Genomic DNA, 72089 nt, shown 5'->3' with positions numbered 1-72089 from the left:
GTCACCAAACTATGTGTGAAATTACCAAAATGCCCTTTCAGGGTATAGTTTGGTTTTAAACTATAAACCACACATATTTTCGACACCCTACTGATATAACATCATAAATAAAGTATTTTTACAAAAACATAATGACCATGACATCAGTTTATCCACTAGCTCTCTTTATGCATCGTAAAATGACCAAATTGCCCTTTTGGGGCTTAATTCGGTTTTAAAACTATAACTAGCATACATGTTGATATCTTACTGATATCTTAACATATTTTAAAACATATTGGCATATGAAACTTGTGTATAACTCATCCGGTTACCCGGCTTCGCTTATAAGCATACGGTTAAGCCTACGAGGCTAGTTTTCATAAAATAACCGAAACGGGTTTAACCTTATAATTTTATTTCAAAATCCAGAATGTATTTAGGTTACCCATTTTATACAAGTCTTCAAACTGGTCGGGTCTAAATCACATTCTACCCGGTCTTCGCTTAATCGTGCGTTTGAACCGTAGCGTCCTTTAAAGTTAACCGGTCTAAGCTTAGGCTTAATTAAAGACCCGTTAGGAATCTAATAGGTTATTAAAAACCTTTGTTCCAGAATAAGAAGAACCAGTAAAAGCTATCTGTACTTGCTTGGTGGTATACGGCTGAGATTGAATTTATATTTAGCTCAGGTAAATACTTTTAACTTATTTTCCCTATACGGGCTTGGGTTACGGTATATAGAATACCGCTTGATCGAGCATCAAATCTTACATCCTTGGGTGGTTAATTGAATAATTTGATCGGCTCGTTTAAACAGTCTTGTTTACTTTAAGCCTTTGGGGGATTAATGACCATGTCCCGGATATCCTTGGCATCATCTTACGAGATGGCCACGACCAGAGCACGAGGTGTAGGCGTACACCTATCAGTGTATAACTCATTATTGTGGTGTGTCTATTGATCTTTAACCCGGACAAGATCCGGGCTACTGAACGCACAAGTAACATGTAATTCGTTCACAAGATTATAATAAATAATTATCCCAAGTTATAAAATGTTTTTGTGCCGCGTGCGTTCAAACCAATTTTCAACCCTTTGCAAAATGAGTCAGTTAAATTGTATTTACCAGTGTAAACTGACGTATTTTCCAAAAGGTTAAGTGCAGGTACTACACGTAATAGGCTGGCTGTCTTCTAGCGTCCACAATAAGTCTCGCAAGCTTGGATGCCTTAAAGTCTGTAGAACAAATGTTTCATTTTTGATCCGCCTGTGGATCCTTTACATTCCGTTTGTAATACTTGATATTTCTTTATATCGGGTTGTAATATATTTATCTTTTCATTCCGTTGTGCATTTAAATATTGTGTTGTTTGACTATGATGATGTCAACTATGTCACGGTACTCCCCACCGGGCCCACCGGAGACACGTGGAAAGTCGGGGTATGACAATACATGCGATCACAGATTTGTGAGATGCTTAGGAGATTGTTTTCAAGCTCGACGGTGTAATTCACTCTTTCAAACGTGACAATCCCATTAGATAGAGTTCCCTCACCAATTATTCGACCTCCTTGATTTCCTGCAAAACCCACGTAACCTCCATTAAACCCTCTAACATTATACAATAGGGCTTTCTCTCCTGTCATGTGCCGAGAAGCTCCACTATCCATAATCCAACGTGAAACGGATCTTGGAAGCCCCTGCACATATCAAAAACACATAGTTAGATTTTGATGCCACCCAAGCCTCTTTTGACTCGGGTAACTTGACATTGATGTGAGTTGTTGCAGTATATAATGGTGGAAAATTTTTGTCATTTATCTTCAAGCTCTCTTCAAACCCAATCCCAACCTCTTTGTATAAAGAGAAATCCTTTTTCGGAGGTTGACCAGATGATTGGTCTTTCTTTACCACATACTTCTTTTCAGAAATCGATTTTTGTTTCTCAAGTTTCTCATATAAATCCAAAGGTACATACATCTTCTTGGTTGAAGATGATGATTTTTCAGTCTCAGACACTTTGGTTTTGGAGAACTTGCTTTCTTTTCAACGCATTTTGGCTTCCATGTTTGTTGAGATGAGGCAACTCATTTATAAAATTTATCATTTTTAGTTACCACATTTTTTACGGGTCCAGTTTTGATTTTGATGTTTTCATTTTTCAAAACTTTCTTCTCAACAATCATTTGAGCTTTTCCTTTTGTATCGACTTTCCTTTTCTGACTTTCAACAACTTCAGACTTAGGCTTTAAGTTGGTGCACTTTCGTGCAATGTGTCCAACTTTGTTGCACTTGAAGCATGTACGGGTATCAACCACCCCACTTGTGCCTTCGGTCTGAGGTTGTGAAGACTTCTTCTCAAAGAATTCTGTGTTTGATTTTGAAAAAATTTCAGATTCCTCCTCGGAAAGTGAGATTGAACTTGAACTTTTCACAAACACCTTTTTCTCAACAAACTTCTTGTTTTGAACATTCTTTCTTTGATAATTCTTACCACCCTGATAACCACCTGACCATTTGTTTTGATTGTTGTTATGAAAACGCGGAGGTACAACAGGTTTCTTATAGTAAGATTTATCTTTTTCAAAGTTCAATTGTCTTTTAGCATTTTTCAACCCATCAATTTCAGACACATCGATTTCAATCAACTTGAACACATTTCTTAGTTTGCCAACATTCACATTTTCTATTGGAAAATCACGATCCGAATACAACTTATCAGATCCAACCATCTTGTACATCACAAGATTAGGTTCTTCACTTAAGTTGTTTTTGGATTTAGATTTTGGAATGTATTTGTCCAAGAAACATTCATCTTCCTCAGAAGTGTCACTTTTAGACTTTAAAACATTTTCAACCACACTTTTCACAACTTCAGATTGGACACTATCTTCATCGAAAGATGAAGTGAATGTGATATCAATTGTGTCCGGAAGTTTCATTTCATTTACTTCTTCATCATTAACCAACCCTGATTTTTTCTTTGAAAAATTGTTTAAGACTGGTGGTGGAACTTGATGATATCCCACCCCGGTTCCATCAGAGTATACATCTTCGCCTGTTTTGTTCTTCCCAATTGGTTTAGGAACGATGTGTTGGAGAACAAAACTTGCGGAGTTGTAACTATTCAGTTTCAACTGGATGCGTTCATTTTCAATTTTAGCTTCTTGAAACTGAAGCTTCAATTTAGCAATTTCATCCAGTTATTGGTTGATTAACTCTTCTTTCACCCTAAGGACTCCTGACAGTTGAAGATTTTCTTTGGTTGTCTTACCATTTCTTTCATCAGAATCTTTAACCGTTCGTTTTAGCTTCTCAAAATTTTATGAAAGGTGACGATTTTCATGAATTAGTTTTTCATTTTCTTTCCTAATTCTTTCTATGTCACTTTTATCACTTTCAATTTTCTCAGTTAACTCTTTTGATCGTTCTTTTGAAGCTTTTAACATTTTGTCACGGTTTAAGATCTGATCTTCAACATCTCTGACTCTTTTTGTCAGATCTTCAATCTTTTTGTTGTTAAGGTATGCAATAGTACTACAATCCTTGCAATTTTTCATGCAATTTTTGCAGTCACTTTCAGTTTTCACTTTCTTACCTGACTCTTTGTTTGTATCAATCTGACTGACCTGGCTTTTTAACTCAGTTCCAGAACCAGAAACTACCTCTAGCTCTTTTGCAGCAAGAACTTTGTCAGCCATCTTCTTCAAGTTTTCAGCAGTAAACTCTTGTGATGTATCAAGAATCCCATCATCAATTTTCTTTGACTGCGGCTTCTTCTCTGCTTCTTTTTCTTTTTCTTCTTTCTCTTCTCCATTTCCCCACCATTCTCTCTGTCTGGCTTCTTTTATTCAGCAAATTGTTGGATGAGAGCATCAACACTAATGGAATCTGGATCAACTGCAGTGTTTCCTTATGGATCAAGGTAACATTCTCTGTCGGCATCCCATCTCTTTGCCCTTTTAGCTTCTTTGTATGTGTTATAGATTCTGCTCATCCTGGTTTGGGCTTTCATCCTTCTGTTGACAAATTTTTCTTCTTCTGTTCTGTTGTCCTTAAAAGGAACAATCTTTGCCACAAACGCATATCCCACTACATCCTCTTCTGGTAGCAGTTCGCTCCAGTCAAAACCTTCGTCATCATGAATCACAGCAAGAGCTCTTGATTTTTCTTTGGGGGTATCTTCAAGCTGCTTTATTCTGGGCGATTCTGATTTATTCTGATGATAGATTGCTCTTTTGTAGTAATCTTCACGAAATGGATTTGCAGTATCATCAGCTGGTGCATTACGACATTCTCGTTTGAAATGACCTTTTTGTTTACACCTGAAACACGTGACATTTGATTTGTCAAAGCCAAGTTTTGTGGACGGTCCTCCGATAGAATGCCTGCCAGTAATCTCCATGAACCGTTGTGCTCGTCGGACTGCACTAGCCATACACCACCTGATGTCGATTAACTCCATCTCTTCCGGATCGATCTGATCGTAGTCCTCCTTGGTGAGGTTAGTGTTTCCAATCTTGCCTGCCACAAGGCTCTCATATGACTCTAGCACAGAAGCTAAGAAAACCATTTGTTGCTTTGCGGATTCTTCACTGAAATTTTGACCATTCTTTAAATCCACAGCAATGTTGCATTGAAATAGATTCTTTGGAACTGATTGCTGTTGACTTGAAGTATTAGAAGATGATCCTTGACTTGGAGCATTGGATGATAATCCTCCATGAAAACCACTGTTTGAGCTTTCTTGATTTGTCGGGTTAGAACTTTCTGCTGAAAAGGCTGTCTTAGGGGACACGGTCTTCGGAATCATACTTCCCCTATAGTACAGCTCCACATTCTGCTGGTATGAGGAATGATTGACTTTGCTTGATTTCTTGATCTCCAGCTCATGACTCTCTAGTCTTTCAATTAACAGATCAACCGTTAGCTCTTCCGACTTTATCGTGTTCTTTAACATCAAAGCAAAGTATTGCCAGTCTTTATCATCCGACAGTGAGTCAAACAGCTTGTCAACTAATTCTTCTCAAGTATATATCACTCCGTGTCTTGCCAGCTCCAACTTCAAATGCCCGAATCTTTCAATCATCTTAGATACAGATTCATTTTTTAAACATCCAAACAAATCAAACTCCTTTTTTAACAACTTCTTTTTGTTTTTGACTATCTCAGCACTACTTACACATTTCACTCTCAATTTTTCCCATAGATCTTTTGCATTTGTGTATTCAATCAACGATATTATGTCATCTCTCACAGACTGATGAAGCAATGCAATGCACTTTTGTTCAGCAATAAAATTTTCTATATCTTCAGTTTCTGTCAAATTTTCACAATCTAGTCTTCCATTATTGAAACCATTCTTTAAACTCTTCCAGCTTGGATACGCAAACGCTTTTAGCCACTCATCAAACCTTTTAGCCCACCTATTATATTCTTCAATCGCCATCAACTTTGGAGGTTTGTTATATGTACCATATGCACTCTCCACACTTAAAGCATCGGACAGAGTTTTCTTCGCACTCGGAGTATTTTCATTTGTGTGGTTTGAAGTATCATCTCTGGTGTTTCCCGCGAAAGCAAACATGTCACTGAAAGGATTCATGAATTCATCCATCTTTAAGTACCTGAAACAGTTATCAAACACTTAGACAAATTTTTGTGATTTTCAAAAGTTTCACACAAGTGCACTTGGATCGAATGACTGTTCGATCGAATGGTACACAACTGATCACTTAATCGGATAGCTGTTCGATCGACCGGCTGTTCGATCGGTTAGCTGTCCGATTAGATGACAATCAGATGAATATAAAAGCAATCAATTACCTTCCGATCGGTCGTCTGTCCGATCGGCTAGCAATATGACGTAAGCAAATGATATCAACTAACAACAATGCTGTCCGATCGGTCAATTGTCCGATCGGCTAACACTGATGATGTCAGCAACACTATCTGTGAACAAACTAATTCAAGTCATCCGTACAGTCGTTCGAACGAATTGATGATGTCAGCAAGTCTAAGAATCAGCTAAGTCGTCCGAACGGCTGACATCAGCAAACATGAACAGTTTTTCATAGTTTTTGATGATTTTGAACAAGTTTTTGGGCGAATTTTGTTATGAAAACTTGAAGGATTATACTTTTAATGATTGCGAATCGATCTATAACAGATTTATCAAATTTTAACCGTAAAATCGCTTCCAATTTTAAGTTTTTCCGATTTTTTGGTGACACACTGAAAAACAATGCTAGAAATGAGTAGAAAGTAGAAGAATATGTCAAATTTCCATTGAAATTTGACTCGGATCTGTAAGAAAAGCAAATTTCCGATGAAATTTGGCTCTTGATCGGCAAAAGAAGCTCGAATTCCGGTGAATTTGTTGTCGTAGATCTCGATTCAGCTCCCTGAATGCTCTGATACCACTTGTTGGTCCCTTGGATAGGATCTGTTTGTCGGAAACTTAGATGAATCGGCTTTGACTAATGTGCGGAATCCATTTTATCAAACCACAGATATACGACAAGGTATTCAACTCTGAAATGCTGTCAGATCTTTCAATTCAACGTATATGAAAGTACAAAAGTGCCTCTGAAAGTCAGACTGACATGAGTTCTCCAGAGAGTCAAAGTTGCAAAAGTTACAAATGACCTGATCGGACAGGTATTTATAGGCAGAGTCAGGATAGAAGAACTGTTGTCCGATTGGCTAGCATATGATGCTGTCCGATTGGCTGGCATTGCTGACCGATCGGACGCCTGTCCGATCGGCTGGGCTGACCGATCGAACGGCTGTCCGATCGGCTGACATAACCAACAAAAGTCAGCACTTTTACAATAACGTGCCATATCCTGATCTGCTAATCTAACATACATACAAACATAAACTATTCACAAACATACAAAATATGACTACATGCTGACGGAAGCTACAGACGTTTACACTAACATTACTCACAATTTTAGTGGTTAAAGTATGAAGTAACTTGGTAAACTAAAGAATCTCAAGAAACATAAAGATGAACAGTAACATAAAGATCTAAAACATGAAGATCAAGTGGTTCTAGTGTATGTATTGAACTTGTTTGTTGATTTCTTGTGTTCATGGTGTAGATCACCATATGAAGCTTGCTAGGTGATGATTAAACACATGATCTAGCAAGTGTAAGGATAGATATTGAGAAGTTTATAATGATCATCTTTTATGTAAATCATGAAATTGAAAAATAAACTTGCTTTAGTGCATAATGATTATTTCTACAAGTAATAAGTCTTGAAAATAAAAGATTTCAAGAATAATGTATTCAAGAAGCTAAAGTTTATTACAAGATCTAACATGATCATGACGTTTAAAGGAAATAAACATGTTTTAAGTGTTAAATAAAAGCTAGAAACATATTGTTAACAATAAAAATACAAGAAGAAATATTTTTAGAAAATCTTCATACAAGTTGTGAAGATCTAAATTCTTCAAGAATGATATTTTTAAATAAATAACCACACTTTTAAGGGTAACTAAGCTTACCTAACCACATGCTAAGTTACTACAAATTTTTACCAAGTTTCAAGTTCATGACGTAGGGTAAATTTCATATTTTTGGCACTTGGTAAGTGTTATTTGATTTGTTGATGATTGATGATGATTTTACAAAAGAAAATGATATGCTTGAAAGCATGGAAACCTCCATTTTTAGGGGAAACTATGCCAAAATTTTCTAAAAATACCAACACTTAGAAAATATTTTCTAAACAAGTGTTTACAAGTGTATTTTTAACTATAATTTTCCATATGAACCTTGCCATAGATTTTTGTAACAAAAATACAAGCATTGGAGGTTGGTTTTTACAAATAAAAATGGGTAAATATGTATTTAGAATATATATTTACATTAAAGACATTGTGTGTGATTATGTGAAATAGTTATATTATTTTAGGAAAAATAATGTAACTTACAAATACCAAGAACTTACAAATCCAAAATAATACCAAAAATCACAAGGAATAAAGTATATAAGTTACACGCTTAAATATTGACAACCGAACAAGAACGTAACTTATAAAATATTCCGGACAAATACCATTACAAATATATTTTTGGTAAATATTATTTTGGAAACGAAAGAGGTGAAAATATGATTTTCGTTATTATTACAAAGTATATCATATTTTCGACAAAGAGGAAATATATTACTTTGGAAGTAAAAATATATTTTCTGAGAATATTTAGAAGATATATGATTTTTGAAGAAAAATATATATTTTCTTGACGATACATTATTTTTGGACAAAACAAGTCTATGTATATTTTCTAAGTGAAAATATATTATTTTGGAAACTACAAATACAAGAATACGAGAATACATGTATGAAATACTCCCATCCTTGGGAAAGAAACGCGAAAGCAAATACTTGAAAAGTATTATAACTCTGGATGATGTAAAGACATAAAGAAAACGTAACTCAAAACATGAATACTAAGACAAGGCACGACCCGCTCGTCTAATAGACCCTAGCACATTGTAGGTAGTCGTATTTGCTGACGAGATTTGAGTTACGAGTACTGAAGACGCAAAACAGTGAGTTCATGCTCCCCCTTTTCTTTAACTGTTTTTGGTTTTATAACTCTCGGGGGTGAAATACATGTTACAAATACTTAAACGGTATGAAATGCCTATGAAATACTAGATCATGTGAGCATAGACTTAATACTAAAAATGCCATAAACTCTTGGTGAAGACTAGTACCAAGCAGTGCTAAAAATGCCATAAAGTCTTGGTGAAAACTAGTACCAAGCCATTAAAAACATTCATTAATTAGGGACAAGGGTTAGATCTAACGGGTACGGCCGAACCCCACTCATGGTCACAACTAGTACCTAGTAGTGCTTCGGAGTCCCAGTCGAGGTTAATCGACACAATCGAGGGTAATCGACACAGTCGAGGGAAATCGACACAGTCGAGGGTAATCGACACAGTCAAGGAGTCATAACAAGTACTCCTCATGCCCTCAAGGAGTCATAACAAGTACTCCCCATGTCCTCAAGGAGTCATAACAAGTACTCCTCATGTCCTCAAGGAGCCATTACGAGTGCTCCCTGTGCCTTAAAATCCTTGTGAAACATTCATGTTCATACACACTTTTCATACCTGTTTACAAAGGAGTCTCTCAAAGATTTACAAGAATTACATTACACAAACAAGACGCATGAACTCGCTCAACTTTTTGTTGATGTTTTCCAAAATTACATGTATTTCAGGTAACAGGATGGATCTTGGACGCAGGTGTCGTAACTAGAAGTTTAGATGTCATCCACTTTTGTTGGTTTGTAACGTAGCCGAAGGTTGTGTTTTAAAAACTTGAATAAACAATGTTTGTAATACATAAATTTTATGAATGGATTGAATGCAATGATATTAAACCAGTCACACATCATACGCTTCCGCAAAAGACAGGGTGTGACAGAACAAACACCATCTTGTACCTGAACAAACACATGCGAAATACACATTGAAACATGCGAAATAGACAGATATCACATGCGAAAATATACAGTATAACATGCGATATATTCAACACCAACTCTTCAATGTCTACATATGCAATATTGCAAGTTTAGGAAATCATATAACATGCGAAAATAAATAAAAAACATATTTGTCTTGAAACACTTACCTGTTTGTCTTGAAAGTTGCATCGAACGATATCACATCCCCAAACTCCATAAAGTTCAGCTTGCATAACCCATCAGCCCAGAACAAACCAGTTAACCATTTGTCATCATCAACAGAATATTCAAACGAATAATTAGCCAAATACTGTTTTTTGTCGGTCATCCTATTAATCAATATGTCAGCGTCATATTCTCCTACATAGCTGTTAATTCGATTCCTAAATTTTTTGCAATCATCAACCGTGGCACCAACGTTCTCGAAACCACCATAATGTTTCCTCATTATATGGAAATATTTGACAGGAGCAAGGTTTAAAGTGCCTAGTTCCCATACCATCTCCTCCTGGACATCTGACAATTATCTGTAAGCTGGCAACATATGAATATCATGTGGACATACAAACTTATGATTATGGCCATCAACAAATCTCTTTACTGTATATAATCTACCATCCGCCGTGCAAATCATAAGATGAGCTTTGCATCCAGTTCTAATGGTCCCCCTGTTCCTTGATTTGGATGGCTTTTTTGACTTCGAATAACGATCTTCAATACACACTGCCTTATGTATCTCTTTAGAACAAACAAAATACTTAGTTTTGGTTATACCACCACTGTGTACTTCACCACCCTTCCGAGTAGAAAAACCACCTAACTTAGCATATGATTTGTAAAACGCATATGCTTGTTCAATAGAGGTAAATTGCATTCCAACCACAGGTGTAGCTGATGCTTCAACCTCCGGAGTGTAAATCGTTTCATCTACATAAATGAAATAAAAAAACACATGTGAATTATCATACTCCTTACATGCGATATATTAATAAATGCATAATTTCATCCTACGACAACAACACGTGCGAATTGTATGAGTCATAACATGCGAAATGATGATTCTGATGAATATGTTTTACACATGCGATTTATTATATCAAAACATGCGAAAATCCGTAGCAGAATAAACATCACATGCGAATTGAAAAACTCATAATATGCGAACTTATACATGTTGCTTTCAAATCAAAATATACTCAACAATCAAACTTCAAAAACAGCTACAACAATGCAAAATCATTGCTACAATTAAACAAAAACAAGTATACGAACAATTTAAAGATCAGCATTAACATAATTACCATTCGTCTCTTCGTTTACAGCAATTTTACTTGCATTTGGATTTGGATTTGGATTTGGATTTGCATGTTGCGGATTTAAAACATCCTCAATCGAAACTCTCTGATATTAGGGGTGCAAACGAGCCGAGCGGCTAGCGAGCTACTCGAGATCGGCTCGAGAAAAAGCTCGAAACGAGCCGAGCCTTATCGAGCCCGAGCCGAGCTTGAGCCTCAAAACAAAGCTCGTTGTTTATCGAGCCCGAGCTCGAGCCTTGCATGTGAAGCTCGTTAGGCTCGTCGAGCCTTATCGAGCCTTAGTGTAAACGAGCCGAGTCGAGCCGAGCTTATTTAAACTTGTTTACAAGCCGACCTCGAACCTAAAAATAAGCTTATTTAGTAAACGAGCCCGAGCCCGAGCTTCACTTATCGAGCTCGCGAGCCTAAAAAGTCTATTATTTATATTATTTTTATTTAATATGCTAATTAATGGATGATAAACGAGCCGAGCCTGAGCCGAGCTCGAGCTTGAGAAAATACAAACGAGCTGAGCTCAAGCTTTGAAAACAAAGCTCGAATCGAGCCCGAGCTCTTATAAGTTAATCGAGCTCAAGCTCGAGCCAGGTCGAGCTCGGGCTCGGCTCGGCTCATTTGCACCCCTATCTGATATGCAGATAATTGAGCATGATCACCGATCGGTCGAGTTTCTTCAAAATCAACATTTGTTCGTCCAGTGCTGCTCTGTGGATCCATCGAAAAAAACAATTGAATGAAACCCTAACGCAGAAGAACGAAAACTGCAATTGAGAATTATGAAAATTTTGAAACTGATTCGAATGATAATTACCGGGATATTAGTGTAACGAACTTCTCGCTGATTGAATGAAGAGACGAATTTTGCCCTTAGATGATTGAATTCATTGTCTGATTTAACCTTATCAAATAAAAATGAATCAGGACACGTGTACGGCCACTACTGTCGCGTACGTAATGTAGGATTGGGAGATTTGTATCCTACACTTTACCTATATATATATATATATATATATATATATATATATATATATATATATATATATATATATATTATACGAGTCGCTAAAACTTAACATCATAAAACTATAAGTTTATATTTTTTTTGTTATTTTAAACTTATATTCATGATTGAAATCAATAATATACGTTTAGACTAAATCATTATTTGTTGGTACTTTTAATGACTCTTGAAATATATTTTATTATATTGAACCTGAAGATGTTATATATTTGTTTTCAGAAAATATATATATATATATAATATTTTTTTAGTCGAGATCGTACAACTTCCTCATATTTTTACTATTATATATAAATATAAATTGCCTTATTTGTACTTATATATTTTAGTCATTTAAATCGTTTTATCATTTAAACAAGAAAATCCCCAAATCATGTGAACCTAGAAATCATCATCTCATCGTGTTCGTTTATTCGCTCATTCGGTACCTTGTTTATTGATTTTTTAGGGTGGTTGTTGTTTTAGATATTATCTATTTCTTTTCGTGCGGTAACTCTCGTGGATCATTTCTTCACAACCAGTGAGTAGATCTATTCCTCTCCCCTTTTTAGTCATTAAATACTTTTGGGGTGTATCATGTATCATGTTTTCTATTGTTTTCTATTTGACTAAATAACATTCAAAGTCAATGTGTCACTATGTATATCGTGTTCATTGTTTCTATTATTTCTAGTATATATCGTTGCATTTGTGCGTATCGATGTGTTTACTCGCTTTGTGTCACAAGTTTCGCCTGGATCCACCTGGCTGACTAGGTCCCCACGACTATGAATTGTAGCCTAGTATTGCCACCAGTATTAGACTCGCTCTTCGGGGCTTTAGTCTAATGCATGCTATTGTATTTGAGTCTTATTGTTTCTATTGTATCTATATTGTGATTGTGGTGATTTGTTGATTGTTGTTGTGGTTGTGGTGATTATGAATGTCTCTACAAAATTGCATGTTAAATATATTTTTAAAAAAGCTTTCTAAGTAAAATAATTTAATTAATAAAGCAAAACACTTTATTTAAAATATAGATCTATTCACCAACATTTTGTTGACCCAAAACATTTTTACGCATGATGTAGGTACACAAGTAAGAGATAGTGTTGAAGGCAATGACACGTAGGACATGCCTTAGTAATAAATTGAACCATTGTTTATCTTTTGAGAAATTTATAAATTATGTTAAATGTTTTCTATGTTTATGTGTGACAAATTTAATTTGGTGACTTTAATTATCTAAACTTATAATAGTGTCATAAGCTTTGGGCAATCATCATGCCTCGTACCATTCTGTTACGGGTCGGAATGTGACACCTTTAACTTTGTTTTGATCTCGTTGAATATTGCGTTTTTGAAGTAAAATAACTTGTGCCCGTTGCTATTTATGATTATGTGGGCTAGTTTTGGCTGTGATGTGTGTTTGGTTATTGTCTTGTGTGTTTGGAAAGAAGAAATTAACCCTAGGCACGCTATAGACACTCGTAGGTTCTTGATCTAACAGTTTTCAACTTAGGGTTTGATATTAAAAGTAATACAAGATAACTAATTCATTTACTTCAGCTAGGTTAAAGTGTGCTTCCAATTCCTTTGGTGAGAGATCTAATTAGGAATTGCTAGGTTTGATTGAGGCGGTGTTTGATAGATTAGGGCGTCGATAGCTGGGGTTCGTCTGTTTATTTGCGTTAAGTGATTCCTATGTTTTCAGTGGTTCGTTTAAGAGTTAGCTTCTCACCTAGAGGTTTGTAAGGGTGATACCTTAGCATAATCAAATAGTTGAGGAATTTGGTGGTCGATAACTCGAGTCAGTCCATTTTAGCACTTCACTCACCGGTTTGAGATCATTACTAGTCATTGGAGATTCCTTACCTGGGTGGTTTCCTATCATCCTTGCTTTCACCTTAGTAGCCTTCGGCCTGTGTCTAGGTCATCCAGTTCGAGTGTTAGATTATAAAAATCCCAAAAGCACAAATTAAACCAGTTAAGTATTTAGGAGAGTTAGAGTCTCATTCGCGTCGCTAGTGTCACATGATAATCGGACTTCATTATGGTTTACTACGTACGATAGGTACATCTGCATGTCAGTGGTCTAACATTTAGAGAGTCTTAGTTTATAAATTTAAAACTAGGGTGTCTAGATTAGATTAGTTTTTATAAACCATATTTCAATTCATGAAATTAAAATAAATAAATAAATAAGGGAGAAGAGAACATGTCTCTGAATGTGGGACACTTCTTTTAAGTTAAAGTGTTGAAACCACCACATCATAAGCTCCCTTGTGGTTTTTTTTCTAAACGTTCAACGAATACTATACAATCCTAGTTATCCGGGTAGACCTATTGGCGAAAGGTCACCCACACCTAGGGATGAGCACGGTACCCGTTCGATACCGAACCGGTACTGGAAAACGGGAAAAGTAGGTACCGGTATTTACCGGTGTTTTACCCATAAATACCGATATCATGGTACCGAAAAACGGAGAAAGTGGGTACCGGTACTGAATATACCCGGTACAAAATGCCCATCCCTACCCACACCCTACGAACACGGACATCGTTGGTGCCCACGCCCGTCCACAACTTCAGGAACACCCACCGCCCAAAGGTCCGTTGTGGTAAAACCCCTGGCCCATGACCTGTACATTGGAAGGCCATGAGCCATTATGGTGCCTCCTCCCAGACCAATTGATTTAGGACTTATTGGCCTCACTGGTGGTTTGTATCAATTTTGATTTTATGTATACTAATATAGAGTATAATAGGTTTATGTATAAGAACCATAACTTATTGGTTTAGTGGTATGGTGTCCTTTCTTATAAATGTGAGGTTATAGGTTTAAATTTTTGTAATTGCAAGATAATGATTGAATGGAATTAAGGTGTTAAAAAAATTGCTGTAAAAAAATATTTATGTATAAGATAGTCAACCTCACCAATATGTATTTAATGCTATTTACATCACACTCATTTAATGACAAAACATATTTATCTTACATTCCCATCTAACTTTACTAATATAAATATATACATTGCTTGAATATTGTTCAGAAAAAGCAATCCATCAATAATCTTCTGATATCACATACATATCAAGAAATTAGAAGGCATGGCATCAATGAAGCTTTATGTTGCAGTCTTGCTCATCTTCACAATTGTTGGTAAGCTTATGTATAATAAATCCATTTTGCACTTAACTTTTATATATAAGATGCTCAGATATTAGTAACACATTTCAAACTATTGACTTCTTATCATTCAATGATGGATCCATGTCTGATTTAGGAACCGGGGTAATTATTGGAGAAGCGTGCCGAGGAACCAGTTTTCGTTTTGATCGATGTGATGAACGTGTTTGCAACCAGAAATGCAAAGCTATAACAAAGGATCCTCACACACTAGGTCGATGTGTGACGGAAGATACTTGTAAATGTATATGTTAAAGTTAATGCATTTTCATACAAATATCTTTAAGATCTTATATAATAAAAGTTTGAGTTTTATAACACATGTTATGTTAAAGATAAAATTGCAAAAATCAACCTTTATGTTATATCCAAACTACACTCCGTACCTTTTCACAATAAAATCGGTAAAAACCAACCTTTATGTTCATGTTTTGCTACAAAGTATAACCTTTAACACAAACGCTGTTAGTTTTCTTGGTTAACTGCCCTCACATGCATTGCATGTGAGGGTATTACTGCCATTTCTCATTTCCTATGTGTATTTTATATTAATTATTAATGTTTATATAACTCACCTTACCTACCCCTACCCACCCCACCTCACTCTCATCTCTCTCTAGACTCTGGAACCACCGCCACCACCACCATGGCTTCCGGCCAGCCACGATGCCACACACCACCGGCAACCACCCCTACATAACTACCACTAGCCAGGTCCAACACCACTCCTCCTGACCAACCCCCACTCTCTCTTGTCTTACATCTCAACTGGAGACGAGAAAACAAATCGTCGGACTTAGGCGACTCACTAGAGGTGTCTAAAGCCAAACGATTCATCTACATTATGAAGGTTCAATGAATTTGCAGATATGCTTTCGGGTTACATACCGAGCAATCGAGCATGAACATGAACATGAAGTCAGAAGATTCATCGACATCGTCACATCGTATAATAACTCTCAACCGCTTGTCAGAGAACGAGTTAAGCTTTTGTCCCATTCCAATGACTCACCAACTCAATCGGAGGAAGCGTTTAAAAGTTATAAGATAAAAACAAATTATACTAAAAGTTAATTATAACGATAAATGAAAACAATAAACGTAAAAAAAATAATAAATTAGTGTTCACTCCAATTCATTTTACCACATTTTTTGGATTAACTATAACTAGAATTTGACCCGATGGGGTCGAAATTTAAAGTAACTTGAATATATACCGTCAAAGGTTTGACTGACATGTTTTCGAACAAAATTTTCGTCAAAACTTAGATCAACTGAAAACACACATATAAATAAGCACGAAAACAAAACATATTTGATCTGACTCATTGCCGATAAAAAATTACGTGGAAATGTAAACCAAGTTGGATTTATACCAAAACATACTTAAAGACAAGCACATAAGAAAATAGTGCTTTTGAGTTAAAGAATAGTACCGCACGTTGTGGCGGCGTCAAAACGTAAATTAACTCGAATTTATACCGCCTAGTGCAAATGTAAAAATTTATGTCATAACGTAGATCAACCGAAATCGTATCAAAATATAAACACGAAAACGTATTATATTTAACCCACGTACACAAATATAAGGGCGTATAACTCGAGAATGTCAAAATTACATTTTACGAAGTTAATAAAAGTTGAGGGATGTAAGTGTCACTATTAAAATCAAGGGATACAAAAAGACAGAAAAAAAAATTAAAAAACAAAATAACACCTTGACATTAACGTTGGCTACAGTGAAAATGGTTTTCTAAATTGTTACATATATATAATATAATAACATACACTGCATATGTTAAAAATGGATTATTTCAATGGATTTTCACAACTCAAAAGGATTTGCAAATTAACCATCCCTATACAGTATACACAGATCTTCTACAAAGTGAAGATTTAGTGCGATGGTAGGAAGCCACCATGACATTTGTACTTTAAACCAAAGGTATAATTGTTTATGCAATCTATAGTGCGTGTACGTAATCATGTAGTGCAACATAATTGCGTAATGATACATAATCATGTAGTGTATACAAAATCACTTAACATTATAATTGTTCTGAATATAAGACATGTAATTACCTTATGCTACGTAATCATATAATGTGTTAAAAAATTAAATTAGAAAAAGGTATACTAATACCATACTCAAATAAAAGAAAATAAAATGTTTGTTTTTCACGAGGTATTTAAAAAAATATGTTAACTTATAAAAAGTTATGACCTTTTGTATATCGGTGGGCAGTTGGTTTAAAAAATCAATAGTAATGTTTATTCCTTTTTTTTTTCCATTTCACCACTTGTTTTTGTTACGTGGTTACTAGATTTTGAGACCACTTAATATGGGTGGAGATACAATAGAAAGTTTATTTGGCTAGGAAGGCTAGGAAGTGATCTTGACCATCCATTAAGTTAATCAAGGGCTAAGATTAAATCAGGGAAATTTAAAGGAAGAAAAGAGGCGCGTGAGTTTGTTAAACTGGCATTCTAGTCAATCCAAGCCAATAGTTTCTCTCTCCTCCAATTCCCCCAATTTTTTAAACGTTAATAACTCTTTCATACGACATTATTTTTTTTATAAAAATTGCACCAAAAAAACGAGCGTTTTTTTATCTTTAAAACGAGTATACTATTGCTATATTAAAAAAAAAAATTAAACCCAGTTGTGTAAAACGCAATAGAAAAACCACCAGTTACGTAAAACGCAATGAAAAAAAAACCTAAAAATGACATTTTTCTAAAACGCAATGCACCAAAAACACAAAGAAATGACTTATTTGTAAAACGCAATGGCCAGAAAACACAAAGAAATGTCTTATTTCTAAAACGCAATGGACTGAAAACACATAAAAAAGTGTTTTACCTAAAACGCAATGCACAAAAAACACAAAGAAATATATTATTTGTAAAACGCAATGGCCAGAAAACACAAAGAAATATTTTATTTGTAAAATGCAATGGCCAGAAAATACTTAAAAATGTCTCATTTCTAAAACGCAATGACCTAAAAAAACAAAAGAAAGTGTTCTCTGTAAAACGCAATGGATTGAAAACACCTAAAAATGTGTTTTACCTAAAACGCAATGACTAAAAACAATTCAAAAATGTGTTTTACCTAAAACGCAATGACTAAAGATACTTAAAAATGTGTTTTTTCTAAAACGCAATAGCCAGAAAACACAAAAAAACTCTCTTATTTCTAAAACGCAATGGACACATAAAACTGTTTGTGAATTGTCTGTGAACTGTCTGAATTGTCTACGAATTACTTTCTTCGAAATGAGCCAATTTCTGAAAAATTAATTTTTCTGATGCGTTTTTAGTACAGCTCAACCCCAGCCAGGGGCTCTGTCCCTTGGACCCCGCCAGGGGCTGCCGCCCCTAGGACCCCGCTACCAGGGGCTGCCGCCCCCGGACCCCGTCAAGATCGTAAAATGCAATGACTAAATAAAAACCCAGATCATGAAAATGAAATTAAAGAATTTCTTACATGGATCGAAGCCGGTTTCTTCATCAATTGACGAAATTTGAATGATAGAAACACTTATCAGCGATTGAATCGAACAAATCGAGTGATTATCTTCAAAATCACCAGAAAAAACGAGATTTTGAATGAAATTAAACTGGGTTTTCTTCGAAAAAAGCTGAAGAACACGTTGATCGGGTGGTTGAATCATTGATTGATGACGAAAATCACACTATAATGTAGTGATTATTGAGATAGTAAGTGAAGAAAAGGTTGGAGATGGTGCGTTTTGAAAATGGTGGGTTTTGAAGTAACTGGGGAGAAGAAGGAAGAAGAAATGATGAGATTGACTAAAATACCCTTTCTCTTTATTTTAAAATTTGTCACATGTCATAATCCTATGGCTTCCTATCATTCCTAGCCAAAATTAACTTCCTATTTGATCTTTTCCCTATATTAATATTCCATAAAGCCAATAAAGCCAATGAGATAGTGGTGGAGTGGTGAGGAAAATAATTTGTGTTCCTTGTGATTCAGGTTTGATTCTCACTCTCCTCATATTTTTCTGCGCCATCCAGGTGAAGAGGGAATACGAGTGGCGCCGGTTCGACTTGTACGTGAAGCGAGGTTTTAACGATTATTTCACTGTCGTGCCTTCGGGCGGGTGGAGGTCAGGTTTCCGCGCATCTAGGGAGAGCCAAGGGGCTAGCGGCGGTCGAGTAGTCGACCTTGGCCATAGCGCCCAGTGTCACGATAGTTGACACATCGTTCCTTGCCGTTCAAAAAAACCAATATTCCATAACAAAGCGTGAATGACGATAATGAATATGCATCATTGATATGGTAATCCAATGATTGAAATAAAAGTCCCGAAATCTTACAATCACGTAAAAAAATAATGAAAGGACATAAAATTAATAGCTACAATTGTTAACTTTTAAACAAACTTTCTCTATAACTTTTAAACAGCCATAGTTTTTTATACGTTTTGTCTTTTTTTATAAAAAGGAACATTTAATTTTACTAGTTAATAGAGTATTGATCGGTGTCGTAAGTTTATATGTAATGGATTAACACAATAAAAATAAGACACCCTAGACTTTGTATAAATTAATATCGTTTTCACAATTATTTTCCTAATGGGCCCAGGGCCCACAAAAAGAACATAACATGTTCATGAAGGAACCAAACAATATCTAGAATAGGAACCTCATCGGATTACTACTCCATTGCAACTTTATGTTTATTCAAGAATCAAGATGATCCGATGAAAATGACATCAACCACCAAGTGGAAGATGGATTCATGCTATGTTACTCATTTGATTTGATATATCATTTAATTAAAATTGTTATATTAAGAAAAACCGAAATCAATTGTTAAGCTAATATGTACGTCTATTTTGGGTATAGTTATTTTATTAAGTTTTGTAGATTTGTTTCTAAAATGCTTCTAAATTTTGGGCCCTAGAAGTAAGTTAAAGTGACATTGATAAGCTTATTCAAATATTCTCAAAACCAGACCAATATGTTAAACTTCTTACACAACCAGTCTAATTGAGTACTTTTAAACTGTCTTTATTTATGTTCGTCGATTAAACCAAATCAATGGTTAGACGAAATTTGAAGAATAAAGTATTTTAAAAATCTCATTTTACTGATTTATTTACTGCTTTATTCTTCATATTTTATTTATTTATTTTAAGCTTCATGTGATGGTAACATTACAAATTCATATTAAAAAAATAATTATTTTTTGTTTTAACTGAATTTACATAGACACTAGTAATCACGTAACATAAAATATTTTTAAAATAAAAAACTATAATAATAATAGAGTAGGGTTCGCACGGAAAGTGTGTTTTTTCCTAGAAAGTCTAGGAAGCGATCTGGGCCATTGGATTGGTGTGTTTAATGGTTGAGATCAAATCAATGGCAATATTGTAATATTCAACTAAATTTAATAGAATGTTTTAAATGATGAGGGGTAAAATCGTCATAACAGTGTTTTAAAACAATCAAAAATAACCGTCAAAACATCACATCTCCTTAATACACGCGAATTTCCCTCTCTCTCACTTTCTCTCTCTAAACCCTCGAGGAAATCAGAAAAAATTCATACCAAAATTACCTAGAATCATGGATGAAGATAAGAGATTTTCAAACTTTTATATACGTAAGATCAATTGGGCATTGTGTTCTGTGTTTTAGAAGGCGATTAGGGTTCGATAGTTGTCTACATTGAAGTGTTTTATGTTTGCAGGTAAGAGACACAAAAAAAAGGAGGATTTAAACAAGATGGATTCCAGCAAAATCAAAGTCGGTGAAAGTGAAAACACAGTATCCGGGAGCAAAGTTGAAGTAGCGAGAACCTTAGGTATGTGTTTTAGAGTAAAAAATGTGTGTATGATTTCCGATTGTTGGGGATGACTGTGTTTTTTTTGTTGGTTGTTTTTTGGTTATGTGTGCTATGGTATGTTTATATAGGTTTTACACTCTGTATAGAGTATCAATTGTTGAGTGTGATGTTGTGTGGTAAAAATTCTTTGTGTTAATTAGTTTGCCCCAAATGTGTTTTATGGGTGTGTTTCAAAGTGATGTGTTTTAAGGTTAGGTAGTTAGAGGGTTTCAATGAACATATGTGTTTTATGTACTACTTTTGAACATATAACTTTTATGGGAACGGTGTATGATGATGTGTTTTAAGGTTAGGTTTTGTAGTGGGTTCTTCATAAACTGTGTTTGTTAATGTTTATGTTACTTGAAATGGGTGTTATGCAGATGTGTTTTACTGTCAGCTTGTAAGTGGGTTTTTCCTTAAAAAAATATGTTTTATGTACACGTTTTGAACAAATGTCTTTTATTGGAATGTTTTAGCATGTTGTGTTTTAAGGTTAGGTTAATGATGTGTTATCCATAAACTGACTTTGTTGATGGGGTTTTTATTAGAAGTGTGTGTAAAACATATGTGTTTTAAGGTCATTTTGGTAGTGGGTTTTCGGTGAACATACTTTGTTTTAAGGTTAGGTTATTAGTTAAGGCATGGGAAATGTGTTTTATAAATCATAAACATGTGTTTTCAGTCAAACGGAGAAAAAGTGAGAGAATAAAAGGAAAATGGCTTTCAAGGGTACCCGGTAACCCACCGGACAAGCCAATAATACTGGATGAATCAGACACAGAAGAAGGATCGCCTTTACAGGGTGCGGTTAGTTGTGGCAGTAAAGGGTGTGGGGGGCGGGGTAACTTATATGGCTACCTGTCTGATCAGTTGTGTTCTTTTTTGTTACTAACAGTTGAGCGTGTTAAAAAACATAAAGAAACAATAGACAACAAAGTATCGTCCACACAACAACCGCCTGCCGGTACCCTTCTGTCTGACATTGCACATCTCTTTCCGAACGTAATGGATAAAAATGTCGTTTTACAGTCGGAACCAAACGAAAAAAGTGAAATTCCCATATGTAAGTTAAATGAACAAACGTGAAACCATATGATTGATGATTTAAAACACAACAACATAAAACTAACAACTTTTATGGGCTTTAAATCAGCCGACACAAGCAATAAGGGAAACGATACCGGTAAGAAAAGGAAGCACAAAAAGGCTGGAATCATACCGGAAGAAAAGAAAGCTGCGATTATACAAACAGTCAAGCCGATTAAAGAAGCAGCACACGGTAAATTTAAAATTAAGAACTAAATTTCAGATACTTAAAAGACTAACTTGCTGACCGGCTTCGTATATTGGTGTTTTGTCAGGTACGACAATAGAAGATTCTGATGATGATTTTGACAACCCACCTTGGAAAAAAACAAGGTCAGGTGCGGGTCCACAAGTTGTTGAGAAAACACAACAACCCGCAGATGCTATATCAATCAAAGACTTTAAAACACGCAAGAAGCCACAACACTCTAAAACACGCAAGAGGCCACAACCGGTGAAGAATTACATACCACTTGCTGATGGGAAACTAACTTTGCGATTGGCTCTTAAGCACATGGGGGAGTTAATGGAATCTTTGAACGAAAATCAACGGGGGGCTGTCCGAAACATAGGTTTCGGGTCAATACTTAGCTTTCGAATGGGTCCGATTCCCTCATCTCTGAGTTGGTGGTTGGTAAAAAACTACGACACTAAAACACGGGTCTTGAATTGCGGTAGCCACCACATTCAAATAACAGAGGAATTGGTGCATGATGTGTTCGGAGTACCGAGAGGGAATGAAGAAATAAAGGAAGCAGAGAGAGCAAGGGGTGATTTCCATGAGGTTGTGGCAGAATGGAAAGGACAATTCGAAATTGCTCCTGCACGCTTGACGCCTGTTCAATTCAAAACATACATGCAGGGGCAACAAGCGAGCGGACGAATCTTTGTGTTGAACTTTTTGTTGTTCTACAACACACTTCTGGGAGAGACAACTACGAATTCATCAATTAATATGAAGTTTTTACCAGCCTTGCGTAGAGGGAAGGATATCAAAAGTTTTAACTGGTGTGAGTACATGATCAGATGTCTGGATCGAACGGTGGAAGCATGGACACCAAAGGAGCCCTTCCTTGGACCAATGCCATTGCTAGTGGTATGTTCTAAATACATCTATAATTTCCTAAGTCAAACACAAAAAAATGTGCTTTAAAACACATCTGTTTTGGTAAATCACATTAATATTGTTTTCGAAAAAATAGTAATGCACCAATATACTCACAACATATTTTGAAGACGATTATGTATATAAAACCCATCAACACACATTCTAAGAATAGTTAAACAGCATTATAGGTGATATAACACAACTTGATGCATACAAGTACTTTAAAACACATCTGTTTTGTTGTAAAACACATTAAGGTTGTTTCGAAAAAATAGTAATGCACCAATATACTCACAAAAAATTTTGAAGACCATTATGTATATAAAAACCATAAACACACATTCGAAGAATAGTTAAACAGCATTATAGGTGATAAAACAAAACCTGATGTATACAACAACTTTAAAACACACCTGACGTCAGTTTCGTTATTGGTTTTTTACAGGCTGCGTTGATACGTGACCAAAAGATATACAAAGAAGGTGAACCAAGAGCAACTCATCTCATCGAAGATATCAATGATGACGATATCGAGGCAGTAAGCATAAAGTTGGACTCGGTCAGATTTGATCAAATCTTAGTGGATGAGTATGAGTTGCAACCGGAACAAAGGTATCCATTTGAAAAAAAGACGGATGATGAAATCGAAGCAGAAGAAGAGAAAACAAAATATAAAGATGAACCCAAGGCTGAAAAACACATTACCAAATGTGTTCCGGAAAAAAGGAAAAAGTCTGTTGTGAAGCCGGCCGGTAAAACACATGGTAAACCTCCGGTCTCACCGGTACCGAAAAAAAAAACAGATTGAAAAGCAGCTGCCGAAAGAAAAGCAGCTGCCGAAAGCCGGTGAGGCTGGGAAGAAGAAAAATGAACATGAAAGTGGCCCGGAAAATGCGCGTGTTGTCGAAGAAATCCCGGTTAATGCGGGATTCCATACCGATTTTGCAGATTGCATGAATGAAGAAGCTGGCCAGGAAAGAGTGTCTTTTATAGATACATCTGATATAGAAAGATACTACCGAGAAACAGGCGAGTGGGGACAAACACAACAAAGTCAGCCGGGAATTACCTCATCTATGGCATCTCAATATGGATCGACACCATCGACACAAAGCGACGAGGTAATCTTTTAAAATTCCAATTACTTAAACTTAACATCTTAAAACACAATGATAATACCTAAAAACAGAATTTGGTATTAGTAAAACACACTGATAAATGTTAAAACAGAATAGTGATGGAAAAAATATAAAAACCAAATAATGATTGTTAAATATCATTTTCAAAATGGTAAAACACTTTAAGAATGGTAAAACACATTGCAGGTTTAACATACTGATCATTTAATACACACATTCTGATTGCTAATAACACACTCAGAATACCAAAAAACTGAATTTGGTATTATTAAAGCACACTACTTATTGGTAAAACAGAATACTGATGAACAAAATAAAAAACCAACTAATGATTGGTAAATATCATTTTTCAAAATGGTAAAACACTTTAATAATGGTAAAAAATATTGCAGGTTTTGGAACTAGCACAATGGTGATTTAATACACACATTCTGATTGCTAAAACACAATGCTTGTAGGTAAAACACAAATAACATTAAAAATTAAAATAGAACCACAAATAATGATAGGCAAAAACACATTTTAACTCTGGTAAAAACACGTTGCATAATGGGAGAAATAAGAATATGATAAAGTGTGTATGATGTAATTCAGGTACATGCGGGAATGTTGGAGGTGTTCTTGAATCAATTCGACGAATGTGTAAAAAGGATAAACGACACTTTTACAGAAGGTTTCCAACTGTACCCCCAAAGTGAGAAAATAAAAGAAGTACACAAATTGTGGACAGATAAGTTGAAAAAGGTCGGATCGACGTGTACGAAAACTGAACAACCACAAACTCCTGATGATAAAACACCGGAAAAAGAGGCAAATAAGGAGAATTTGGATATGTCACAGTTGTCGCAGTGGACACCTTCATTGGTAGAAGAGGTATGCAAGACGGTTGACAAGACAACCACACAGACGACTCAGCTTGCAGTAATTGAGCCGCCCGCACAGAAGACTCAGGTTGAAGAAATGGTGCAGACGGCACTCGCCGTCACACCGATCTCCCAGAAAACACAGGAGGAGTATGAATATACGATTAGACGTGGGCAGCTTATACACGATCTGGACCTTGGAAAGCCGAATGTAAGACCGGAAAGACAAACAGAGTTGACCGATGTTCTAAGGTCTCCTTACGTGAAGCGGGTAGTAGCGATTAAGGCAAAGCTTGAAAACGCTGAACTCTCCGTCAGCTCATACATGTTCTCAGCCTGGGGTTCGATGTGGTATGTTATAAAAAAGCACTTTAAATTAAGAATGTTTCTACAAAAAATATTTTCACACAATAGTTTGAAACTGATTCTGATGAATAAATTGTAACACATTTAATAAAACACATTTGTATACAATAGGGATGTTGTGTTTAGAACTAAGAAAGGAGTTCCGGTGATGAGATCTCCGCTCGAATCATTATTGCCGGGAATCGAGTTGCACGTATTGGTAATAAGCGCGTGGGCGGATTTGTTGAATTACGAAGAAAAATTCAAGCAAAAGGGGAGCATCGCACACCTGTTCTGTTCAGTAAATATGTTGGTAAGGCTGATCATAATGGAATTGCAATTTAAGTTTACAACTTTAGTAATATTGTTTAACGCGGTTAATTTGAAATGCAGAATGAAGACGACTACATTAAAAATGCAAAATCAAGAGCAAAAACGTTCGGAGACAACATGGAACCGGTTTTAGTTTCAGCTGATGTGAAAAAGATACCTGAACAGGCCCTCATCTTTGTACCAGTCTTACACGACGCTCATTTCTATTGTGTGTGCTTTAATTTAAGGGACATGAAGGTAGAAGTTTTGGACAACAGCGCTAAGGATGTCTCAATGCAAGCGAAATACAAAAAAAGGCCGGAAAAATTGGTACGCCCGTCTATATATATAATACAAAAGTCCTGTGTTATATAAATGCATGCCATTTGATTACAAGTTTTTTATAAACACAAAAAATAAAAACTGCAATAAAAGTTTGATTTTAAAACACAATTGATAGTAAATGATATTATCTCAAAACCCACTTCATGAGAATTATAAGTTTAATGTTAAAACACAGTTGATAAATGAATGATACGTTATCAGCACTAAGAAATCTTTAAAACACAGTGTAATATGACAAAACATAATAACATATAATATTAAATTAAAACACAATGTTACTTAATGCTACGTCGGCAAAACTTGTATTACTTTACTACACATGTGTATTGTGCCTCTACATAATAACGGTATTAAGAACTTAAAACACACTGAGTCAAAACTTTAAATTTATCCCTTTGTTAATTACGTTGTTCATTTTAATGCATTCAGTTTAAAACACAAGCTGATTAAAACTTTTTATCGTGCAGCGTGATGCTTTATTAGTGTACTTGGAAAAAAATGGGCATCCGGCGGGCGGGGTGATCGATAAAGTTGAGCCGGTACGATTGGAGATGACATGGCGTACAAAAAATAATGTAATCGATTGTGGCGTCTTCCTGATGCGCCATATGGAAACATACAAGGGCGTATCTGGAAAAGGTTGGGAATGCGGATTCTCAAATGAGTGCACTGATGCGGGTGAGATTTCATACAAGCAGAGCAAAGAAATTGATGATCTGCGGCGTAAGTACATTACGAAGATGCTCCTAAGTGAAGGAAACGAGTACAGAGGTTTTGTTAAAGCTGAGGTTGCTAGATATAACAAGTTGCCGGCGGATGAAAAAAAGAGGCTAGAAGCAAAAGCCTATGACGCAATCCTTGCAAGATTGGATAACTAGCTTCAAATGACATGTTCTCGAAAAAAAACTTTGTTAGCGGTAGTTTGTTGACGTATTGTGCACTGATTTTCTAAAAAACCAGTTTCACCGTTTTGTTCAGTTATCTCAGTGACTTTAAAAAGTAGAATATGTTAAGTTTGAACCTCTTTAACCTTGTGAATATATGACTATATTGTTACTTTGTTTCAATCTACAAAAGACATACAGTTCTATGACCTCTTATAACACAGTCTAGATACTCAGTGCCAATAATGTGGAACAGAATTAATACTTAAAACACAGTTGAAGGCTGCACTTAAAAGTCTGATGGTTTGTCTGGAACAAAGTTAATACTTAAAACACAGTTGAAAGACTGCACTTTATAGTTTAAACCACAGTTGAAAGACTGCACTTTATAGTTTAAACCACACTTAAAACACTTTGTTAACAAAGTAACCAATATGCCAAAACCACGAACAAATCAGAAATCCTATAAAACACAAATGGCTACTAAAACACATTAACATTTAAAAAGGATGCTCGTTTCTCTGGAACAAAGTGAATAATTAAGACACAGTTGAAAACTGCACTTTATATATTAAAACACCTTGGATTGTCTGGAACAAAGTTAATACTTAAAACACAGTTGAAAGACTGCACTTTATAGTTTAAACCACACTTAAAACACTTTGATAACAAAGTAACCAATATGCCAAAACCACGAACAAATCAGAAATCCTATAAAACACAGATGGCTACTAAAACACATTAACATTTAAAAAGGATGCTCGTTTCTCTGGAACAAAGTGAATACTTAAGACACAGTTGAAAACTGCACTTTATATATTAAAACACCTTTAAAACACATTTTTAACAAAGTAAACAATATGCCAAACCCACGAACAAATCAAGAATCCTATAAAACACATATGGCTTTAAATAAAGAGCTTAACACTAAAACACAAAAGCAACTATTTTCATAAAATGTCGAATACAATAAGTCTTAAAATCACCAAAACCAAATCCAAAACAAACATACGATAAAAAAATAAAACTGAAAAAATGAATAGTTCAGCAACATACTTAGAATATTGATAAAAAACATCCTACTATGCCATGTCCTCATCATCCATATCTGCATCGTTTCCAGATGTGTAAAACACATCATCGTCATCGTTCGATCCAGGACCATCACCTTGAACAACCATAGCAGCATCTCCTTCATGAATTGTATCTTCATTACCTCCAGCATTCCGCGAAGAACCTGCCTCAGTCCCAGCCACGGTGTATTTCCAGCACGTTACTCTGTTATGACCGTATTTTTTACATAATGAACATTGACGACGTTTACTACCAGACTGACTTATGGCTCGCTCCTTTTGAGATTTAAGGCGTTTATGAGAACCACAGCCCTTGAACCTGGTACCAACTGGAACACGGATAGTGGTCGTGCTCTCTAGAGCAACTCCTAGCAGTTCAGCAAACCGATTACGTCGTGTCTTGGGAGGTGCATTTATTTGAGCTTCATCCGCGACTGACATAAACTGCTTGATATGATCACGAAAATCAGACAACTTATCAAATTTTGAAATCAACTTGTTCACGACATACTCAGTTGCGTGACTAATCTCCCGAACACACCGGTTAACCTCCTCACTACGATCTGGATCTCCACCATCCGTAAGAATGGACCCGGGGGAACTATTTGGAACAGCCTCACGCGTCCAACGCCTCAATATATATTGTTTCGGAAACTCCCTTATGTCAAGAATCCGTAACACGCAAAAAATGTGACTACACAACAGTCCAAACTGCTCAAACCTGTTGCAGATACACTTAACAGTAACATCCTCCTCGCGTATCATAACCTGTAACATTTAATATCCATAAAACACAGTTCATATAAAAAATAAATAATAAAAAAAAATAAGTAACACATAAAGAAAAACAAACAAAAACCTCGAAGAACGAAGAACATGGTTGATCGAGATCCTTTATAAAAAACTTAATGAAATCACCGACGTGATCTAATCTGACACTCGTACAACGATGGATAGCATGTTGAATCTCGAGTTGAACATCCAAAAATAAAGTTCTAGTATATATCTGAGCTGCTTGCTTCTCGAGAACAAAATCACTCCACTCTCCAGGGTTGGTGTATCGAGTGTCATGATCGTTTTTTCGGTGCTCGTGCCTTTGCGCTTCAATAGCCGTATCAAAGTGGCTAAGAAATTCAACCAACGTGCACTTTGGATTGCTAATTTTGCCAAAAAAGTGATTCTCGCTTTCGGACCTAGATGATGTCCGCATAAGACCAGACATTTCTTCTTCACGATAGTAAGCTGGAATCCATGATTCACGTAGCCCATATATATACGTCAGCCATTCATGGTCGGTTAAACCGAAATCATGAATAATAGCTGCCCATTCAGCCTCAAAAGCTTCGGGCAATAGAGAATCAGTCCAAACAACTGTAGACAATCTTTTCCTGAAATCTGTATTTGAACATAGGGCAGCCCCGACCTAAAGGGCACATTGTATCGTGAATGACAAAAAAAAAATTTAAAACACAGTAGAAATCACACAAATAAAAAAAATAAAACTCGGGCATATAAAAACCAGACCTTTGTAGTGAGTTTATCCATGATATGCCACATACATAACCGATGCCTCGACTCAGGCCAAACATCAGCTATAGCCCTTTTCATCGCAGGGTCTTGGTCAGTAACGATTACAGGAGGCGCGTACCCGTATGCGTTCTTGATCGCCCTAAGTAACCAGCTATACGTCTCTGCCGTTTCAGAACCGAGAATTGCAGCACCAAGTGTCACGTTCCTATTATGATTATCAATCCCAGTGAAAGGGACAAACATCATGTTATACCTTTAAAAAAACACACAATCAGCGATGACAAAAAAAAATCATGATGTATTTATAACACAGTAAGATTTAAAACACATTGAATATGTAAAAAAATAAACTCATCGTTACTTGTTACGCTTGTAGGTAGCATCAAATGATATAACGTCCCCAAACATGTAATAATTTCTCTTCATATCCTCGTCGGCCCAAAAAATGCACTTCAACACACCTTCGTCTGTGGTTTCATATTCACAAGAGAAGTTCGGTAAAAACTCCTTTTTCCTCATCAGTCGCTTGACAAACATTTCCGCATCAAACTCTCCGATAAAAAGATTTAATTCTTTCTTGAAATTTTTAAAATCGACTTTGGTAGCACCGACTTTGTCGAACCCACCATACACTTCCTTCATAATGTTAAATGCACGAACAGGCCCGATGTTGAGATGTGACATCTTGTTTATCATCTCTTCGTGTGCACGATTAATACCCTTGTTTTCCTTGAGAAGATGCAAACTTCTTCATGCACAAAATCGTGGTTGTGCGCCTCTATAAAATGATACAGCAAATACTTCTTAGCATCGGTAAGTTTTATCCTGATCGCAGCCTGGCATCCGGTCCTTTTGGATGGTACCCTACGTACCCACCTATCAGACGGCTGTTCGACTAAAGTATCGACCGGTCGAAAGTCTTTTGACCCTCCTTTGAACAGAAAAAGTACTTGTTTATAACAGTACCACGGTTCTCGTGCTGTGTGCCCTTCCTTACAGTCCAACCTCCCGCTTCTGCGTAAGTTTTATAAAAGTTATACTCGTCATCAACTGTGTCGAATAACATTCCCTCTGCTGGCGTCAACGAAGAGGGTGAATCCGGAATATATCTCTTCGTTCCAGTGTTTGGAGAAACTTGTTCAACACCACGTAATTGGTAATTAGGTGCATCTACAACACATGACAAAAAAATGGGTATAAAACACATTACTAACCAAACATAATGCAATTTAAAAAATAGCGATTCAATGATACAAGGTGAACCTATAAAAAAACATTTACTTCAAACTCAACAACTGTTGAAAACACATCACATATAACAAACTGATGATTTCTCATAAATAGTTTAAATAAACGGAACAAAAAACTGCAACTATGGAATTTAAAACACACCATTCAAATATGTAATAACGGGGTGACCTTTGGACTAGAAATGTCACACCCCTAATTTCCACGTGTCACCGGTGGGCCCGGTGGGGAGTATAGTGACGTAGTTGGCATCATCATAGACAAACAACACAATATAATAATGCACAGCGGAAGCAAAAATAGATTCATTTCAACTTTAATAAAATGTAATATTAAATATCACTGATAGTTGAAACGGATCCACAGGCGGATCAAAATAAAATGAGATATTGTTCAACAGTTTATTGTCATCCAAGTTTGCGAGACTTATTGTGGACGCTCTAGAAGACAACCAGCCTATTTCGTGTAGTACCTGCACTTAACCTTTTGGGAAAATACGTCAGTTTACACTGGTAAATACAAATTAACTAACTCATTTTGAAAAGATTGAAAATTGATTTAAATGCACATGGCATAAAAATATTTTTTATAACTTGGGATAATTATGCAATATAATCTTGTAATGGATTTACATGTTACTCCGCGTTCAGTAGCCCGATCCGTAGACCGGGTTAAAGATTAATAGACACACCACAATATAGAGTTATACACTGACGGGTGTACGCCTACACCCCGTGCTCAGGTCGTGGCCATCTCGTAAGATGATGCCAAGGATATCTGGGACATGGTCATTAACCCCCCAAAGGCTTCAAGTAATAAAACACATTCAAAACAAGGTCATCTCAATGAATTTAACCACTATACGATTAAAGAATTCGATGCCGGACCAAGCGGTATTTTATATACCTTACCCCAAGCCCGTATAGGGAAAATAAGTTAAAGGTATTTACCTTGGTAAGTATGAATCACAATTAGCAAGTGGAGGTAGCTTTTACTGGGTCTCCTATTCTGGAACAAATGTTTATAATAACCTATTAGATTCCTAACGGGTCTTTATTTAAGCCTAAGCTTAGACCGGTTAGTTTTAAGGACGATACGGTTCAAGCGCACGATTAAGCGAAGACCGGATAGAATGTGATTTAGACCCGACAAGTTTGAATACTTGTATAACTTGGGTATTCTAAATACATTCTGGATTTTGAGACAAAAAAAATGATAATGTTTGACCCGTTTCGGTCAATTTATGCAAACTAGTTACATAAACCGAACCGAACACTAAAAGAGCGTTACGGGTAACCACAAGAGTCATATGCAAGTTCCCTGAGATAATATGCTTTAAATATGTTATAATGTCAGTAAGATAACTTTTATTTTGCCCCATACGGAATTAAACTCAATTTACGCCTCATAAGGGCATTTTGGTCATTTAAAAGATTATAAAAGAGTTAAATTGGAAATCTGAGTTACAGGTCTGATTTATACAGTAAATATACTTAATTTGACATGTTATAACAGTAGGGTATGACCCATATATGAAACTTATCATTTAAAATCGAACTATGCACCTTAGGGGTATTTTGGTAATTTCACAAGGGCTTAAACGGTCAAAACTGGAAACCTGAGTTCAAAGACTTATATTTACTGTTATTTTATAAAAGTATGTTAAAAACATCAGTAGATATAACCCTTGTACGCTTAATATGGTTATAGTGCATACTAGGCGTTAAAAACGCTTAAAAAGGCGATTTAGAGCCGTTTCCGGGTTTTCAAAAGAAAGCTGATATTTTTATATTTCCAGAATGCTCAAAATAATTTATTTAACAAATAAAATCAGTAGAAAAAGGTTTGGGGTCAAAAAGATCTATAAAACTCATTTTATGGCCAAAAAGGTCAAAACTGGTATTAACCGAATTAAACTTAGAGACCTATGATACGATCAGCCAAAAATTAAATAAAAATCTTCAAAAATCCCAAAATATTATATAACATCAGTGGGTAAAAAGTTTGGTATCAAAAAGTAGGCTTAAATAGGTTATATGCTAATTACGCCGTTTATTTAACATAAAGCTTTCAAATTACGATATCGGGCATAACTCTTAATCTGGACCTCAAACTGATATCAAATTTTTGGTGCAAGTTTATAAATCAGTAATAAAGGTTTCTACTCTTTCACTTTTTCAAAAATCGCGCTTTATAGCAAAAAGGGCAAAATAGTCATATTTAAGCTTAAACCGGTAACATGCATATGAATCGGACAAGTGTTGAACCAAGTTGTATAATCTCAGAGAGTTATACTTATATGAAAACTGGTCCAAAATAAGCTCTAAAGCAGATCTCAAACATGCATGCACGGATCCGAGTCGAGAGTCAAAGAAAAAGTCATTTTATAAGACTTTCGGTTCCGATCCGGGTTTATACTAAAAATTGTCGAGTTGATTATGATAAAACATATTCTTACCTTATTTACAAAGTTATTTTGATGATCAAACAGGTTGCATGTGATCTACACTGTTAATTATGCTAAATTTTGCAAAAACCCATTCTGTTGACTTTTTAAGAAAAGCTTTGACTTGACAATCATCATGCTTAGAGTGGGAATCTGAAAATACCCTTTTAAGGGTTTGTTACCCACATAAATACCTACGTGTAGGTACTTTTAATTCGAGAAATGACTGAGTAATTTCCGTTTAATCTCAAAGTCAAACTTAAATCACGGTGGTTTGACTTTTGATTAAATAACTAAGCTAGAACGAATTAGAGAGGGTTAGGGATACTTACAACAGCCTTAATTACGATTACGGATCATTAGAAAGCCTGAGTTTGATCAGAGATCTTCAGAATTGTGAAATGCAAGTGAAGTATCAAGAGATCTTAGCTCCTTTATATAGTTTTCGGGACCTCACGAGATCGCGACATGTGTCGGGAGACAATATCCAGATCATGGCAAGTGTTGGGTGGTTTTATCATACCATGTGCCACCCCTAGAATCGAGTTGGTGGTATTTGGAACTAGTTTGCACATGAAGACAGCTGGAAACAGGCTGTTATAAGTTGTTTCTGCATCTGATCAGGCCATGCGGCCCGCTTAGAGAACCCAGGAAAGCCATGCGGGCCGCCTGGATGTATATAACAGCAACAACAGCTTTAACTTATGACAGAAATGGTCCCTGCAAGTCTTTAATGACATTTAAGGCACGTTCAAGGCCCGTTATCCTCATTTTAAGGTTCCACCATGATATTTAAATATAGGGGACCTGAAACATGTTCAAAAACATGTCGGACAACGGTTCGTTTGGCCGTATGGTCACGATTTGCGTCGAATTACGACGAAACACGGACGGATGCTAAAAACGAACCAAACGACGCGATGAAAGGGATTTTATCAAGGCGATCACTAAAATAAAATATTTTAGTGCTTACATAAAGTTTTGGGTGTCCGGGGATATTCAGAATGTGAGATATGCGCAAAAGTGCAAACTTGTGCACTTTTTGACACTTTTAGTCCCTGAATGACATAAAAGTTTATTTTTGCGTACCGAACACCTCTAGGCCTATATATAAGCTATAGAAATAATAATTAGGCCATGTTTAACTCATGGACACTTTCCGGAAGGTCCGATACCATACGAATCGACATACTTTTACAGTTTGACGCAAATAGTCCTTAAATTGCGTAAAGTAGCGCGAAATGCCGTTTGATGTTATTCAAGCCTTCCATGACCCATATTTATCCTTACCAAGCATATACTTAAATATTAATATGCTCTCGATCGCTTAGATGGTCACCGAAAGGCATAGATTCAAAAGTTGACGCTTTAGGCCCCTCTATTGCGCAAACTTGCGCATTACAACATTTAATAGCATTGAAGCCTCATCTAATCCATATTAGACATTCTTGAAAGTATTATTAAACATCACGATGCTTCAGGTTCGCTAAAAGGTCATTCAGAGGTGTAATTAAACATATTGACACTTTTAGCCCCTCTAACTTGCAAAGTTGCGCGTAACTTTACTTATAGGCATAAAAACCTTAGATGGCCATCATTTGGCATTCCCGAGAGTATAATTAAATATTATTAAGCTCCCGGCTTGTTAGAAGGTCACTCAGAGGTAAGAATTAACATGTTGACGCTTTTAATCCCTTTATTGCGCAAACTTTCAATTAATTACGCAAACGACTACACTTATTCATCAAGTGGCACATTTGGGAATATAAACATCGTGAGAGGTTATTTGGAACTTATTTTAGGTATGCTAACACTTCCAGTCCTTTTATTATCAAAGTTTTCGATTTTTCGAAAAATTAGTCCCTTAAATTCAACATCGGACTTTATTAGGGTTTATTACACGTGTCAATATATCATTGGACGTGATTTTACGAGGTGTTACAAGAAACCATCAGCCAACTCATGTGAAACAATGAACAAAAACAACCTGAACATGTATGACTGTTAAAACACAACACCAATAACATGATGATGGTTTGGCACAACCTCAGCATCTGTTGAAACACATAATTGGTAAAACACATTACAGTTAAAACACATCATTCAATAAGAAACTACAATAGAACACATAACTATTAAAACACATTACTTTTAAAACACAACATCCAATATGAAACATTAAAAAAAAAACTGACTTCAGCCTCACTCATGTGAAACAATGAACAGAAACAACCTGAACATGTATGACTGTTAAAACACATCACCAATAACATGATGATGGTTTGGCACAACCTCAGCATCTGTTGAAACACATAATTGGTAAAACACATAATTGGTAAGAAGCATTACATTTAAAACACATCATTCAATAAGAAACTACAAATAGAACACATAACAAGTAAAACACATTACTTTTAAAACACAACATACAATTTGGAACATTAAAAAAAATTGACTTCAGCCTCAATAACTGTTAAAACACAACACTATTTAAACACACCATTCAGAATGATTTATATAAGACGTTGACTACAACCTCAATATCTGTTACAACAGGTAACTTGTTAAACACAATAAGGTTAAAACACAAACAACCTGAATCTGTATGACTGTTAAAACACAGCACCAATAACAAGCGTGATGGTTTTGCTCGTAAAAAACAACTGTGGATTTTAACAATGTGACCTCTGCTGTTAAAACACAGCATCAAGATTAGAAAAACATCTGCAATCTTATATACTCACTAAACACTAAACCTTAACAACTCTGCTGTTAAAACACAGCATCAAGAACAATCTGACTATTTTGAATAAAGGTTATAATAAAACAAGACAAAAGGCTAAAAAAGTAACTGTAATTACCATCTCCACCATCAGCAAGGGTGTTCGAAGCCATGATTTTTCAGACTCAAAAAATATAGAATAAGAACCATGCTGGTGAATAATAGAATGATCGAATTATAATATATAGATGTGTGTTTCGTGTTCGTGGAATTTGGAATAGATTTGGATTCAAAAAAAACTACAATCCCGAATATCCTGCATACAAATCAGTTACAAAATACGAACATGCAAAAATATAGAAATTGAGATAATTACCAAAAATAAAAAAAATATATGCAATTACATGTTTGCCCTTCTATTTAAAATACATCCATGCCACATGTCACTATACTATTGCTTCCTAGACTTTCTAGGAAAATAGGACTTTCCACACAACTCCTACTCATAATAATATACTCAAATTAAGAAAAATAAAATGCTCATATATATAATGTACTTTTTTTTTCATATTAGCGTATATGGAAGTTATTATTACCTCTAAAAAGAGTGAGAGAAGTTGGTTTAAAAATCAATAATGTATGTTAAAGGGTTGTACTATATGTTCAAAATGTTGTAATTACTTAACTTCTTAAATTCATTATGTAAAATTACTTTTTTGTCCTCCTCATATGATGTAATTACTTAATGAAGCATATGATTATGGAAGCGTTGATTCTACCTAGAGATGCACAAAAAAAACCAGTTTTTAGATCAGAACCGAACACAAACTGAAATCGGTGTGACGGTGTACATTAGGGTTGAGCTAGGTAACAACTAGTACCGAAAATCCAAAAAAATGGACACGGGTACCGAAATATACTCGGTACGGACCGAGATCTGAAGGTAAAAACCGATATTGTACAACACCGGTACTGAAAACGCCAAATGTACCGAATCGGTACCAAAAATGTTTTGGTTCCATAAAAATCGGTTTGGAATTAGTTTTTTTTTTTGAACGGCCAACAGAATTAATACCGAGCACTCTCAGGGCACCCACTGGACAAACGGAGTACTCCGAGAGTAACCCGAGTCCACCACCAATTCCGGGGAAAACCCAGTAACCCACCCGCCTGTAGGCATGACGGTGAAATTACCAGTAAAACCCGTTTGGCTCAAGGATCCAACCCAGGTTTCCCTGGGTCTCCTATCATTGTCCACTAGTGCCTCACTCTGCACCAACCAGTAAAACCCGTTTGGTTCAAGGATCCAACCCAGGTTTCCCTGGATCTCCTATCATTGTCCACCAGTGCCTCACCTCTGCACCAAGTGGAAGTCGAACCTGTATCTCTCAAGAGAAATGCAACCCTTCCACCACTTGATCTAAAGATTATTGGCGGTTTGGAATTAGTTAAATTCGAAGCAAACCGATAAAAATCCTGGGCAAAGCTGATCAATAAAGTGACAAATTTTAAAACAACTAGGAATTAGTACCCGCCGCAATGCGGCGGGGTTCTTATATGCGAGCATCCGTCCTTGTCTTCTTCTCCAACCTTCCGACTCGTAGTTATCTCATCGCACCGGAAAAAAGCCGGATCTAAATGACACCAAAAGTGAGTTGTAAAGTTAAATCAAACATTAATTGTTACTCGACTCGTGTTATTTACTGTTTCACAAAGCCTCCCATAATTACAAAAACCCAGCCTTCAGACCACCACCGGACGCCCCGGTGACGGTAGCCACAACATAACCATGTTAGCACGCTTCCCATTTCTGCCCTTGGAATTGCTTTAGTTGCTTCATAACCATCCATCCTTGGCATCTGGTATCTCAAAAATATTAACCAAATACTATTTTTCAAGTTATCATAACAAAACATTCAAAGATATTGCATATGATGCTACAAACCTGACACTATTTTTCAAGTTCATCATAACAAAACATTCTAAGATATTGCATATGATGCTACATACCTGACATGTCACAAAATAAGACCACCTAGAGCACCATTTCACGCAAACACCATTTGAAATACCTTGTGAAAAAATCTAGCCTATGAATATATTCTCTGCTAAAACTATAAATGTTTTCACTTTGATATATTTGAAGGTCTAATGCATTGGTAGATTCTGAAGCTTGACTGACCAATCAGAGAGCACATTTGTACAAATTTCAAGGGCTTAAAACATGCAATCCTAAATCTTTGTTATGACACTTTATCCTCAATGAAACTGTTTCCCTCTAAAATATTACATAATTTCCATAACCACTTTATCATCTGTACTTCTAAAAAGAACCCTAAAACAAAAACCAATCTTTTAATAACAGAGGTCACTCATCACTGTGCAATCGTGCTACGTCGGCGACCACTACATACACCTTGACTCGGTCATCACGTGAACTGCCACAAACAAATTATAGAGGTCTAGAGGTCTACATTCTGGAAGTTTGGAATCATCAAAGTTAGCTCATCCCTTCACACACATACACACACACCCTGAAACACAAACCAGTTCACATACACACTTATTCAAAACCACATTAAAATCAAGCACATACCACCTTAAGCGACAGCTCAGTGTAAGCTTCCTGAATGCGTTACCGCCGCCTGAGATGTGGTTGTGACTGCTCAAAATGACCAACATAAACAACATACCAAATGGTGTATGCATCATAGATAGAACATCAAGCAGATAACAATAAACCGACCACAATTCTAAATGCAACCAGCTAATCAACCATGTAATTCCACAAAAAAAAAATTATTAAATCAGTAACAAAATATAACCAGAAAAAATAAAACCCTAACCACATAATAAAAAAATAGCCTGCTCAACTCTTAATAATAACAAGTTAACCTACAAAAAACAACAGCAATCAAATTGATGGCAAAATCTAAAACATCAAAACGATAAAAACAAAATCCCTTCAAACTTACAATGGTAATTAGAATCCGGAACAGCCACAACTTCAACACAAAAAACCAGCAGCCAAGAGAGCAAGAATATAGCACATGCAACTACTGGACCTAAATCGAGAAATGCAAGCATCATATAAGGAAATTAGAGTACTAACTGAGTAAAATGGAAACATACCTTCGTACAGGAAACCAAATTATCCATGGAAATGTGAACCCGGTCACCAGTATCAGGGTTCAGATCCACCGGAGTCTTGACCGGAGAACAGAGAGGGTCGTCGGAACCCTAAGCGCCGCCGTGAAACAGATACACTGGACTGACTTTGACAGAACACCACCATCTCCCTGTCGACAGAGACCGACTCCACCCTTGGACTCCCAATACTCCGATTTGAGTATTGGAGTTGTTCGGGGTTCATTGTAAAAGATGGTACAGAGGACAATGAGGAAGGAGACGATTGCTATGAGTGGAAGTTGGGTTTCCTTCTTTTTCCATCTCAGAATCATTCTAGAGAGAGGGGGAAGAGAGAAGAGAGATGGAGATGATCGGTGAAGATGAAGATGGAGATGTCTTGTTGTTGAGAAGAGAAGTAAGAGATAAGTAAGCAAAAGTCAAAAATCTAAGTTTTTTTTTTAACACTCCCCATGCCCATGTTACAACCCATATATGCACCAAGTTGTTGCTTCTTAATATATGGAATAATTTAAAAGTCATTGTGATATTGATTTTTATTGACGAAGAGAAGTGATTTATGGGTTAAATACGGCTCTACTCCTACCCTACATTCCACGGATTCATGGAATGTAGGGTAGGAGTAGAGCCGTATTTTTTTTTTTTTTTTTTTTTTTTTTTTTTCGTTTCAAAAAAAAAAATACGGCTCTACTCCTACCCTACATTCCATGAATCCGTGGAAAGGAAAAGTTCCTTCCAAGCCCACGCGCAATGGAATATTACCTAGTTGGTACCAAGGACCCCACCCATCAACCACCCTATTTAATTTTCGAATTTTATGGAAGTATATTCCTTTTTCAGCAAATTTAATTACATATATGTTTTATCAATTATATCGACATATTATTGCAATAAACATAAAGTTAGATAGCCATAGATTAAGGGTAAACGTACAAAACAAGTATTAAAGTTCATGTTTGTTATATTTGCTTTTCTTTTTTGAAAGGCTCATGTTATATTTACTCGAGGTACACAATTTATTTAATCAATAAGATGTGTTTTATAAATGGAACAATAATTTCAAAGTTTTCAAGTGTACCGTCATTTCAATATTTTAAGTCATATAAAATACAACCATAGGTTATAAGTATTGTTATATAGCCTATAATGCTTAGTATTTTTAAATAATAAAAAATATAATTCCTTGCACAAAAATTACAAACTTGATGATCTTTACCCCAGTCATCAAGTGAATTTAAAATTATTTACCGTTTGTTGGTTTGAACTAACAAAACACGTCTCTCGAGAAAACTCTATAAATACCACGACCATGGCACCATGCTTAGGCTTGAAGAAGAAGCACACACAACACAATACACACCTTCTTTCTTCTTCAACCTTCTACCTTCTCTTTTAAATCACCATGGCACTTAACACACATAATTCCACCACCACTACAATCAAATTCCTCTGCAGTTACGGCGGCAAAATCCTCCCTCGTTATCCCGACGGCAAGCTCCGCTACCACGGCGGTCAAACTCGCGTCCTCGCCGTTCACCGCTCCATCTCTTTCTCCGGTCAGTTACTTACTTTCATTTCTTCTTCAATTTTGTTTATGTTTTACCAATTCAAACTGAATTTGAAATCTGGATCTGAAATTGACAGAATTACTGGTGAAACTCGGTGAATTGTGTGGAACCTCTGCAACTTTACGTTGTCAATTGCCGACTGAAGACCTAGATGCACTCGTATCCATCACCTCCGATGAAGATCTCGTTAACCTAATCGAAGAATACGATCATCAATCCACTCGTCAATCAAAATCTCTCAAAATCAGAGCATTTTTATCACCTCCGAAGAGATCATCTCCGTCACCGTCACCGTCACCGTCACGTTCCACCGCCTCTGGATCTTCTTCCTCCATCAGCACCACCACACACGACGCCGGATCTCCGAAATCTCCTCTCTCCTCCGCCGCGAGATCTCCGGATGCCGCCGGAAACCGATGTATCTATCATGTTTCAAAGCCGCCGGTTCCGTACAACAGATCAGCCGGAAAGATGACGTGTTATGCGTACGGAAACCCTAGCCGGAGTTATCTTGTGCACCACGGCAACTATTGGCAATAACCGTTCTAGATCTGGCAGTTATTTTGAACGATTATCAGATGATTTAAATCTATACAATTATAAAGTCTAAATTAAGCGATAATATAAATTAAATTTCAATAAAAAATATATAAATCGTTGAATCATATAATCTTTGGACTTTGAATCGTATAAGATTTAGATCAATGTTGATTATTCAGTCCAAATTTTGTTCAATGATGAGTTAATTTGACCGGTAAGTTTTCAGTGATCGCCGTTCGTTGTATATCCGTTCCGTTTGTCGTATTCCGGTGGCCATTATTAATCGTTATCCTCTGACGTCACCGTCGTAACTGATTTTGTCTGATTCGTCTTCTTCTTTTGGCGATTTCACTTTTAATTTATTGTTTTGGAATTATAGATACTTGACTGACTATTTTTGTAATTTGTGCTGCAGGTGTAGAGCCATACCTTGGGGATAGAATTGCGAGAGTGACACTTTGATCATAATCTAGAACTAGAACTAGGTGGATTCATCCTATGCGTCGCCGTGGATACAGTGGCGAAACTTGAGATTTTCGAATCTGGGGATTGAAAACGTACACAGGGGATTGAAAACGTACACATCCAAAAATTTCTATAAAACGAGGGTCGAAAACGTATATACCAAAAAATTCTATATGAAAACTATATACTCTCCACTACTAAGCAAAAGTTTTGGGGGGTCGGCCGCCCCCTCCCGCCCCCACTATCCTACACCGCAAAGAAAATTCAATCGATATTGGTTTGTTTCATATCGTTAGGATACTGACACGTATCGGGAAAGAAAACTCGAAGAATAAAGAAAAAACATAAAAAAAAAATGATACAAAGCAAAGGAAAAACACAATATATTTATTAAAGTTTAATGACTATATGTATACGTTAACTGTATTAAAGTTTAAGAACACAATTGTAAATTATTAAAGCTGAAGGTGGTAATTAGGGCTGCAAACGAACCGAACGAACACGAACACGGCCTTGTTCGTGTTCGTTTGTTAAGGATTTCATGTGTACACGAACAGTTCACGAACACTTACCGAACGGGATTTTTTGTTCGTGTTCGTTTGTTAAGGAAATGAACTTGTTCGTGTTCGTTTGTGTTCGTTTGTTAATTTAGGTACCGAACACAAACGAACGTTCATGAACGCACACAGACGCAAACGAACACAAACAAACGTTAATGAACATAAACAAACACAAACGAACATATATTTACCTTCGAAGATGATCATAACAAAAAAAAAAAAAAAAAAAAAACACTAAGTAGATCCACCCAAAATATACCAAGCTAATTATCCAAACTTGAGTAGCTTAATATATAGTTTTTATAAACATAACTAACACAAAGTAGTCTCTCAATACTTCATCTTAAACTTCAAGTCTCCATTTAATCCACCAAACTAACCTTGAGATCGTCTATAACCAAAATAAACTTGAATTAATCCAACCATCATCAAGTAAGCTCAACACATATGACATAAACAAATGATAGAATATAAGTTGGGCCATACAATATAATATAATATAAGTTGGGTAATAAAAAAAATAAAATAATATATATATATATATGTATATATTTCTATACACAAACGAACACGAACATAAACAAACGAACACAAACGAACGTAAACGAACACGTTACCGAACGTTCACGAACACAATTGAACGAACATGGCCTTTGTTCATGTTTGTTCATTTAACTAAACGAACGAAATTTTTTGTTCGTGTTCGTTCATTTATTAAACGAACGAACACAAACGAACTTCCCGCCGAACGGTTCATGAACTGTTCGCTGAAAGTTCAGTTCGTTTGCAGCCCTAGTGGTAATGAAACATAATAGAACCACACGCGCTAAACTTTGAACTCCCAAGGAACAAACATCGCAACACTTCCATTTTTCACTTTTTGTGATTAAACCCCATTTCCAATGTTATGCATATTGAGCAGCCGTTCACCTCCACAAATCACAACAGCAAGCTGCCATTATCCATCACTAAATAAACAATATATCTGCCACCTCCAGAAATCTATTAATCCTTTCGGTTAAAAGAATTAATTGGTGTCGGTTTGTTTCGTATCGTTACGGTATTGATACATGTTATAGCAAATGAAAAAGGACGCTAAAAAGATAAACTCATAACATAACAAAAAATATATATATATATAGGGGGCGGTTCCCCTAAGAAGCCTATTTTGCCTAAGTTGCCTAAGAAGCAATCTACACCATTTGTTTAAACAACCAATGGACCAGATTAGATCCCTAATATTAAACTAGATAAATAAACAAAATACAACGCGCGGGGGTATTTTCGCCATAAACAAACAAATAGTACTGGCAGTTATCAACGATTCAAAAAAACTTCTTCTTCACTCTCTCTCAAAACTTCCCAATCGCTAACAAACTTCACCTAAAATCGACAATCAGAGAGACGAAAATCGAACAAACAACAACAAAAACAGCATCAACGATGGATTCAGAGAGTACGTTCCATTTTTTTTTTTTTTTGCATTTTGGTGTATTCGTTTCAATTTTGTACGGTTTTTCTAAGTTTCTTCGAAATCAAATCGATTACACAGGTTCTAAGAGATCTACAAGAAGCCAGAAGCATAAAGAAACAAAACATGATGACGATTTCGAAGGTTTGTTAAGGATCTGTAAACGAACAGATTTCTAGGGTTTTAATATGTCTAAACTGATTCATGTTCTGCATTTTATTAAACAGATCGATCGTTGTGTTTTTTATGAAATAATGCTGGTTTATTTTTTGTGCTGGTTTATTTTCTGTGCTGGTTTAACCTATGTGCTAGTTTAGTGATTTAGAAATATCTAGCACAAAGTTGTGGTTGGTTTTCTGGTTTTGAAATCGGTGCTGGTTTAACTTCCGTGCTAGTTTAGTGTTTTTTAAGAAACTAGCACAAAGTTCTAGTTGGTTTACCGTCTGTGCTAGTTTATTGATTTAGAAGAAACCAGCACAAAGGGTTTAGTGTTTTCTAGTAAACTAGCACAAATTCTAGTTGGTTTACCGTCTGTGCTACTTTAGTGTTTTATAAGAAACTAGCACAAGTGCTACTTTAGTGTTCCAAATCTGTGCTGGTTTACCGACTGTGCTACTTTTAAATTCAGGAGATAAGTAATATAAGTTTCAGTTGTTTTTTGTGTGTGAAAACAGAGCTGTACAATCCCAAACCACTACAAATTGTACAACCAGGAGAACCAATCCCTACTTTTGATAATGAAACTTTGCATCCCATTCCACTAAAAGTTGTAAGACCAACAAAAAAGGAATATTATATGAGTCCGAAATTTTGGAATGAAGTAGCAATCTGGTGGCCAAGCTATACCAATCATCCTACTTCTGGTGGTGAACCTTCAGATCCCATAAAAGAAGAGATTGATGAGAAACCTGAAATCTCAGTTGTACAACCCAAAAAAGAAGAAGATGATGAAAAACAAAAGATCCCAATCCTACAACCTAAACATGAAGAAGATGAGGAAAAACCTATAATCTCAGTCAAGAATTTTGGAAGGAAGTAGCAATCTAGCCAGCTCCTGCTATGATCATCATGTTTATGTTGTTTGTTTTAGTTTTCTAATGTTATCAATGCTGTTATGTATTATGATCATGTTTTTCTGAACCTTATGTAACAATGATGTTTTGAATTATAAAAATCATGGTTTATTATGTATTAAATGATCAAAATGGTACTGGTTATTGTTTTTTTAATATATAGTACACTTTATAACTTGTGCTGGTTACTATGTTTCTTCTGAAATTACTTGCAGGCTCATCAGACAGTGACTTCGAACACCCGGAAAAGAAACAAAAAACAGCACTAAAAGCTGTTGCCACAAACCCTGAACCTATACGATCAACACTTTTCAAGGAATTTGATAAGAAAAAAAGAATTAGAATCAGGAACAGCCCAAAAAACCTTGCTGAATTCATGCAAGTGTTATCTGACGAACAGAAAGCAGAAGTAGATAACATGGGATTTGAAAGCATGAAGAACTTTGATATAACAAATATACCAACTGATCTGGGATACTGGCTCACTAACAATTATGAACCTACAATCAACACACTGAATCTAGGTACACATAATGTAGTGATAACACCTAACCTTGTACAAGAAGTTCTTGGCATACCAATGGGTAAAGTGAAGGTTACGGAGTTGAGTAAACCAAAAATGAGTGATCCAGTTGTTGCAGAGTTTAGAAATCAATTTGAAATTGATGATGAACTGCCAAAAATGCATCATATTATTCATGTTGTGGAAGAACAGAAGGAGAGTGGAAGGCTATTTCAACTGAACTTTCTTGTAATGTTCAACTCAATAATGGCAGAGCTCACACACGGTGGCAACGTCAACATGAAATTCCTTACAACATTGCAACCTGATGTAGATATTAAGGATGTTGACTGGTGCAGCTACGTGATCGACTGCTTGAACAGAAAGACAACAAGCTGGTTCCAATCTAAAGCAGCACATTACATCGGGCCGATAACATTTCTAGTGGTATGTTGTAGTTATCTAAAAATGATCTATATTTATTGTTTTTTATCAAACATAATAACAAAAACTAACTTGTAAATCAATCAGTTGGTTTATGCTCATGATACATACCAAAGAACAAATCCAAAACAGAAGATGATACCAGCTGTAATGTATCATAAAAATGATACAATTAAAAAGCTTGGTCCGGTGGTGGAAAGCAATAAAAGAAAGAGAAGTGAAAATGTGGTGAAGAGTAAGAAGAAAACAAGTTTGAAACCAGCACAGAAACTCGCCTTGACAACACAAACACCTACTCAAATGGTGGTGAAGAGTAAGAAGAAAACAAGTTTGAAAGCAGCAACAACTGGTGAAACAGAAGAAAATGAAAAACGAAAGAATTTGAAGGTAAAACTGAAGATGAAGAAAAAAGCACCAGCTGAACAACCTCTATCCACATATCAAGAAATCTCGAAGGAAACTGATGAAGCTAGAAATCGTTACTTTAGTGACTTCCCAGAATCTCTAAACATTACACAAAGTTTGGACATTCCACAATCCCAGGAAAAACTCTCACAAATTCCACCTACAAATCCAACAAGTGGAGTGGTAAATTCTATTTTATTGTGTTTATCTGTAGTATTACTGAAAAAATGTGCTACTTTTATGACATTTGTTGAAAAATTATGCTGATTTATATGCTAAAGTGTGCTGGTTTAAATGGATTGTAAAACTGTGCTAGTTTGAAATGTGCTACTTTATAAAAAGAATGTGCTGGTTATCTTTTCAGGAATGGAATGTTAAATTGTGCTAGTTTAATGGAATGTTAAATTGTGCTAGTTTATATGCTAAAGTGTGCTGGTTTAAATGGATTGTAAAACTGTGCTAGTTTGAAATGTGCTACTTTATAAAAAGAATGTGCTGGTTATCTTTTCAGGAATGGAATGTTAAATTGTGCTAGTTTAATGGAATGTTAAATTGTGCTAGTTTATATGCTAAAGTGTGCTGGTTTAAATGGATTGTAAAACTGTGCTAGTTTGAAATGTGCTACTTTTACAATTTGTGCTGGTTATCTTTTCAGGAATGGATTTGTCTGATAAAAACCAAAACAAAAGAGCTGGACATGCATGTCAAAGAAACACACGAAATGATTACAAAATGTTTAACAAAGTACAGAGGTGATGAGGTTGTGGATGCTGTGGATGAGTGGAGAAAAAGATTGGTAGTATATGGTGAAAAGTACAATTTCGAGAAGCAAGAATCAGAAGCAGGGAATGAAGAAAAGAAAAAAGGAGGAAGTGGAGAGAAGACAGAAGGAGGGAATGAAAAGGAAGAAGGAAATGAAGTTAAACTTACCCAATCACAAAAAAAAATGGTGGTCTCACAATTTGATTCAACTCCTTTCAGAGTCACCAGTTCAATGTGGCCAGAGGTTATAAAAGAAATAGAAAAGGCAGAACAAGTAGCAAGCAGCAAAAAAGATGGTGCTGATCATGGAGTTGGTGGTGAAGAAGAAAAGGATGCAGGTGGAGAAAAGGCTAAAGATGGTAAACCTGATGGGGAAACAACAAAGAAAGGAGGTGAAGATGCTAATGAACCACCAAAGGGAGAAAGTGACACTGCTGGTCAACCAGCAAAGAAAGAAGGAAATGAGGCTGCTGGTCAACCAGCACGGCAAGGAGAGGTTTTTAAAACACCAGAAAAGGAACCCAAAAAAGACAGTGAAAAACAAGAATTCATAGGTGAAGACCTAAATGCCGGAGTCCAGAAGAAAAGCAAACGTACAACTCACCCTGCCGAACCTTTATGTTCACCATATATGCAGCGAGTTGTACAAATAAAAACAAAAACTGAAAAAATTGAAGTAAGGATAGCCGAATGGATGTTCTCGACAGTTGACGACCCCTGGTAAGTATAAAAACCAACAAAATCTTAATTGGATAAAAATAAGTATTTAAACTAATGTGTATTACAACAATGCAGGGTGTTTATATTTGAGACAGCATTTAACACAAACCTTTCAAGGGTATGTCTGGAGTCGCTTCACCCGAACTTATACATACATGTCCAAGTCCTAACAGCTTGGTCATTGGTACTAAACAGTGAAGAGGTCTACAGAAGCAAAGGTTCGCCGGCAAGAGTTTTCTGCCCATGCAACATGCTGGTATGTTTTCTAATATGTGCTGGTTTTAATAACAGATTAGAAAAAGCGCATTTAACAAAATGTGCTGGATTATTACACATTGTGCTGGTTTTGAAAAATTAATGTTTTATTAATATATGAAATGCTATTATTGTGCTGGTTCATAACACATTGTGCTGGTGCTGGTTTATAACACATTGTGCTGGGTTCTGTGCAGGGAGAAAACAACTTCAAACCAAAACTGAAGAAAGAGACCTGCGCACAAAATTTCAGCGAAAACATTGCCGCGACATTGATGACTACCGAGTTTGGAACTCTTAGGAAAGTGGACATGTTGTTCATTCCAATACTACAACACAAGCACTACTACATTGTATGTTTTGATTTCAAGGGAGAAGCCATCAAGATTATAGACAACATGAAAGGGAAAGCAAAAGCACAAAAAATGGCACGTGCTAAAAGAGTGGTAATATATTGATGCCCATTAATTCTGTGCTGTTTATTTTAATTATATTTGTGATGCTTAGGGATTTTGATTTTGAAAAATTTTCAAATTACAGAAAGAAATTGTATGTGATTACCTTGAAGTTGAATACCCAACAATGCACAAAAAGATGTCGCCCTTGGAACCAGAAATAATGAACATGTCGTGGCAAACGGAAAAGAACTTTGTAGATTGTGGTGTCTTTGCAATGAGACACATGGAGACATACACAGGGAATCATGTGAGCAAGAAGGAATGGGATAGTGGGCTGTCGAAAGAGTCACCGGAACAAGAAAAAGAGTTGGTTGAACTGAGATACAAGTATTTAAGCAAAATACTTTTATCCGACATCAACTTAGCGAAAGGTGAAATGATGGAACTGTTAGAGAAGTATGAGAAGATGGAGCCTGAAAAGAAAGAGGAATGCAAGAAAAATGCGGAAACGAAAATCAATGACAGACTGAACCAGAAATATTGATTGTGTTGGTTGAACAATATAACATTAGTTTGGTAGTTGTCTGTAGTATTTTGTGCTGGTTTAACAATTAATATGGTGCTGGTTTAACAATTACATTGTACTGCTTTAACAGTTATATTAGGAAAGTTAATTTTATGCTGGTTTTACAATTAATATTGTGCTGGTTTCACTATGACAATTTTGTGCTGGTTTAACAATTACATTGTACTGCTTTAACAGTTATATTAGGAAAGTTAATTTTATGCTGGTTTTACAATTAATATTTGTGCTGGTTTCACTATGACAATATGTGATGGTTTCATAGAAGAAGTTTAAAATTGTGCTGGTTTTATAATTGTGCTGGTTTTAAAGAACAGAGTTTAATTATAAAACCAGCACAATTTTATACTTCTTCTATGAAATTGTGCTGGTTTTATAATTCTTGACAAATGTATTTACAAAATCAACAAAAACTAATAATGTGCTGGTTGAATGTTGTAAACATAATAAGAATACAAGAAATCCAAACTGAAATGAAAAAAATAACAAATCCAAATATCATAGAAGAAGTTTAAAATTGTGCTGGTTTCATACAATTAATATTGTGCTGGTTTCCAACACACACAACTAACTGCTCTTCTGGGAATCAGCAACAGTAGTCTTCATCTTACAAGTCCGACTATTATGTCCATGACCTCCACATTTCAAACAACCTCTAGTTTTAGTTTTCTTTGATATTCTTGAAGATGATACCTCACGAAAAGACTTTAAGCGTTTGTTTGAACCACACCCCTTGTTTCTAATACCACTAGGTGGAAGAATGGTAGCAGAAGACGATGAACATGGCTGATCAGCATGAAGAATATTAGCTAATCTTGCATTCTTGTCAAATGATTCTGCAGGAAGGTCAGCAGAATCAACCTTCAACTTCGACTCGATCACTTGGTCTCTATACGACGATAACAGGTCAATATTTGTAACAAGACGGTTAACAATATGTTCAGTTGCAGTCATTATCTCACGCACAATGCTGGAAGCACGTTCAACTTGATTACCAGCAGCATTTTGATCAAAACTCGAAACTTTTGTCTTTTTTGGAACAACATCTCTTGTCCAACGCCCCATAACATATTTTTTAGGGAACTCCTTTATACCACAAAGACGAAGAACACAAAAGGCATGCCTACATAGCAAACCATACTGCTCATATCGGTTGCAGCTGCATTTAATTACCATATCCTTAGGAGTAAAAAGAACCTACACAAATAACAAATGCTTATATTGTGCTAGTTTATAACAAAAGTGTGCTGGTTTATATATGTAAAATTCTAATTGTAAATATAAATCACTGTGCTACTTAAAAGGTATTGTAAAAAGCAGAACATGTTTGTGCTACTAAAGGTATAAATAAATACCTCATGAAGGCCAGGAAGATTGACCTGTAGAATATAAAACTTAATTGAATCACCAACTTCTTCTTCACGCCTGCACATACAATTCTTGCAAGCAAGTCGAATTTCTTCTTGAACATCAAAAAATATCCCCCGAGTATAAATCTTTGCAGCTTCCAGTTCCAATTCATAATTGGTTTTCATGCGAGGTTGTGTGTATCTGGTATCATGATCACGTTTGCTGCGCTTAAACCTCTGAGATTCCATTGCAGTATCAAAATGGCTCAAAAACTCAACTAATGACAATTTTGTGTTGGTTAATTGACCAAAAAAATGATTTTCACTCTCAGACCTAGATGTTGTACGCATAAGACCGGACATATGTTCATGACGATAGTATGCTGGAATCCAATCTGATCTCAAGTTGTACATATCAGACAGCCAGCTGTTACTAGTAAGGTTGTACTTAATCATTAAATCACACCATTGTGTCTCAAACTGTGCTGGTTCAAGAGCATCAGTCCATACAACATCACATATATCATCTTTAAAAACCTCATCTTGTGATAGCTCAGTACCAACCTATAACAAAAAAAAAAAATTAGTATATTAAAACAGCAAACAAATCCTAAAATGTGCTGGTTTATATGTTAAAGTGTGCTAGTTGATGTATAAACTTAAACTATGATGCTTAAACTATGATGCTTAAACTATGGTTTAAAGAAAGTGTGCTGGTTTAATAGTGTGCTGAGTTATATGCCAAAGTGTGCTGGTTTAAAAGTGTGCTGGTTTATATGCTAAAGTGTGATGGTTTAAATGGATGTTTAAAGTGTGCTGGTTTATATGCTAAAAGTGTGCTGGTTTAAGAAAGTTACCTTTTCAGAAACTTTGATCATTATATGCCACATACACAAACGATGTCTGGTATCTGGGAAAACATCTCGGATGGCAATTTTCATTGCAGCGTCCTGATCAGTCACAACCACCTTAGGTGCAACACCAAAAGCCTTCAAAAAACTTTGAAGAAGCCATTTATATGATTCAGCAGTTTCAGATGCTAACAAAGAACCAGCAAACGTGACATTGTGATGATGATTATCGATTCCAGTGAACGGAACAAATACCAAGTCATACCTAAAAATTGAATTGATTATATTACAACTGCTTGCTGAATTGTGCTAGTTTAATAAAAATATGAATAAATGATCTACAAAAAGTGAATAAAATACCTGTTCGTACGGAACGTAGCATCAAAAGACATAACATCCCCAAAGACCTCATAATTCAGTTTCATTTCTTCATCAGCCCAAAATAATCCAGCAAGAGCACCTTTTTCATCACAATAAAATTCACAAGAAAAATTCGGCAAAAACTGCTTCTTATTCATAAGACGTTGGACAGCCATATCCACATCAAACTCTCCAATGAACAAATTAATATCTCTTTTAAAATTTTTACAATCAGTAGACGTCACTCCAACCTTATCAAATCCACCACGAATCTTTCTCATAAGGTTGAATGCCCTAACTGGACCAATATTCATCTCAGAAAAATCAGAAAGCAGTTGCTCTTCAGTGAATGTCAACTTTCTAGACGAAGCTAAAAGATGATAATCCTCTTCATCAACAAAAGAATGATTATGCTCCTCAAATACATGAGAAATTCTATAAGTATTTTTTGGAGTTAAAGCCAAACGGATGTGTGCCTTACATCCGGTACGTTTAGAAGGTCTCCTCCTTCGGTCATTTAACTTTTTATCAGCACCAACACTGTCATTTACCGTGTCAACAGCACAGGATGTCGCTGAACCCTCTTTCGCACAAACAAAGTACTTTCTAATCACAACACCATTTTTTGAAGATTGAGTATGCTTTCGACCCTCAAACCCAGATAACTTAGCATACTTCTTATAGAAATTAAAGGCAGAATCAATTGACTGGAAATGCATACCAACGACAGGTTTGGAAGAATCTGGAACAATAGGAGTATAATACTGATTACCAGTAGTTGGACAGATACGAACTCCTGAACAAATAAAAAAACCAGAACAAAAAAAAGATATCAGCACAAACTTTACAATAAACCAGCACAAAAAACAAGCACAACTTTACCAGATAAACTAGCACAAAATAAAGATATCAGCACAACCTTACAAACCTACACTTTAAAATATGATGTAATATAAAAAAACCAGCACAACTTCAAAAACCAGCACAACTTCAAAAAACAAGCACAACTTCAGAACTACACTTTTAAATAAAAACTAGCACAACTTAGATCAAAACTAAAAACCTAAAAAGTAGATGAAATTAAAACTAGAAGGTATTTTACCATCGACAGTAGTAGACATCATTAAAATAGAGGAGGATAAATCAGCAATTCAATGAATGAACAGAGGAGCTAGGGTTCCACCAAATAGATGAAAACGATGAACGATTCAGCAGGATTGATCTCAATCTCGCAGGTACCGGCAAATCGATGAAAACGATCAACGATTCAGCAGGATTGAGATTGAGATTTGCGATTGATTTAGATGAAAACGATCTCGATGAAGCTCAATGAATGGATGAAGGAATGAAAATCGTGTGATTAAACTAAGTACAGATCTGTTTGAAATTTGCATTTTCCAATATTACCCTTTCATCTAAATTAATGAGATTGCCACATGTAAGCTCAAGATTGCTTCTTAGGAAACTTAGGGAAGATTAAATTCTTAGTTGAACCTCTACCTATATATATATATTTATTAGTGAGTATATAGTAAGTTTTTTAAAGTTTAAGGGCAGAATTGTAAATTATTAAAGCTGAAGGTGTTATTGAAACATTTGTATAAAAAAAAAACAACAATGGAATCGAACACGCTAAACCTCAAATCGGCGCCCAACTCCCTTGAACTCCAAACAAACAACCTCCACAACACACTTTTTTCTTTCTTTTTTTTATTGTGATTTGAGCATGAAGAAACACCAAGTTAATCTGGCGATTAGCTTGTGGTTTGTGTTTCGTCCAAATAAGCTTAATCTTTTTCTGAACTCGATGAACAACTTTGTCGATCCTACAAAACAATCAACACCCCGTGAAGCTCGTTACAAGAAGGAGAATAGGGGGTTCTCCTTGTAACCACCCTCCGGCGTTAGAATAAGAACTTGTTTTGAGGATAAAAGTGTGTGTATTAAGTGAGAGAGCAAGAGAGCGATCCTTAAACATGGAGGTGAAATCCTCTATTTATAGCCGAGGTGATTTGTGAAGGAGATGGGCTGATGGAGCTTGGGCCTGAGATCGAAAACAAGGAATATTCATTCTACCTCCTCTATCACGACCGTTAGTGATACCAGGCGAGAGGGTAGTTGGCACATGCTGAATGGATCCACGTGTCTTGACGGTTGTCCTTGTTGTCTGGTCTGTCATAAGTAGTTAAGTGGAGATCATGGAGCAGTGGTCGGCGCAAGCTGATTGGTGCCACGTGTGTGTCCTTGTGTACTTCTTGTCTCCTACACGATTCCTCATCGTGCAACACAATAGAATACAGCCTGTTGAGCGCCTATTGGTTCACTGCTCTGCCACTCGTACTTTCTGTACAGTCCGATGTCACCCTGCGCTTCTTGCCCCTGCGCGACTTGGATACACTCGTGTAGTCGGCGCGAGGTCAAGGAAACTAGGTCTTATGTTAAAGAAACTAAGTGTCATAATTGATTCTATCTTTGATTTTGACCTCGCGCGCGGCTGGGAGCATGCTCCCGTATTCGACGCAAGGTCGAGGAAGTCAACACTTTGGCTTACTTTGAGTATGGTCTCGCGTGCAACCTGAGGTTAACTCGTATGGCCCGTGCAAGATTTGGGACCATACCCAGCTCTGGAATAGAAATAAAAATTAAGTGTCGGCGCTTTGAGTCTGATGTCCAGGAAATCAGCGTGTGTGCTAGAAAGCTGGCGCGCGTGCATGATGTTTTGCAGCTTACACGTCGCAGCTATATAGCTTCCTATCGAAGTTATCTCTCTTTTTTGCGTGACAAAACTTCGAAATTTGAAAAGAGCATCTTTTGCCAGGTTGGTGGCGAAAACGACGGTTGAAGTGTCTGCTAACACAGTGACGAGCATGGTGTCACTGTGTCAGGTCTGCCGTTTCGTCTTGTGTCAAGAGAGTGAGACTCACGCGCGCGTGATAACCGTCACTCTGGTTTCCCCGCCTGACGTGTCAAGCAATGGTTGGGCACGCGCTGCAAGTTGTTCGGCACGGTTACCCATCGCATTAAATGCGATGGGTATAAATAGATGAAGAGGCAAAGCTGAATTCACGTTTCCTTCAAATTCTCTCTCTCTCTTTTCCTTTGTATCTTCAAATCTTCATCAGATTCTTGAAGATCTTCAAGTGTTCTTCATCTTTTCTCCAAATTTTCTTCAAATTCTTCATTTTTTTTACCAGATTTTCTTCAAGATCTTCTGTCATTATGTCTTAGAGTACATAAGAGGTTGTGGTGGTTGAAAGGACCAGTGGTGGAATGCCACCATTGAAGTGGGAGGAAGGGCTCTTCGAGCAAGTGGTCCGGGACACCAGTTTTTCGACAAGTGGAATGCTCGTTATCCGGCCAAGGGCCAAACCGCCGTCGATGCACCGCCGGGTTACATTACATTGTTCGCCGACTTTTTTTTGGAGACGGTAACTTCCGGTTACCCACTACTCATTTCTTTAGGTCTATCCTGTCCCACTACCATTTTCACGTCTCCCAACTGAGTCCGTTGGGCGTGGTTCAGATTCGTCATTTAGAGTTTTGCTACCGTTCGCAGGGAGTCGAACGACCGTTGATAGATTTATGGCTTATTATCAGTTGCAGTGCAACTTGGGATTTTATTCTTTTGCCACGCGCGACTCGAAGAAACTGCTTATCAACCCTCCTAAGAGCTATTACGACTGGAAGGGCAAGTTTTTCTACATACGCTAGGAGGTAATCCTGATTGCCATGGAGTTTCGTGACCATGCTTCTATCCCAAAGGAAGATATGAATGTGCCCAAGGGTGAAGGTTGGTATAAGGGATTGCCCACGCTTCCCAATCAGGCCTTTGGCGAACATGTGCTTGCCACGGCTGGTATGAGCGACAAGTGGCCACATGATAGTCCAGAAGTACATGTGTTAATCATGGACGGCGCATGTAATCCTTAACTCTCTGTTTTTCTGTTAAGTTTATTGATCGTGTGCGCGGCTATACATATTTTTACAATGAAATTACACACGATTTGGTTTTAAATTTATAAAAGTGATTATTACTTTTACATCAAAACACACACGAAAGAGGCACCCCGTCATATATGTAGTAAAGTATCGGTAAGAACCAAGTATCGATCCACGGAAATGGGCGGAGAAATAATACTAGACCTTTGCCACTAAATTACCGGTAAAAACATAAGTTGTTTTGGTTTTAATTAAACTAAAGTAAGCGTAAACAAATATTTATAAAACATAGTAGATTATATATAAATAGCCTTGCTTAATACACAACCAAAGCATGTCAACTAAGTCGGTTTTGGCACTAGAAGCATTCGGTCAATTTTCCATTTTGAGACAATTAGTATCCGTTTCGGGAATCCTAACATGACAATCATTCGGAAAGTTAAAACGATAAACACACTTTAACCACCTAAAATTGTTCTTTAACGTGCAATTGATAAATGTCTACAAAAATCTCCTAAAAATAAGTTAGTCATCCGTTAGGAGTTTTCTAACCTCACTTAATCAAGGAAAGCGACACCGATAAACACAATGCATCCACCGAGACAAGCATAAACTAGATTAAATCACAACCGAGTTCATTTTACAAATCTTGCACATAAATTCACCAAGATAGCAATTTTGGCCGAAACTACTAACTAAGCTAACAAATCATGGCAAGAATTCATAACCACACCATCTAACCCGTTAGAGTCCTTCCGTGAGGGCAAGCTTTCTTGATTAACAATAATTACGTTTTATTAAACCACTAACCATTTCTAGTATCATGGTGCCCACATTTTAACCGAGTTAAGCTAGTTAACCAAATTAAAAGTTTACTAATACATGATTAATTAAGCTTCATTTTTCAACTATCTTAACTAACCAAGCACCAATCATCCAACACAATTACTTATAATCAAGAAATCAATATCAATAACAAGGTTGCAAACTAATCATCAAAGATAATCATAGAAAATACGTCAAAATGTCATTACAAACAAAGATAAACATACTAATGGTTATAATCACGCAAGGGATTGTTGTGTTTTTGCCCTAAGGCTACAATAATACATAAATATTAATCTAAATGCTTGAAACATTAACAAAATTGTGTAAAGATTAGAAAACCAAACCATAAACAAGCACAAGATTAAGAATCTGGAAGATAACGAAGCTTATCGGCACAATGTGGCTTGAATCCGGGTGAAAGCAGAAGCATCCGGAGCCTGAAAATCGCCAGAATCGCTCCCAAAATGTCCAGAGTTACGAACAGAATGTTTCTGTTCTGTTTTTATGTTTTTTCGATGTCGCACGGTCGTGCACGGATCGCACGACCGTGCACTTTAAGCAATTATTGGTGGTGGTCCACCATACTGCATGACGTCATCAGATCGTTGACCAGATTCGATATCGCACGACCGTTCTTCATATGGCACGGTCGTTCATTACCGAGGTCTTGTTGCACGCCTGGTCGCACTGGTCGTTCAGTTCCGAGGTTGGCTGGATCGTCGGATCCGCACGGGGTGCAAGATCTGGAACGACCGTGCATTCCCGGGTTGGCCTTCAATGTGCTGCACGCGGAGTTGCACCCTCGTTCACTGCCGGGCCTTTCATGATTCATCGGAGATGCACGGTCGTGCATCAGGTGGCACGACCGTTCCACACGCCCAGGTCAGTTTTTCTAACAGAAGGTTCGCAGCTTCGTCGTTTTGTCCGGAAAGTCCTCGTTTTTGCTATCATCTTGTCTGGTATGCTGTTTTAGGCCTGTAAACAAAAGTGTAGATAATTAAGTATCCGAGTGACGGTTTTACGGCCGAAAATGCATAAAATAGGGGTAAAACGGGGGACTAAAATATGTGTAAATTAGCGAATATCAAATCTCCCCACACTTAAACCTTGCTTGTCCTCAAGCAAGCTGAACTAAAAAGCAATAAAAGACAGAAACAAACAAGAACGATAATTTACACACTATTTTATTGAAAAACTACTATAAACGGTTAGCCGGTTTGTCGAAAGACAACATCAAAAGACTCAAACCCAACAAGCATATGCAATTATAAAGCGACAACCAAAAAGCCGTGACTTCACATTTAATTGACTCAACATGTTAATCTTCACACGACTCACAATGTTCACACACACTCGGTTTTATTTATGAAACATACATAAAATGTGTATGTGCAAACACTCAATGCCTCGTCAATGAAATATGCAATATCATAAGCTTGTCATAAGATCTCGTCTCCACCAACTAACATGCAAACAAGTGTAAATCAAGAGGTCTTTACGGGTTGTAACGTTAGGCTTGGGCGAAGGGTATGGAAGTGGACATATAAAGTGGCGAAAATGGTTAAAACTCGGTAGTAGCGTTTAACTAGCAACAAAATATACTACTATACATACAAATGCCTTAAAAAGGCGACTATTACGCAATCGAGCTTATCAAAGAAATTTTAAAATTTAAGCATTCAAAATTGCTCGATTTTTATCAACTTCACCCTATTTTAGGGTGTTTTATTTTTTGTTTTTTTTTGCAAACTAATTATACAATAAACTGAAACAAACGCTAGTTAAACGATTATTTTGTCCGAGTTTCAACACTAAAAAGGGTTTAAAACATACAAAGGCTAAATTTGGCTAAATGGGCGATAATGTGGGTAAACAAAGGTAAACGGGAAGGCTCGACATGGTTAATCCTAAAGGGTAATATAAGGTGAACGGGGAGCACAACACAAAGAACAAGGTTTACAACAAAGGGGTAATCTAAGTGCCTCTATCACTTTTACACAAATCCACAAGTTCATGGTCTTAACAAGCATACTAGTGACAAGTTCTAAATTACACATAACATCCGGCTCACTCCTATATCCAAAATGAACAAATATATAACAATAGGCTCAAATATGCTCACGTAACGGATGGAATGGGTAAAAGTGTGAAAACTATCATGTAAGTCTTTCTTTGTTTGTCACGCTTTCCGGTTTCCTTTTTCAAAAATATTTTGCTTGTCGAGTTTTTATCAAGTCCGATGCTTTCTAAAACACAATCAACCGGTTTATTTACTAAAATATATACAAAATACAGGTATTTTTGAATGATTTTTCTGATTTTTTTTACAAACGAGGACAAACAAAGTTAACAAAGTTAACCCCCTCCCCACACTTGAACTTCGCATTGTCCCCAATGCGAGACCCGAAATATAGAGAAAAGGATAACAATACTCCCCTCAAGATGATGTTGATGCAACGAGACTTCCGAAGCTGTATCTGTCACGTGCTCCGGTCCAAAATCCAATAGCCCAAAACCTGCAAGTATGTCACATGTGCACCAAAATAGAACAGAAACAGAAAAATCACAAATCAACCATAATATACATAAATATAAATACTAGCAATCCCAACAAAGACATAACATAAAAACTAAAGTAAAGAGTCTGAAAAATAAAGCATACATAACCGGGGTGTTTGAAATAACAGTAAAAAATAAACACCCAAAACAAAGTACTAAAATACTAAAAACAACCACCAACTATCACTCCACCGCTCCTAAGCGTCATCACCATCATCGTCTCTAGTAAAGGACGGACCCGCATCGCCATAACCAGGAGGGTTCCACTGTGGGAACTGTGGAGGGTGCTAAAAGTAGTCGGGATATGCATGATGCATCTCCCCGAACAAGTATGAAAAACCGGCACTCACCCCCTGATATAAACTCTTCTGGCTATGCCTAAGCTGATCCTGAGTGGCCCTGAGCTGATCCTGACTAGCCCGGATCTGGTCCTGGCTAGATCTAATCTGGTCAATGTAAGTACCATGCTGCTCCTGCGTAACACGCATCTGCTGGAACTGCTGGTAAAACTCTGGCCAATCCTGATGCTGGTGGTAATCATGGTGCTGCGGCTCATGTGGCGGTGTCTGTGGCTGGTGTGGTGTTGTGTGCGGTCCGTGCTGCTGAACTGCGTGCTGCTCCTCCATTTCTACATTCTCTTCGTCTGCTGGAAGTGGGGGTAACGGGTCCCAGACCTCGTTATTCAGCCCCCTCAACCTGTCCCCCGTATCTAGCTCTACAATCACCCCCATGGCCTTTAGTGACCTAATGTCGACATGAACCCCCTCGGTTATCAGAGTGAGACCCTGAAGCACCTCCTCAGTCATATAGCGTTCGTTGTACGCTATTTCGGTCACATACTGACCGCCATGTATCTGACTGCTCGGAGTCCGGCCCGAGCACTTGACGAAGTATTCAGCCATTCGCGCGGCTAGGTTGATAGGTGCTTTCTCCACCAACGCATATAGAAAGATCAAATCTGGTGTTGGACAGTTACCAAGACTGTCCATGCGACCGCATCTCGTATGGCTAAACACATGGTGCATCACTCGCACCAGAGGGTCTCTGAATCGCGAGTCCTTCGACATCCTCGGGTTGTAGGGGTCCCCAACGGCATTTGCAGCCCAAAATGCATCCCGTGCTGCATCAGAAGGGAAGGTGAACTGATCTGTGAAGACATTGGGATCATCCATGTCTTCCCTAGTATAAATCTCGAGCCTTCTACCCAAACGACCAACCGACCACCTATGCCATCGACCACATAACCTGAAAGCTACCCGCTCCTTGTGGCGGAATTTGGGTCTTCGATGAGCAACCGACTTTTCATAGGCATAAGAAGCGAAGAACTCTATGGTCAGCTCCAGGTAAACGGGTCGGTTGCAACCGACCAGATTTGTAAGCGGGCGACTCATCATGTCGTCTAGTCTGTCATATTGATTGAGTTCCTGCATCACTTCCCAATCCAACCATCGGGGGACTCCGAACTGCCCCCGCCATGCCCATAATGCGTCTCGTTTCGGGATGCCCAAGGCCTCTCGCTCATTGTTGGGGTCGAATTGAAGGAAAGGATGTTCCATCTGTATGAGAAATAACATTAGAGAGATGGAAACAGGAAAAATTTGAATCAAAAACAGCCGAGCAACCAATTATGAAGAAGCTGTGAATTCTGATCTGGGCATATGACACGGTCGTGCGACGAGACGCACGGTCGTGCGTCGCCGATGACAAGTACCACCTGCCTAACTCTGTCGAAATTGCACGGCCATGCAACCAACGACACCACCGTGCAACACCGACCAACAAACAATCATCGTGAATCAACGGCGAGGCACGCCCGTTCCACATAAGGAACGACCGTGCGATTGCGTTATCTGCAGATTCTGACCCAGGCTCTGAGTAGCCCGATTTTTTTTTACAAATCATCAAGTTTTTACACAAACTGGGGGTCAGAAAATGCATCGGATGTTCACAATATGCAAGATTCAAACAAGGGTTAGGGTTTCGATTTGTTTATGAAGAGAACCCTAAAAATTCCTTGAAGAATCGGAGGAAATCTAACCTAGAAAGCAAAGAAACAGATAATCTACAACTAGGAACGTACCGTGCGAAGTAGGGTGTGAAATCGTGCGAAGAACCGTGCGATTTGAAGTAAAAACGGTCTGGAACGGCCTGGTGCGACTAGGGTTTCGCGAATTGTGAATGGGGGCTGCAGATGAGGGTATTTATAGTACCAAATGACAAAACTGCCCTCAGCCTGACGCACGGTCGTTCGAACTTTGGCACGGTCGTGCGTCACCGACATTGCTCAAGCCCATTCAACTGTTCTCGGAGATGCACCAAGGGTGCGATCCACCGTGCCGGCCCTCGGAAACGCACGGTCGTGCTACCCGAGGAACGACCGTGCAACAGCTGCAGATCAGAATTTTTCCGCAGAAGCCATTTTCAGCAACTGTTTTGGCCGTTTTTCGCCATTTTTTCAACACGCCAACTGTTTTACAATATTGCAACATAGAACCTTCGCTCGGCACGTACGAAACTAAAACCAACTAACGGAAACTACCTAACTAACCTAAATTACGCTAAAACTACAAAAACATAAAAGCGGACAATTTTACCCTTATAGCGCCAAAGACGCTCTTGCTACATTTTTGTCGGCGAGTCAGTAGCGTAGACTCATGCTAAATTTTTGTCGACGAGTCGATAGCAAGACTCCAAGCTAAAACTAGAAAAATTCCTAAAAAGACGATACTACCCGTAAAGCGCAAAATACGCTCTTGCTGCATTTTTGATCCGCGAGTCAGCAACGTAGACTCTCTCCTCCCCACACTTATGATGTGTGCGGGGTTTGGAGCTCAATGACCTCCATCGCCGACTCTATCGGCCCGACAAAGTACAACTTCAAGCGATGCCCATTTACTTTGAAAATAACGCCGTCCGCGTTCTCTATTGCAACAGTCCCATACGGAAATACCTCTTTAACTGTGTATGGGCCTGTCCAACGTGAATGAAGCTTTCCGGGAAATAAGCGCAACCGCGAGTTGTAAAGAAGAACAAGATCGCCCACTTGGAATTCTTTGTGGTCCTTCAAGCGTTTATCGTGCAATCTCTTCGTGCGCTCCTTGTACAACACGGAGCTCTCATAAGCGCGTTGTCGCAACTCTTCCAATTCATGAATCTGGAGAAACCGGGCTTCACCTCTGGCTTTTAGGTCCAGATTTGCGGTTTTTAGAGCCCACATCGCTTTATGCTCCAACTCAACCGGTAAATGGCATGCCTTTCCGTACACAAGCCTAAAGGGAGTAGTCCCAATGGGCGTCTTGTAAGCCGTACGGAAAGCCCACAACGCTTCATCAAGCTTATCCGACCAATCCTTGCGGTTTGCACCTACTGACTGCTCAAGGATTCTTTTCAGCCCCCGGTTCGTGACTTCCACCTGCCCGCTTGTCTGTGGATGATAGGGCGTGGATAGACGGTGATGGACACCGTAACGGGACAAAGCTCTCTCGAGCTGAGTATTGCAAAAATGCGTCCCTCTGTCACTGATAAGCGCTTTCGGAGCGCCGAACCGGGCAAATAAGCTTTTCAAAAATCTCACGACCACCCTGGCATCATTGGTGGGTAAGGCCTGTGCCTCCGCCAACTTCGATACATAGTCAACTGCGACCAGGATGTACTTATTACCTCGTGAGGGGGGAAATGGTCCCATGAAGTCTATCCCCCAGATATCAAAGACTTCACAAACCTGAATCCAGTTCTGAGGCATTTCATCACGTGCCGATATATTTGTCGCCCTCTGTCAAGCATCGCACGCTCTAACCCAACTCTGCGCTTCCCGAAATATAGTCGGCCAATAAAACCCGGAATCCAACACCTTCTTGGCGGTAAAGTTGGCTCCATGGTGGCCTCCGGTAGGTCCCTCGTGACAGTGGCGCAGAATATTGGTCGCCTCCTTCCCTGAAACACATCTCCTAATCACCTGATCAGCACATACCCGAAACAAGTAAGGGTCATCCCAAATGTAGTGCTTGACATCCGAAAAGAATTTCCTCTTTTGCTGGTGAGTCAACCCTTTAATCAGAATCCCGCAAGCAAGGTAGTTCGCAAGGTCAGCGAACCATGGCGACCCATCGCATATCTCAACACTCATCAAAGACTCGTGTGGGAAGTTGTTATTTATGGAATCCCAACGCGCGTCCACGATGTCTCCATGCTCTAACCGAGATAGATGGTCAGCCGCTACATTCAACGCACCCTTTTTATCTTGAATTTCAATATCGAACTACTGCAGCAACAAGATCCACCTGATCAGACACGGCTTAGCGTCCTGTTTGCTGAAGAGATATCTGATGGCAGCGTGATCAGTATACACAACGGTTTTCGAAAGCACCAAGTACGATCTAAATTTGTCAAATGCGAAAACGACCACCAAGAGCTCTTTTTCTGTCGTGGTATAATGCTCCTGAGCGTCGTGAAGAGTTTTGCTCGCATAATAGATCGGGTGAAAGTGCTTTTCTCTCTTTCGGCCAAGAACGACCCCTATAGCGTAATCACTCGCATCACACATAATCTCAAACGTCAGACTCCAGTCGGGTGCAACTAAAATAGGGGCCTCAATCAACTTTTGCTTGAGAAGGTCAAAGGCTCTCAAGCAATCATCTCCAAATATGAACGGAGCGTCTTTCTCCAACAAACGGGTCATGGGCCTAGTGATCTTTGAAAAATCCTTTATGAATCGCCTATAGAACCCCGCATGACCAAGAAAGCTCCGTATCGCTCGCACAGAGGTGGGAGGCGGAAGTCGTGAAATGATATCCACTTTGGCTGGATCGACCTCCATACCAGCATGCGAAATCTTGTGTCCCAAAACTATGCCCTCCTTCACCATGAAGTGGCACTTTTCCCAGTTTAGGACCAGATTTGTCTCCTCACACCTCTTCAACATCCTTTTCAAATTTTCCAAACAATGATCGAAGGAGTCCCCAAATACCGAAAAGTCATCCATGAAAACCTCCATAGAATCCTCGATCATGTCATGAAAAATCGCAACCATGCATCTCTGGAAGGTCGCTGGTGCATTACATAACCCAAAAGGCATCCGCCGGTAGGCGAATGTGCCGAAGAGGCAGGTAAAGGTAGTCTTCTCCTAATCCTCAGGAGCGATAGGAATCTGAAAGTACCCAGAGAACCCGTCTAGGAAACAGTAATACAACTTCCCCGACAGACGTTCTAACATCTGATCGATGAATGGAAGCGAGAAGTGATCCTTGCGAGTAGCATCATTGAGCTTGCGGTAGTCAATGCAAACTCGCCACCCAGTGACGGTACGGGTAGGAATTAGGTCATTCCTATCATTCGAGACTACAGTCATACTACCTTTCTTAGGTACAACCTGCACCGGACTCACCCACACAGAGTCCGAAATAGGATATATCATGCCGGCATCCAACAACTTAATCACCTCCTTCTTCACCACGTCCTGCATATTCGGATTTAAACGCCTCTGATGCTATGCACATGGTTTGTACTCATCTTCCATCAGAATCTTGTGAGTACAAAAAGAAGGATTGATGCCCTTAATATCCATGATTTTCCATGCAATGGCTCTCTTATGAAGTCTCAGAACCTCAAGAAGCTGATTTTTCTCAACCTTTTCCAATGATGCCGAAATTATGACCGGTAAGCGACGCTCCTCGTCCAGAAATGCATACTCGAGATGTGGCGGGAGTTCTTTCAACTCCAAAAGCGTCGGATCTTCAACCGAAGGCTTTGCTTCCTCCTCTTTTACATGGCCAATTTCTAGAAACCTCTCCGGACTCTGGGAACCATCGTCACCAATCTGATAGACTGGCTGCTCGAAATCGTGGCCCTCCTGCGTAATGCCAATCAGGTCCCCACACGACAGACGTGTGTCCGAATCAATCTCGTCAACATTGCTTTGAAAATGAGAGCACACACATGCGTCGACAATGTCGACATAGTAAAGCATGTCATCGTGACTTTGCGGATGCTGCATTGATCTTTTAATATCAAATGTCACGTGCTCATCATTTACTCGGAGCGTGATTTGGCCAGCTGCCACATCAACAATCGTCCTCGCTGTATTGAGGAACGGGCGTCCAAGTATTAAAGGCACTCGTGAATCTTCGTCCATGTCAAGGATAACAAAGTCCACTGGGAAAACAAATTTATCGATTTTTACAAGCATGTTTTCCACAAATCCGCGCGGATACTTTATTGAGCGATCTGCCAACCGAATGCTCATCCTAGTGGGTGACGGCTCACCCAGATCTAGGGCCGTTCAAATCGCTCGACGCTCGTCGCTCGCTCGCCGCTCGTTCGGAAACTGCTCGGAAAATGCTCGTTCGATTTGACGCTCGGTTGTAAATGAGCCGCTCTGCTCGGTTCGGTTTGTAAACGAGCCAAGCATGAGCAAAGGTCCGCTCGGCTCGGTTCGGCTCGAATAATTATTTAAATTATTATATATATACATATACGTATACACATACATCTATAAACATGTATATACACAAATATAAATTATACATATATATACACACATACACCTATATATACACACATTTACACATACATATATACTTAAATATAAATTAAATTTATAGTTTTATGTACCAATCTATTAGATTTTGGTCAACTGTATACAAATTTACAACTATATCGATACGTACTAGCCCAACTACGCTAATAAAAAATTAAAATCAAAACTAAAAGTTAAACCCTAAACCGATAAACGACAGTCTGTTCATCGCCTCAATGTTCATGTCATTACCCTAAGTCGATCGTCTCTTGCTCTCAACGTAATTGTTCGTGCAATATGATCATCGTCTCGTCAGCCACAACATTCTTATTCATAAGAAAAATATTATCCCATGAAATGTGCATGTTTTTAAAGACATAAAAACTTGAGATCCAACATTGTCACTATCTCTCTCAGCAAATTTAATTTGGGAGACACGGTTGTCCAAATCGCTCGAACTTCGCTCGACGCTCGCTCGGAATTTTTACTGCTCGAAAAATGCTCGCTTGATTTGATGCTCGGATTTAAATGAGCCGCTCCGCTCTGTTCGGTTTGAAAACGAGCCAAGCACGAGCAAAGGTCCGCTCGGTTCGGCTCGGCTCGTGAACAGCCCTACCCAGATCCAACTTTGTAAAAACCTTATACGGCATAAGGCTGATACTCGCTCCCAAGTCAGCCAATGCGTGGGTAACAGACATGTTTCCAATCAAACACGGGAGCGTAAAACTACCAGGATCTCCCGTTTTCGTGGGCAGACGGTTTTGCAGAACGGCGGAACAAGTTTCATTCATCACCACACATGATATATCCTCGAGCTTCTGTTTATTCGAGAGGATATCCTTTAGGAATTTTGCATACTTTGGCATCTGGGCCAAGGCTTCAACAAACGGTATATTAATGTGTAGTTGCTTAAACAACTCAAGGAACTTACCGTATTGCTCTTCGTTCTTCTGCTTCTTCAGCCTGCCTGGATAAGGTACTGGAGGAGTGTAATCTTTGACCGGCTCCTGGACTTGTGCTGTACTTGCTGGGCGTAGCCTGGCTTGCACCTCGTCCGGTGTGTCAGTCGGGACCGCTTCAGTGATCGGTGCTGAGTCCGATATAACGGGTCCGGTAGTCTTTCCACTCCTGGTCATGACAGCATTCACATCCCTGTGTCCGCCCGGGTTTGGTTCTGTATTACCCGGAAGACCGCCTGGGGGCCTTTTGGACATCATCTGCGCTAGCTGACCAACCTGATTCTCGATATTCTGAATCGAGGCTTTCTGACTCCTCATTTCTCCCTCGTTAGCTAGAAAACGATCTTCGCTTTGTTGGTATCGTTTTTCGGAGCTAGAGAGAAGCTGAGCCATCATATCCTCCAGCTTGGAATTAGACTGAGGGGCCTGCTGCTGGGAGCTACTCCCAGTGCCCTGATTCTGGTACGAATATGGACGCTGCTGGTAAGGTTGGTTGTACTGCTGGTACTGCTGACCCTGCTGAGGCGCTGGAGCACGCTGAGTGAACCCCAATGGGTTCTGATTTCCTGTGTTCGCTCGCCACCCAAAATTTGGGTGATTTCTCCAACCGGGATTATAGGTGTTACTGTACGGGTTGTTCTGCGGCCTCACTTGATTACTCACAAAATCTACTTCTTCGTGGCCCTCATATACGACTCTCTGAAAACATGCCCCAGGCTCGTGTGACACTCCGCACTGGTCACATCCCGAGCCAGCATGCGCAATCATTTGGGACCTGTCGAATCTCGATGCAAGAGCCGAGATTTGTGCAGTAATGGCCGTGTAGTCGTCTACAGCATGAACTCCTGAGCGAGATGATGATGATGATGCCCGACCCCTATCTCCTTCCCGACGCGAGCTGGATTTCAACGCAGCTTTTTCTATAATATCATACGCTTTAGTCGGCGTCTTAGTTCCTAGATCGCCTCCCGCGTTCACGTCTAATCGCTCCTGCGTATTATAACTGAGCCCCTGATAGAACGTCAAAACCAGCTGTCGCTTGGAGAAGCCATGATGTGGCACATCAATCAACAAATCTTTGAATCTCTCCCAAGCCGCATGCAACGACTCGCCCTCGTCCTGGCGAAAGGAAACAATCCGGTTCTGTAGCTTGTTTGTTTTCTCAGGTGGAAAATATTTCTGCATAAACTGTTCCGCCAGCTGATTCCAGGTCCTGATGGACCTGGCTGGAAGTGACATAATCCAAGCTCTAGCTTTGTCACGTAACGAAAACGGAAACAACCTCAACCGAATTGCATCCTCCGAAACACCTGTAATCCTAAATGTCGAACAGACAGCGAGAAAAGCAGCGATATGCCTCCCAGGATCTTCATGCTCACGTCCGTCAAACTGTACCGAATTCTGCACCATGTTAATAATACTAGGTCTAATTTTAAAAGTAGGAGTATCTATAGTAGGCTGAAGGATACTCGACTCCAGGCCTGCCCTTCCAGGCTGATTTGTCTCATTCAAAGGTCGGTCGTCGTCCGCCATGACGACTCTCTCCTCGTCCCCTGAGCTTTCGTCTTCAAAGATAATCACCGGCTCGTCGATTGCATTTGCAATGCGTTGTGCAGTGACAAGTGACCTTTCGCGCAACCTCTTACTTCTTCTAAGATTATGCGCTGGTTCGTCAGTCGGCTCAGCAATAGCGGGCGCGGGAGTTGAGGACATCAACCTGCAAACGAAAAACTGACACAGTGAATATTTTATTAATATAATAATGCTGTTTTTTTTTTTGCTGAAAAGAAACAGAATTTTATTTTAAATGGGCTGAAAAATTTATAAAAATCCGAAAATGGGCCGAAATTTTTATAAAAATTAAAGCAATGAAAAATAATCGAATCGGCTAGTATAAAAATGATTTTTTTCGGAGCCGAAAACTCAAAGAATAAATGAATAAATAAATCCGGATTAGAACAAATAAATAGAACAAAAATTCACAAGTGTACAAAAGAATCACAAAAAACGAATAAATTGAATTAAAATCAAGAAATATATACAAATAAATAAAAAGATAAATAATCAAGAAAATATTCACAAATATTAACAAGTATATACACTGATAACATAATGACTCGGGTCGTTCCTAAAACTCGCCATCCCCCGCAACGGCTCCAAAAACTTTGATCGTGTGCGCGACTATACATATTTTTACAATGAAATTACACACGATTTGGTTTTAAATTTATAAAAGTGATTATTACTTTTACATCAAAACACACACAAAAGAGGCAAGTGTACCCCGTCATATATGTAGTAAAGTATCGGTAAGAACCAAGTATCGATCCACGGAAATGGGCGGAGAAATAATACTAGACCTTTGCCACTAAATTACCGGTAAAAACATAAGTTGTTTTGGTTTTAATTAAACTAAAGTAAGTGTAAACAAATATTTATAAAACATAGTAGATTATATATAAATAGCCTTGCTTAATACACAACCAAAGCATGTCAACTAAGTCGGTTTTAGCACTAGAAGCATTCGGTCAATTTTCCATTTTGAGACAATTAGTATCCGTTTCGGGAATCCTAACATGACAATCATTCGGAAAGTTAAAACGATAAACACACTTTAACCACCTAAAATTGTTCTTTAACGTGCAATTGATAAATGTCTACAAAAATCTCCTAAAAATAAGTTAGTCATCCGTTAGGAGTTTTCTAACCTCACTTAATCAAGGAAAGCGACACCGATAAACACAATGCATCCACCGAGACAAGCATAAACTAGATTAAATCACAACCGAGTTCATTTTACAAATCTTGCACATAAATTCACCAAGATAGCAATTTTGGCCGAAACTACTAACTAAGCTAACAAATCATGGCAAGAATTCATAACAACACCATCTAACCCGTTAGAGTCCTTCCGTGAGGGCAAGCTTTCTTGATTAACAATAATTACGTTTTATTAAACCACTAACCATTTCTAGTATCATGGTGCCCACATTTTAACCGAGTTAAACTAGTTAACCAAATTAAAAGTTTACTAATACATGATTAATTAAGCTTCATTTTTCAACTATCTTAACTAACCAAGCACCAATCATCCAACACAATTACTTATAATCAAGAAATCAATATCAATAACAAGGTTGCAAACTAATCATCAAAGATAATCATAGAAAATACGTCAAAATGTCATTACAAACAAAGATAAACATACTAATGGTTATAATCACGCAAGGGATTGTTGTGTTTTTGCCCTAAGGCTACAATAATACATAAATATTAATCTAAATGCTTGAAACATTAACAAAATTCTGGAAAGATTAGAAATCCAAACCATAAACAAGCACAAGATTAAGAATCTGGAAGATAACGAAGCTTATCGGCACAATGTGGCTTGAATCCGGGTGAAAGCAGAAGCATCCGGAGCCTGAAAATCGCCAGAATCGCTCCCAAAATGTCCAGAGTTACGAACAGAATGTTTCTGTTCCGTTTTTATGTTTTTTCGATGTCGCACGGTCGTGCACGGATCGCACGACCGTGCACTTTAAGCAATTATTGGTGGTGGTCCACCATACTGCATGACGTCATCAGATCGTTGACCAGATTCGATATCGCACGACCGTTCTTCATATGGCACGGTCGTTCATTACCGAGGTCTTGTTGCACGCCTGGTCACACTGGTCGTTCAGTTCCAAGGTTGGCTGGATCGTCGGATCCGCACGGGGCGCAAGATCTGGAACGACCGTGCATTCCCGGGTTGGCCTTCAATGTGCTGCACGCGGAGTTGCACCCTCGTTCACTGCCGGGCCTTTCATGATTCATCGGAGATACACGGTCGTGCATCAGGTGGCACGACCGTTCCACACGCCCAGGTCAGTTTTTCTAACAGAAGGTTCGCAGCTTCGTTGTTTTGTCCGGAAAGTCCTCGTTTTTGCTATCATCTTGTCTGGTATGCTGTTTTAGGCCTGTAAACAAAAGTGTAGATAATTAAGTATCCGAATGACGGTTTTACGGCCGAAAACGCATAAAATAGGGGTAAAACGGGGGACTAAAATATGTGTAAATTAGCGAATATCATTTATGCGTTTCAAAATGGAAAACTCATGAGATTCTTGTTTGTCTGTAGAGGTTGATGTATACCACAAGGCTTTTCCAGCCTGCGCGAGTGTGATGGGCGTGAGGCCTCTCGGAGATTGAGTGGAGTTTTGGTACGAGCAGATAAGAGGCAACTTTATGTACCCACTAGCGAACGCTTTTGCTGCGCCGCCTACTGCTACTGAAGGTGCGCAGGTACTGAACCCTAGGCCCTGTAGGGCCATAACTCCTGCTGGGGAGGAGATTGCACTACTTTCCAGTGAGGAGTCCATTGTTTCTTCCCAACATGGGTTAAACATCCCTCCATACAAGTTTGCAGGTAGCTTGCGCGAGCTGGCCTTGGACGCTGATGGTTAGAAGTCCAAAAGGCCAAGCAAGAAAAAGGGAGCCTCGGTTGTTGGAGGGTCGCGCCCTCAGAAGCCAGATGCGAGTATTGCAACTTCTGATGCTGCCTCGCGCAAAGGTGTGGCTCGCCCTCAACAACTTAGCTTAGACGACTTTGTGATAGTTGCTGACTCTATGGAAGAACTTTATTCGATAGGTAGGAAGTTCACTACTGCTGGTACGACTGGCGCGAAGAGTTCTGGGAGCATAAGCTCCAAAGACCAACCCTCCAGCACGACCCCCACATTTACTCCTGCCGATCCCATCCTGGAGTTAACCTAGAAATACGCTTCCAAGCGTCAGCGCGAGGAGTCAAGACTGAACTCCGCGCTGGCGGCCAATAAGGTCGTCTTTCACAAGCCCATCTGCCACACCTCAACTGATGGCGGAAACACCGGAGTGAGATGAAAACATGATTGCTCATAGCACCATAACACAAAATTCTGACAATAATTATTTAATCCAAATTTCATAAATACTGAATGTCATACATCGTTCAACAAAACAAAACATGATCAAATTATAGCAAACGAGAAATGTAAAGCATAAATAATTGTTTATAATTTATGTAACGCCCCAAAACTCGGGTCCAAATATTTTATTTGGACATTTAATTAGGACGGAATAAGTAAATAGGATTTATTGACTAAGTGGGATATTTAACTAATAACCAAGTCATTTAACTTGGTTAGGTAAAGTTGGCTATTAAATAAGAGTGGAAAATAATGGGGGTCAAATAAATAAGAAAAGAACATGAGGGGCTAAAGGTGGGCAATAGGGATGAATTTTTATAAGAATGTGGGGGTGGGAAAAATACCAGACATTTAGTCTGTGTGCACCATCGCCATTTTGAGAGAAGCAGGAGGAGAGTTCTCCAACTTCTTGATGAAGCTCCAATTGAAGAGGAATTCTAGCCCAAATCTCATGCATGGATGCTAATTCATCACCATCTAGTTACAATAATCATCATGTAAGTCATAGTTTTCAACTTAGAGAAGTTGTTAGTCATGGGTAAATCTTGAATTGTTGAAATTGTGAGAAATTGAATATGAATAAGTGATAGTATCATGAAATGGGACCTTATTCATGGCTAATTTATATCAATTTGATGATTTGAGGTGAAACCCACCATGGTGAATGAAAGTGCCGACATGGGTGTTATACCCATGTCCAATCCTTGTTTGATTTACTTGTTCCTAGCTTGAAATGGGTTTTAAGATGATAGTCTAGGGCTAATTGTATGAATGGAATGTGATATTGAGCACTCTCTTAGTGATTGGAACTTGGAAGGAGATGACTATGCTTAAACTAGTTGTAAACTATGCTTAGTAAGTTGTATGCACACCAAGTGTTTGATAAAATGCCTAACTAGTGATAATAGATGATATGGTGTCCTTGAAATTGTGAAT

The 72089-nt window shown here is 37.8% G+C and overlaps 3 protein-coding genes across 4 annotated transcripts; 1 reads left to right on the top strand and 2 right to left on the bottom strand.

Annotated features, from left to right (window-relative positions):
• Positions 1 to 28018: 28018 nt before the first annotated feature.
• Positions 28019 to 30254, bottom strand: LOC110892966 (protein FAR1-RELATED SEQUENCE 5-like). The gene is made up of 4 exons (XM_022140095.1): positions 29901 to 30254; positions 29534 to 29792; positions 28869 to 29432; positions 28019 to 28777 (listed from the first exon to the last, which is right to left on the bottom strand). The coding sequence occupies exons 1-4, from the start codon at positions 30233 to 30235 to the stop codon at positions 28019 to 28021; spliced, it is 1917 nt and encodes a 638-aa protein (XP_021995787.1). The 5' UTR covers positions 30236 to 30254.
• Positions 30255 to 40398: 10144 nt separating this feature from the next.
• Positions 40399 to 44893, top strand: LOC110895090. Of its 2 annotated transcripts, none has more exons than XM_022142373.2 (3): positions 40399 to 40658; positions 40747 to 43691; positions 43788 to 43976. In XM_022142373.2, exons 1-2 carry the CDS (start codon positions 40505 to 40507, stop codon positions 41208 to 41210), a joined length of 618 nt encoding a protein of 205 aa, XP_021998065.1. In that variant the 5' UTR covers positions 40399 to 40504; the 3' UTR covers positions 41211 to 43691; positions 43788 to 43976. The 2 variants fall into 2 exon arrangements, with proteins under 2 accessions (XP_021998065.1, XP_035836491.1); XM_035980598.1 differs by lacking the exon at positions 40399 to 40658 and adding an exon at positions 44381 to 44893 and having other exon boundaries at positions 41220 to 43691; positions 43788 to 43850.
• A 4366-nt stretch (positions 44894 to 49259) lies between these two features.
• LOC110895086 (protein FAR1-RELATED SEQUENCE 5-like) lies at positions 49260 to 52722 on the bottom strand. The gene is made up of 5 exons (XM_022142371.2): positions 52511 to 52722; positions 51409 to 52204; positions 51055 to 51313; positions 50204 to 50761; positions 49260 to 50045 (listed from the first exon to the last, which is right to left on the bottom strand). The coding sequence occupies exons 1-5, from the start codon at positions 52530 to 52532 to the stop codon at positions 49416 to 49418; spliced, it is 2265 nt and encodes a 754-aa protein (XP_021998063.2). The 5' UTR covers positions 52533 to 52722; the 3' UTR covers positions 49260 to 49415.
• Between the last annotated feature and the right edge of the window lie 19367 nt (positions 52723 to 72089).

This window comes from Helianthus annuus, chromosome 12, assembly GCF_002127325.2.
Source record: "Helianthus annuus cultivar XRQ/B chromosome 12, HanXRQr2.0-SUNRISE, whole genome shotgun sequence".
NCBI lineage: Eukaryota > Viridiplantae > Streptophyta > Magnoliopsida > Asterales > Asteraceae > Helianthus > Helianthus annuus.
This window is presented reverse-complemented; position numbering and strand designations above follow the sequence as displayed.

Bases quoted from the DNA above. Each gene is read 5' to 3' on its own strand.
- LOC110892966 (XM_022140095.1), bottom strand. From the start codon at position 30,235: ATGATAAACAAGATGTCACATCTCAACATCGGGCCTGTTCGTGCATTT. The intron at 29,433-29,533 runs GTCTGGTTTTTA...TGTGCCCTTTAG, and splicing joins TGGATAAACTCACTACAAAG to GTCGGGGCTGCCCTATGTTC. The intron at 28,778-28,868 runs GTTTTTGTTTGT...TAAATGTTACAG, and splicing joins CATGTTCTTCGTTCTTCGAG to GTTATGATACGCGAGGAGGA.
- LOC110895090 (XM_022142373.2), top strand. From the start codon at position 40,505: ATGGCACTTAACACACATAATTCCACCACCACTACAATCAAATTCCTC. The intron at 40,659-40,746 runs GTCAGTTACTTA...TGAAATTGACAG, and splicing joins CCGCTCCATCTCTTTCTCCG to AATTACTGGTGAAACTCGGT.
- LOC110895086 (XM_022142371.2), bottom strand. From the start codon at position 52,532: ATGATGTCTACTACTGTCGATG. The intron at 50,762-51,054 runs GTAACTTTCTTA...TTTTTGTTATAG, and splicing joins TGATCAAAGTTTCTGAAAAG to GTTGGTACTGAGCTATCACA. The intron at 50,046-50,203 runs GTATTTATTTAT...TTATTTGTGTAG, and splicing joins ATCTTCCTGGCCTTCATGAG to GTTCTTTTTACTCCTAAGGA.